The sequence below is a fragment of the Perognathus longimembris genome, chromosome 16, assembly GCF_023159225.1.
Source record: "Perognathus longimembris pacificus isolate PPM17 chromosome 16, ASM2315922v1, whole genome shotgun sequence".
Classification (NCBI taxonomy): domain Eukaryota; kingdom Metazoa; phylum Chordata; class Mammalia; order Rodentia; family Heteromyidae; genus Perognathus; species Perognathus longimembris.
Window position 1 is genome coordinate 16,143,553 of NC_063176.1, and position 60,948 is coordinate 16,204,500.

The 60,948-nt window shown below is 38.9% G+C and overlaps 1 protein-coding gene across 1 annotated transcript; it reads left to right on the forward strand.

The window, feature by feature from the left end:
- Positions 1-46,791: 46,791 nt before the first annotated feature.
- LOC125364844 (integrin binding sialoprotein) lies at positions 46,792-55,496 on the forward strand. The gene is made up of 6 exons (XM_048364571.1): positions 46,792-46,845; positions 46,940-46,990; positions 47,082-47,159; positions 51,850-51,915; positions 54,041-54,205; positions 54,963-55,496. The coding sequence occupies exons 1-6, from the start codon at positions 46,792-46,794 to the stop codon at positions 55,494-55,496; spliced, it is 948 nt and encodes a 315-aa protein (XP_048220528.1).
- The last annotated feature ends 5,452 nt before the right edge of the window (positions 55,497-60,948 follow it).

The following is a 60,948-nucleotide window of genomic DNA, read 5'->3' on the forward strand; positions in this document are numbered from 1 at the left end:
CCTTAAAACAAAATCCCTTTTAAGAATCAGAGATTGAAGGAGGGCCAGCTGTTTGCTCTTGGAAAGAACAACATTTGTATTTTTCACAAACAGAACAGGTTGGGAAGTTATAGACATAGGGAAATATAATAAAAATGTCTAGATTCATTTTTGTTTGGTTTTAGTATCATCATTTTCTTTTTATACTTTAATATGACTAAAAGATTTTATTGGAGTAATGCCACAGGAATGTGGTTTTAAAGAGGAAAAATGTTCAAATATCTGCCTCCCTGTTCCTCTCTTTAAAAAAGAATAATTTACTATTGTATATATATATTGACACACAGATGTCCTAGAGATTCCTTCTTTTTTCCTGCAATTTGTGTCCTTTATTATAAAAGTGAATAAATATAAAACATACTACAATTTGAATATAGTTCTCAAAACAGAACTGTAAGTAAAATATAAGTATTCTTTTGATATATTTCAGAGCACTAGTACCACTTACATTTGTTTTAAAAAGTAATACATTTAGCATGTATATATTTGGGGGCCAGATCCAATGTTTAATTTTCAATATAATTTCTCCGGAGATGGTTCTTGACTTTTTCTGAGAAACCCATGGGTCTTTATAAATAGAAAATTGGAAACAGGAGAATTTAACTTCAAGCCTTTAGTTTGGGAAGATGCAAGCCACCGGGGCATGCAGACATTTCAGTAAGACTTTTCCCTGGCCACAGGCTGGAGGAAGAAGAAATGCAGAATGTACCACACATGAGTCATCGATTCAACTCTCAGCAGATTGACAGGCTCCAAATTATGTCCTCCTCTTTCCTGTCTTACCTAAACATGTATGCATTAACTTTTTATAATCATGCTCTTTTCTTTTTGCTCCTTCCCTCCTTTCTTCCTTCCTGCCTGACTTCAGAGTCTTGACTTTAGGGCCTTGAGTAGATTTTTCACTCATAGATGACACTCTACCATTTGAATCATGCTTCCAATTCCAGCTTTTTGCTTATCGACTGCAGATAAGAGATTTGCCGGGGGCTGGGGATATGGCCTAGTGGCAAGAGTGCCTGCCTCGTATACATGAGGCCCTGGGTTCGATTCCCCAGCACCACATATACAGAAAACGGCCAGAAGTGGCGCTGTGGCTCAAGTGGCAGAGTGCTAGCCTTGAGCAAAAAGGAAGCCAGGGACAGTGCTCAGGCCCTGAGTCCAAGGCCCAGGACTGGCCAAAAAAAAAAAAAAAAAAAAGAAAGAGATTTGTCTGCCTGGGCTGGCTTTAAACGTGGTCCTGAGCAGCTAGGATTATAGGTGAGTCACAAGAAGGAACTGTTTCCCTCTTTCTCTGTCTCTCTCTCTGTCTCTCTCTCTGTCTCTCTCTCTCTCTTGCTTTCATCCAGCCTGTTTGGTTCTCCTAATAAATCTAAGATTCAGGAGCATTATTCTTCCAATGCTTCTGGCAGATAGCACTAGTTAATTAATAACAATATTATTTCTTGGATTTGGTCTTAAACACAATTCTTCAGGTGCCTATCTGCTTGCTTAAAAGTTACACAAGATGATTTTCTAATTTCTTTTTGCCCTCATTCATGAGATGGGGTCCATATTACCTGTGCAGCTATTGATGAACTCTGACTCTTGCTTACTCTGTTTTATCTACTACTTTGCTACTCACAGGCGTCCTGCTCAGAATCACAGTACCTCTCTGCTGCCTGCTCCCCGATCTCCTGTTCCGCCGCTGGTGCAGAGGGATGCCTTAATTAGAACTGAGATCTCCACACCTCCATTACCGTGTGTTGCATTCACTGGGAGGAGCCTCTGCATTTGGGGCCTGCCACTCCTGGAATTCAGTTTATACTGAATTTCCACTGAGCTTGATTCTTGACATCCAGTCATATTTTGTTCCAAGAAGATCGCTGCTACACACATTCGACCCCCTTGTTTCCTTTATGATATGCCATTTTGTCAAAATTAAATGCAGTAGCACTTTTTAAAGTGGAAAGGATTTTATTTGGCAAAGAAAATAGAGAAGGGCTGGGGATATAGCCTAGTGGCAAGAGTGCCTGCCTCGGATACACGAGGCCCTAGGTTCAATTCCCCAGCACCACATATACAGAAAATGGCCAGAAGCGGCGCTGTGGCTCAAGTGGCAGAGTGCTAGCCTTGAGCGGGAAGAAGCCAGGGACAGTGCTCAGGCCCTGAGTCCAAGGCCCACGACTGGCCAAAAAAAAAAAAAAAAAAAAGAAAATAGGGAAATGAAAACAGGAAAAGAAAAATGCTTCATGTATAAATTAAGTATCTCACATTCGCTCCTTTAAAATAATTATATAAGGCAGGTGCTAGTGGTTCATGCCTGTAATCCTAGCTACTTGGGAGGCTGAGATGTGAGGACTATGGTTTGAAGTCGGCAATCAAGGAAAAATCTGTGAGGCTTTTATCTCCTATTAACCAGCAGAAAGTGGATATATGGCTTAAGTGGTAGAGTGCCATCCTTGAGGGGAAAAGCTAAGGAAGAGCAGCAGGCCCTTAATTCAAGCCTCAGTACTAGCACACACGCACACACACGCACACACACAATTGTTTAAAAAATGAGACTCATTTACACATGTGTCTAATGGACGTTGATGCTATTTATCTCTTGTCCCCTTCACCTACCTGCCTTTGGCTGCCTTGCCCCTTCCCTCTGTTCCTCCCTCCAACTCGTTCTCCATTTAAGCTCATGTGTTTTGATTTATGTTTACAGCTCTAGGTTATAAGCGTGCCACATGGTTTCTAGCACATAAGAAGTACTTGATAATATATGCTATATAAATTCTGGTATCACAATCATCACCACCACCGCCATCATCACATCTACAAGGACCTCAATCCTAATTCAAGGCTTCTGCAATCATCATTTTTTTTTTTGTTATGTATCTGAAAAAAAAATCACATTTGTAGGAAAGTGTTCTTCAAAGCACTTTCTTCTCTTTTACGAGTGTGATTCTGGCCTAGGTGTGGTGGTTCTCACCTAGCTACTGAGGGGGCTGAGATCTGGAAGATTGAAGTTTGATCCCAGTCTGGAGCAGACAAGTTTGAATTCTATCTCCAAAATAACCTGCAAAATGTCAGGCTAGAGACATGGTTCGAGTGGTAGTGGTAGAGTACCAGCTGAGCAAGCAAGCAGAATTAGTACAAGGACCTGAGTTCAAAACCCAGTACTGTCAAAACAAAATGTGCGATTCAGAGAAGCCAAGGGAGAACTTGGCTCGAGTGAGAGTACCTGCCGCTCAAGCATGAGGGCCTGAGTTTAAATCTTCTTATCTCTACAAGTGTGATTCAATCGCTTTACATACTTACTTTCAGTATATAAAAAAGAATTGTTGGTTGGAGAGGAAAAGCCAAGTCAACAGAGCTGGTGGTTTGGTCAGAGCCAGCCAGACCAGGCAAACCTAAAAGGCACACTCTGACCTCTTGGCATGAATGGCTCAACAGGCTGCCAGGCTATTCAAAGGCCATGAAAATAAACAGATGAGAAGGCTACTTCTGGGTCCTCTGAGGATTCCCTCATTCGAGCTTCATACATCTTCCCAAGGCCAAGAGTGAGGCGCTGAAAGACAGAAAGAACTTGGTGATTCCTTCCCACAAGCGAGTTTCTTTGTAGGACACACTATTGGTCGAGAGAAAGCATGCATTCGTTGCACATTCTGTTGGGAAGTGGGTAGCACTGAAGACATTCGTTTGGTCTGTGGTCCTGGCTATAACTTGCTGCAGGGCTACCGTCAGCAAAGAGGATTCACCCATTGGTTGCTGATTGAGAGGTTGAATTTTGGAGAAATTCTCACCACACTATAACTGGGGTTGGTGGTTTATAATGGGTCCTGCCTAAAGTAAGAATATCCCTATTAGACTAAGTTCCTTATTATTATTCAGTTGTAAAATGTGCTTTGGGTAAAAGAAATTTCTGCCCCATGAATACCATAAGAGTAACAAATAATTATAGAGATCTTTGGAACATTTGCTCCTGAACTTTCTATTACAAAAACTCCAAGTCTTTGCAGGAGGCTGAGGGAATTTTAGGTTCTGTGTAATTTGCAAGCAAGATTTAGCAGGTAGTGAGTGCTATTTGCAAATACATTCTTTTTTAAGGTGGAACCATATGTTTATTTTTTAGGGCATCATCGATATTTATTTTCATTACTCAATCTGCAGTTTTCTGTAATTGAGCAATGACTCGGTGTGCTCTTTTGGAAAAATAATCACATAGTGTCCAATACAGATATTAACCGTCAACATCTAGTCTTACAGGGTCATGAGGGATTTGAGCTGTACTTATTTCACGAAAAGCTACTTAGTGTTGTTTTTCCGAAGCTCAGGAAGGACTAGAGTTGCAAGGTGAGTCAACATCCTGTAGCATCCCACAGCACATCAGTTCCAGAGGCTCTATTTTCTCTCGTATGTGGTACTGTCTATACTGTCTCCCTTCTTTCTAAATCTGCCTTTCCCAGACAGAGTTGGTCTAGAAGTTGTTTGTACTGAGTGGTTTTTTGGGGGGTGGTGGTGGTGGTGGTTAAGAATAGCAAATCCAAGTACATTATTATTATTTTCAGTCTTCAAAAATGCCATGCAGTATGCATTTACTTGTATGAAGGAAAATTGTATTTCCCGGTAGAACTGCGCCATGGAGGATGGGAAACAGATGGTTTGGTCAGACTCATGAGCTGACTATAACACACCAGACATACAGCCGCCCCCTCCCCCCCCCCACACACACATACTCACAAGGAAACAATTGTGTAGTCTCCACACTTTCCTGAGCTCATTGACCTAGATAGCCAGTGTCCACCTTCCTTTAGGGTTTCACTTTCATGAGGTTGGCCCCATTTCTGATTTTCACAAGCAACAGCGGAATATCTGAATCTACTTGGTTTATCCCTTCCACCTGTTTTGATTCCACACTTTGCGGAAAGATGGGTACCTTGGAGACACTCATTTATTTAAGTTAAAAAAAAAGAAAATGCTATAAAAAAGACTAAGAGCCAAATGGTCTGATGACAAATTGTTGCAATCTCTCTTAAAATTTCCATAGTGTGACATGTGTTTTAGGACGAGCTTCTAGAAACACATCTTGAGAAAAGGAGTTGGGTACAAACAGCTTATTAATCAGTGATTGCAGGAAGCAGAGACAGGAGGGGGAACATTTGGAGAGAAAAAGAAACAAAGGTTTTCACATGGGTTCCTCTGAGGAACTCTGGGAAATGAAAGAAAAGGCTCCAGTTGTTCAAGAAGCAAGGATAGTGGGGCACTGATCCATGCTTTCTCATCCTTCACTGGCTGAGACCTATCTCTGGAGACATTCATTCCTCAGGACCCCGAGTGTGGCCCAAGTGAAGGCAGGATACCCTCCTACAGGCATCCTGGGGAAAAAGAGTTATATTGCTTTTGGTGTATGTGCAAGTGATAGCAGTGGTTGGGTAGCAACATAGTGTCTCTACAGAATGGAGATAATATGTTCACCCAAAGTCAGTATTATATACTGGTCTGAGTAAATCAATATTATATACTGTTCTAAGTGAATCAAGGAATCACATAAAACTTAGTTGTCATATCTGCATGGTTTCAGCAGGCAGCTAGAGTAAGTTGACAGTAAAGAACTCTTGCAAACCACCTTAACCAAGTGGTCAAAGCTAACACATTATTGTGAATTAGATATCCAAACTTTAGGTGTCGGAGCTAAAATTTTAGGTGAATGGTATTTTGATTTCTTTTGTCTTTTGCCAGTCCTGGGGCTTGAACTCAGGGTCTGAGCACTGTCCCTGGCTTCTTTCTGATCAAGGCTAGCACTGTACCACTTGAGCAGCAGTGCCACTTCTGGCCTTTTCTATATATGTGGTGCTGAGGAATCAAACCCAGGGCTTCATATATGCGAGGCAAGCACTCTACCACTAGGCTGTATTCCCAGCCCAGGTGAATGGTATTTTGAAAGTAAGACTTTTGTTATATGACTCCTATCAAATCTCATTAGTTTGATTCACCAGAGGAGGGCAGTTTAAATTAGGGAAAGGAATGGATTATTAAATACTCAAAATCACATTTCAGTACCCAACTCATTTAAGAGACTTTTATTATGTTTTTCTCAAGTCTCTGAGTCACTGTTGGAATTCACTTGAGTGGCAAATATGGATTAATTAAAACATAACACAGTGGCATAAAGGACATTAGTAGCTTGTGAAGGAGATCACAGGGAAACCAGGACCTGGGGACAGTTTTGAGAGTTGAGAGATTAGAACATTTCAGGCCAAGATAACAGTTGTAAGCAAAAGTATGGAGACTAGAAATTCCCTTGAGAGATGGTCATGGTAGAGAATGAATCCAAAGAATTAAGTTGGGTAGCATTGACTTTCATGTTATGAAGAATCAAATGTTATAAACATTTTAAGAAATGATCCTGAAACTACTTCAATTTTTAAATTTTAATTAGTCTGGTAAACTTTAAAGAAATTAATATTCCTAAGGTATTTAAATGCAGTAGGCTTTCTTAAATTTCTAAAAATATTTCCCTTGAAATGTCATTTTTATTAATTTTCTTTGACACACTACCTAAAAATGATATATTATCAGAATTCATAATCAAATGTCATTATTCCATTGTCATTCCATGCTCAACAGATAATGATCAATTTACTTTTTTCCTTTATATATTGGAATTTAAGATTTGTCACTACATTCCCTAGGAAGCATTTCTAAGACTATCTTTCATGCAAAATCCAGACATCATCAGAACAAATGTGAGAGAAAATAAAATAAGCAAAATAAATAGGCTCTTAATTGTAGGGTTTTCCAGGGTCTTTAATATGTAAGTATGCATTGTGAAACTCCAAAAGGGGATAAAGTAGCAGCTTAAAAATTACATGACAAATATTTACATAGGGGACTATGTAGTACATGCTGAGGAAAATCAGTGTTCTGTGATCACAGAAGAAGAACACAATTTGAACCCATCCAGGACACACGACATGCTTCAAAATGCAGTTGAAGCGGTTGGCCCACTGGGGGCTGCCTGCATAGCAGAATGGCGACAACGAAGTCTTTCACTGCAAACCCTCCTTTAAGGTGACTTGCAGAACAATGATTAATTTTATTATAGCTTAGATTCTTCCTCTAAGCCATTATTTTTTTTCAGTAAAATAAATACAGTTTACAGGTGCTTATTTTGATAATAACTACTTCTTTTACTTATAGGTGTTGTTTAGCTGGGCAATTATATATACCCCTTATAAAGTCACAAACGTTTGTAATAACTAGGACAAGGCAAGGTACTTTCTGTCTTTAGCTGTACAAACTCAAGTCTAGAAATTACACCAAACCCCATTTTACTTTTAAATTCTGTATGACAAAAAAAGTATGTGTCAGATAAGACTTGCAAGCTTTTAATGAGTATTGAGACCCTCACACAATGCCTAAATCAAGCTGGGGATATTTATTGTTAACACGCTTCCAAGGAGAGTATACTGAAATTTGCTGGCAGATTAGCAGTTGTGGTGCTCTGTAGAGATTTGTAGGCAAATCTTTGCTCATTCAATATTCATTATCTCTTGTCCGCCTGAGAGTGGGGAAGAGAAACAGCAGAGGAAACTTTCTAAGGTGATGGAAAAATGGTGCCTAGATTATGTTAAGGTTCCACAATTGTATGCATTTGTAAACTTGAATTCAACTATACATTCTTGAAAGTAAATTATATATTAATTAACCTGACTTTCTCCAAAGCTTACTGTAATGGTAAATTGGTTTTCATGGGTGGGCCACTTGAGCAACACTTAATGGCAAAGCCCCACATGCAGAAAATTCTGGGTTTGGACACTTTGAATGTAAAACCATAGGTCAACAATGAAAGTAAATGTACTACCAAGCAGGCATCCAAGCTATAAGATTACAGATTGGGACAAATTTTTAAATTGTGTGTGTGTGTGTGTGTGTGTGTGTGTGTGTGAGAGAGAGAGAGAGAGAGAGAGAGAGAGAGAGAGAGAGAGAGAGAGAGAGAGAGAGAGAGAAAGGAGGAGAGAGAGAATGAGTCCTAGGACTTGAACTCAGGGCCTATGCACTGTCCCTGAGCTTTTGTGGTCAAGGCTGCCACTTGAACCACAGCTCTACTTCCAGCTTTTTGGTGACTAACTGGAGATAGGAATCTCATAGACTTTCCTGACCAGAAACTTAGATTCCCTGGTTTCCCTCATTGGTAATAATTAGTATATGGTTAGGATAGTCCTAGCAGTGGATCACAATAGCTCAATAGCCATGTACATATGATCACATAAAATGATGCTAAGTGAAATTAAAAGAAATTCCTGATTTCCTTAGATGAACTGGTGCTGTTGTAGGTGCTCAGAGTACAATGTCAAACACAACACAATTACAATAAGAAATGCAAATTAACAATTTAGTTTGCTGGAGGATGTTTGTGTCCCTTGTAAATTTGTTTGTTAAAAATATGTTATAACCTGAAAGACCTCTGATCCTGACACAAGGAAACATGGTCATTGTAGAGCTATGTAGAAACATGAGGCCCAGTAGGACTGATCCAGTAGGACTGGTATCCATTGGTGTCCACCACACAGAAAATGCAAGCATGGAAGGTGTAGAGCAGGTGGTAAACTTTGAACATGAGAACTTCATTGTTGTTGTTATTTTTAGTATACTATGTGAAATTATTTCCTTTTTCTTGCATTTTTCTTCCCTATGGTTTATCCCCTGTTGTCACTGTATTTGATTTTGGTACCCTGGGTATTTTATATATGTTTATCTGAATCAGGGAAGGGAGGGCAACACCAAAATGGTGAGACAAGGATAAAAGGTGAGCCAATGCAACAGTGATACTTACATGACCATATGTTGGAAATTAACTGTACAATTTGGGGGAGGGTTTGGGGAGGAGGGAAGGGGGGAGAAAAATGAGGAAGGAGGTAACAGGTCTGACAAGAAATGTACTCACTATCTCTGTATGTAACTGCAACTTCTCTGTAAATCACCTTGACAATAAAATTAACTTAAAATGCAAAAAAGAGAAAGAAATAAAAAGAACTGGGGAGATTGCCAGAAGAGAAACATGAAGCAAGTTTTCTCTGTTCTGCTCCTAAGGAACAGCCAACCCTGCTGACATGACGTCAGACTTAAAACCTCTAGAACTGGGAGATAATGAGTTTCTGAGGTTCAAGCTGACCAATTTATCATGGATTGCTTCCCAAACCCTAGGAAACAAATAGGAGGGCAATAAAATAAAAAGGAAGAGAACAAGGCATTCCAGAAGCCCCATTCCTATCAGTCACTTTCATACATTTCTTCCACCTGATAGGAAAGGTGACTTTTGCATCTTCTTCCTTCACCCAAGCATTTTGTAGGCATCTCCCTAACAGTTCCCATCAATTGTACGGAAGGCTTCATTTCTGTAGTCATCTACCCACAAGACTAGGAGTGTTTCAAGTACCAAGATAATCTTAGAAGTGCTCAATATATGCCCACTAAATAAATGAATGGAGACTGCACAAATTCAGCAATAATTTCATGTGTGCACATTTTCCATGTTCCTATTTAATTTATATGATTAAGTCTATAATTCATTATGAAACAAAGTGTCAACAACTGCCTTCTCAGCAGCTCACTGAGAACTAAGATTTCACAAGACCATGAAGGATTATGGGAGAACACTATCTCCAAGTTTCTTGCTTGCTATGTAAGATTTGTGAATCTCTGTCTGACAGTTGAAGAAATATGCATACAACAATTCTTCAGATGACAACTGGTACATAGGAAGCCATTTTGAAGGACCACTCACTATATTATTGTCCACTTGAAGAGAGTAAAAATGGTATTCAATGATTTCTGCAATAGCTTCTATGTGCCTAGGTTACTGTGAATAAAATATTACAGAACTGTTCTTGCTACTCCTGGAGATGACTATCTAATGGGAAAAGGCAGCAATACATGAAATAACCACAAAGTAAAGAAAACAGTGCAGTTGTCATCATTGCTCTAAAGGGGAAATATTTGGTACATTGACACCACAGATGGTTAGTTGAGTTGGCCAACAAAGTCAATTATAAGGAGTTAAGATTTCAGATATGAGAAAAAATGAGGACCATAAAGAACAACATTGCAGGCAGAATGAGAATATCAGAGGCCTGAGGCCATGGGGACTTGTCCTGTTCAAGGAAGGTAAGGAGATCAATGTGTCTGGGGAGCAGCAAGCGACAGGAGTGATGCCGTCTAGAGATATGAGTTCATTTCTCCACAGATTAAAAGAATTAAATGGCGGAAAGGGCCCAGTGTCAGTGGCTTACATTTGTAATCTTAGCTGCTCAGGAGGCTGAGATCTGAGGATTGCAGTTCAAAGCCAGCCCCAGCAGAATTGGCTCCATGAGACTCTTATCTCTAATGAGCCACTCAAAAACTGGAGGTGGCACTTTGGCTCAAGAGGTAGAGCACTGACCTTGAGCACAAACAGGCTCAGCACAAACAGGCTCAGGGACAGCACCCATGCCCTGAGTTCAAGCCCCACAACTGGCAAAAATTAAAGTGTAAAAGTGTTTGTAGCAGACAGAGAACATTTATTTGAAAATGAAAGGTAAGCATCAAAACAGATTCTCTGTGGAGAATAGCTCCAAAGATGAGGGAGTGTGTGAAAGGTGGTCATGCATTATGGGACATCTTGTGATTGGTTCCTCCGCCTCAGAGTATGAGCCTCAAAGGGGTCATCACAAGGAAGGGCCATGCACCTTACCATAGCCACACACGGTGCGGGCTCTTTGCTGTTTGAGGACCTGGAGATGGGAACAAGATGGCTATTCTGTGCTGTGTCACTGCTTCTGCTCTATGAGCGCCAGTCCTAGCCACCGTATTCTACCCCTAACTACCTAGCTTTCCCTCCAGAGCTTGGTTCTAGGTGATGTGAAGCTTTGTCACCTGTTTTTTATTGGCTTAGTGAAACCTGTGTGAAGTGCTGGGGTAATTTCTGAGAACCATCTGCTCAATTTTCATTGTGAAAATTCTTCTCTGCAGTGTACACATTGTTGGAAGGGGCACAGAGGAAATGTGGGGCACTCTCCATGTCTTCTCCTCCACCAGATGGAGGCCTGATGGGAACTTGGGATCTAGTGGTTGTTGTAAAAGTAGAGAGAAGACATGGAGTGAAGATGAATGGAGACACGGGGGCTATGAAGGACAGGACCAGTCTAATAAGGGTCTCGGGCACTGAAGAGAGCTGCTTTGAGATATGCTGAGCCTTTGAGACATCCAAGGGAAAACGTCCACTGGTCATTTGGGCTCATGGCTCCATGGTACAGGAATGAGTCAGATAAACACAAGGTACGCAGGCATTCATTGCCTGAGGGACAGATGGGAGGGAGGGAGTATTCTGTGGCGTGACAGTCTCTCCATCTCTGTCCTGGAATGCAGAGCTGATCTCTGGAAAAGAGATGGCTCAACTAGCCTAATGTGTCATATTTTCTTCCATTCAAGAATTTCTATTTTAGGTCCTCAGTCCACTGTGTGGCCCAAGCTCGGCCACAGTCTGAAATCTATAAATCTGTACAGAGCTCTGTCTGTGAGGGGGGGGAGGGGGGTTGGGATGAGACTGAGTCCTTGTGGGTGAGGACACAGGTTTTCTGTGTCATCTGATTAGCTACCCAATCCTCCACCCTCTATTCACTCAGGCTGTGATGAGTGGTCTCCACCTGTTCACATGTTCTGTTCAGAGACAGCAGCTCCTTCAGTTTCTTGCTCCTCACCTTTGAGAGATGAGAATTATACTGCTGCTCCTGTCAGGAGACTCCTGTGTGGGAAGCCCAGACTCTAAGCCTCTTTTTGGATCAAGAACTGAGGGTGAACTTGCTGCTCCTTCCTATTTCCACCCTAGAGGAACTCTACTATGGGAAATGTAGAGCACTTGCTCCCAAGAACCTCTTCTGGAATCTTCCTGCCTCACCATGGCTGTAAGTCAAGAAGTGGGAAGGAAGGTGTCACCTTCTATGTATCTGAAACTAATTGGTGATCTTGATAGTGCCCAGGACCTCTAACCCAGGAAACGCACAAGAACAGACTCAACTCTTCTTCCCAACCGTGATTTCACACTCCTGAATCCAACACTAGTTCTCTTCCATCCAGGCAGCTTCTGGATGGTTCTAACCCACCTTTATCTCTTCTTCTGGGGATTTGGCTTTTGAAAATGGAAGCAAGGAACACTTGAAAAAAATCTACTTCATATGTTCCTGTCTCCAAGGAAACAATTTCTAAAGATCCTAGCTCCTCAAATAGAAAAAAAAAAAAAAAGAAGAAAGAAAAAGTAAAAGAAAGGTGGTTTTGAAGACAGAGTCAATGTTTTTAAAATTCCTTTATGCCACAGCCAAGAGAAAGTTCTCCTTTACTTCTTTTTTTTTTTAAGTTTTTATTATAAAAGTGATGTACAGAGAGGTTACAGTTTCATACGTTAGGCATTGGATACATTTCTTGTACTGTTTGTTACCTTGTCCCTCATACCCACCTCCCCCCTCCCCCTTTCCCCCCCTGAGGTGTTCAGTTCACTTACACCAAACAGTTTTGCAAGTATTGCTTTTGTTGTTGTTTCTCTTATTTTACCCTTTGTCTCTCAATTTTGGTATTCCCTTTCAATTTCCTAATTCTAATACCAGTATACACGGTTTCCAATATACTCAGATAAGATTACAGAGATAGTGTAGATACAATCACAAGAAGGTGATACAAGAACATCATCAATAGTAGAAACTACAGATACACATGGGATGTTGAAAGTAGTTACAACTGTGATATAACAATCATTTCCATAAAATGGAGTTCATTTCACTTAGCATCATCTTATGTGATCATAATGGTATAGCTATTGGGCTCTTGTGATCCTCTGCTGTGACTTGCCTAAACCTGTGCTAATTATTCCCAATAAGGGAGACCATAGAGTCCATGTTTCTTTGGGTCTGGCTCACTTCACTTAGTATAATTTTTTCCAAGTCCTTCCATTTCCTTACAAATGGGGCAATGTCATTCTTTCTGATAGAGGCATAAAATTCCATTGTGTATATGTACCACATTTTCCTGATCCATTCATCTATGGAGGGGCATCTGGGTTGGTTCCAGAATCTCGCTATGACAAATTGCGCTGCAATGAACATTGTTGTGCTGGTGGCTTTACTGTGATTTTGTTTGTGGTTTTTTGGATAAATACCCAAAAGTGGGGTTGCTGGGTCATAGGGGAGTTCTACATTTAGCCTTCAGAGGAATCTCCATACTGCTTGCCAGAGTGGCTGAACCAGTTTACATTCCCACCAACAATGAAGTAGGGTTCCCTTTTGGCCACATCCCCTCCAACAACTGTTATTGTTAGTTTTCTTGATATATGACATTCTTACTGGGGTGAGATGGAATCTCAGTGTTGTTTTGATTTGCATTTCTTTTATGGCCAGTGATGTAGAGCACTTTTTCATATGTCTCTTGGCCATTCTCATTTCCTCATCGGAGAAGTCTCTTTGTAGGTCTTTAGCCCACTTGATGAGCGGGCTATTAGTTCTTTGCGGTTTTGTTTTGGAGGAAGGTAATTTTTTTAGTTCTGCATATATTTTAGATATGAGGCCTTTGTCCGTTGAATGGCCCGTAAAGATCTTCACCCAGTCTGTGGGCTTTCTGTTTATCTTGCAAGCTATGTCCTTTGCCATGCAGAAGCTCTGCAGTTTGATGCAGTCCCATTTGTCCAACCTTTCTTTGATTTGTAGTTTTTCTGGGTCTTTGTTAAGGAAGTTCCGTCCTGTGCCAAGGAGCCCAAGTGTTTCTCCTACTTCTTCCTTTAGTGTTTTCAGGGTGTCTGTTTTGATTTCGAGGTCTTTAATCCATTTGGAATTGATTTTGATGCAGGGTGATATATAAGGATCTAGTTTTAGTTTGTTGCATGTGTTGAGCCAGTTTTTCCAGCACAATTTGTTAAAGAGGCTATCTTTCTTCCAAACTATTGTTTTAGCCCCTTTATCAAAGATTAAGTAGGCGTAGTTCTCCTTTACTTCTTTTAGGTGATTTTACAACCAGATCACATTGCATAAATTATGTTGGGAAAATATGGTGAATAATTAATGTTGTATCTCAGAAAGAGATTATTTTATGTGTCCTTCTGACTTCCTATTATTTGCAAAAATTTTAGTTGATATGAAGATCCATTGCATATTTTCTTTCTAGATACATCTTAACTGAATTTAAGTTAGAGTTGTCCTATGAGACAAACTTACCACAACTGTAAAATCTCCTGAAATCAGTTACATTAAAAATCATGCTAATCTGGGTACCAGGGACTCATGTCTATAATCCTAGCAATTTAGGATGCTGAAATGTTTGGATTGCAGTTCATAACTAGCCTGGGTAGGAAAGTCAATAAGATTCTTATCTCCTACCACCTCACTCCAGTTAGAATGGCCTATACTCTGAACTTAGGCAACAACAAATGCTGGAGGGGATGCAGAGAAAGAGGAACCCTTCTCCACTGTTGGTGGGAGTGCAAACTAGTACAACCACTCTGGAGAACAGTATGGAGGTTCCTCAAAAAACTCGGCATAGACATACCCTATGACCCAGCCATACCACTCCTAGGCATCTATCCTGAAAAACAAGATCCAAGATACCACAAAGACACCTGCACACCCATGGTTATCGCTACACAATTCACAATAGCCAAAATATGGAAACAAACTAGATGCCCCACTACAGATGAATGAATCCAAAAAATGTGGTACCTATACACAATGGAATTTTACACTGCGATTAGAAATGATAAAATAATGGCATTCACAGGGAAATGGTCAGGTCTTGAACAAATAATGTTGAGGGAGGCAAGCCTATAACACAGAGAACAAAGGTGTGTTGGCTTCCTGACATGCGGATGTTAGTGGGAGGAGAACCGTAGAGATTGTGTCTGTAAAATAACAAACTTCTTTTTCACAGGTATTTCCACATGTTTGGTCAATGACTTTACATCATATCTCTAAAACCAAACAATTACTAAATAGACATAAAATTGTCTAGGATAGACCTATCAGAGGATCACAACAGCTATGTACACATGATTATATAAGATGAGGCTAAGCAAAATGAACTCCCAGAGATGAAAAAAGGAAGATTTTATTATTGTCGTGATGTTTAATATACTGGGTGAATTTCCTTTGGAGTACCCCCTGTGGTCACTGTATATGATTTTGGTACACTGGATATTGTATATATGTTTATCTGAGCTAGGAAAGAGAAAGAAAAATAAGGGAGGGTGTAATGAATATGACAAGAAATGTACTCACTACCTTATGTATGTAACTATAACCCCTCTGTATATCACCTTGACAATAAAAATTTAAACAGAAGAATCTTAAATTTACATATTGATATAAAATCAGTATTTTCTCCTTCTCTGCTAACAAATTATCCCAAAGCAACAAGGTAAATGCAAAATATCACAAAGAGGAATAGCATGGAAAGAAAACCAATTGGTGAAAGGATCACATTACTACATATATTAGAATAAAACTAGAAAAATGTATACATTACAAGGTTGATATAAACATCATTAACTACTATTAGCATTACAGTAAGTTCTTCAGGAAAAGAAAAATGGTAATGGAGAGATTTTTTTTTTTTGCATTTGCTGGCCCTGGTGCTTGGAGTTAGAGCCTAGGCACTGTTCCTGACCATTTTTGCTCAAAACTGGCATTGTACTATTTGAGACACACCTCCATTTTGTGGCTAATTGAAGAAAAGAGTCGTACAGACTTTCCTGCTTAGGCTAGCTTCAAATTGTGATCCTCATATCTCAGCCTCCTGAGCAGCTAGGATTACAAGTGTGAGCTACCGGCACCTGACTCCAGAAAGAATTTTGAGAATATATGAAGTAATGAGGAATACTGGAAATGGCATGAAGAGAAGGTAAGTATATGTATAGTATTCCTATTTAAAGTATTCTAAACATAGAAAATTGTGAGTAACAATATATCATGCTCATAGCATTTACAAAAGTAAAACATATGGTTAAAGAAGCACAAAGAATTGGAGGGAAGAATTGTGAGCATTGTAAAGTCTTTATGCTGTATACTATATAAATGCATTGATATATAATGTAATGAGTTATTATATATAATTGTTTGCAACTAAGCAAAGGTATAGACTGAGAGTTTTAGAACAAATGTTAAGTTTTGAATAAACAAGATATAGTAAATTATATAGTAATGATTAATAACAGTAATTTGATAAAATGGAATAATAAAAATACTCAAAAAATAATAAAGCAGAAAAAGAGGGGGAAATATTCAGCATCTACATCAAATAGAAAACTTCTAGCAAGCGGGTACTGATAGCTCACACCTGTAATTCTAGCTGCTCAGAGTCTGAGCTCTAAGGATAATGATTTGAAGACAGTAGTCCAGGCAGAAAAGTCCATAAAATTATCTCCAGTTAACCACCAAAAAGACAGAAGTAGAGGTGTTGCTCCAGTGGTAGAGTCCCAGCCTTGAACAAAAATCTCAAGAGAGTATGATGACCTAAATTCAAGCTCACCTCCCCCCGCCACAATAATGTTAGCAAGATGATAGATTTTATTTCAACAATATAAGTTACCGTATTAAATGTAAATTATATGAATACATCAATTCGTGTGTCTATGCAAGACCATCTGCTGTATAACTTCTTACTGAAAAAATCTATTTTACATGTGTATTGTATATATGTCTATATTTATCTTTACAGACTTATAGATGACTATATCTTTTATCAGTGGTGAGGCATCTGAAAAACTTCATGTCGTCAGCATGTAGAGAGTTAGAAACAAATAGATTGCATCTTAAGGAATGCATGCATAGAACTTAACAAGTATTCTGTCAAGAGTCCTTGAAAATGCTACTGTAATGATTACCTTTGTATGGATATCACTATTTCAATATGTGCAAATATATCTGTAAGATAAATTCACAAAGTTAAATTACTTGGTCAAAGATCATGTTCATTTATGATTTTGCTAGGTTCTGCCCGGTTGCTCTTCATAGAATTTGCGGTAATTTTGATTTGTGCCATTAATGGATAGTGATAAGTATTTTTTCAAAGCCTCCTCTATATGAAAATACTGTTTAGGGTATAGTAGAATTTATCAATGTTCATGTTTTACATCTTTAATATAACTTCAATATAAATGGCTTGTAATTATAATCACCCTTTTACTATGAAGAGCATTAGGTACACAGAAGTCAAGACATAAACTTAAGAATGTTAGCATACAACAAATTTAAGAATTTTAGTGTGCAATAAATTTACAAATTTTGAATACCAAATATACTTTTTCAAAAAATGAAGCAAATTTTTGGTATTAAGATTTCCTTGGCTGGGATATACCTAACAGATGATCATAATAACTCAATGGCTATGTACATATGAACACAGAAAATGGTGCTAAGTGAAATGAACTCCAAGTTTTGGAAATAAGTAGTTTATATTTGTTGTTGCTACTTTCAACATGCCATGTGAAATTACACCTTTTTCTTTTGACTTTCTTCCCCATGGTTTTACCCCTGATGTCACTGTAACCATTTTTGGTACCTTGGGTATTGTATATACGTTTATCGGAATTAGGGAAGGGAACACTAAAATGGAGAGACAACGAGTAAAAGGCAAACCAATACAACAACAATACTTACAAAACCATATGCTGTAAACCAACTGTCCAACTTGTGGAGACAGGGGATTGGGGATTTTTCTCCTACTTAGGAGAAAAAATGAGGAAGGGAGGAGGTAACAAGTTTGATAAGAAGTGTTCTCATTGCCTTATGCATGAAATTGTAACCCTTCTGTACATTACCTTGTCAATAAAATTAATTAATTAAAAAAGATTTCCAAAGTTTGCAATGCATGTATTTACTAAGAAAACAAACTACTCAATTCTGAGTGTTTCTTTTCTATGAAAACTTTCTTAGGCTATTTCCTCAGTGTACTGCTATTTTGTTGAAGCACAATACTAGCCAGGTTAGCACTAGGTCGTATTTCAGTCTGATAGGACCAGGTGAACTGTTTTTACAGTTGCATGATCAGTGACTCCAAACACAAAGGAAAAGTTTATTGCATTTCCTATTTCCTCAAGTCATTTTATTTTAAGCTAAGTGTGGTTATTCATCCCTATTATTCTAATTAGGAAGAGATCAAGGTTTAGGCCAGCCCAGGTAAAACATTAGTGAGGCCACATTTCAACAAACAAGCTGCATGCAGTGGTGTGCATCTATGACCCAAGTGAAGTGGGACAAATAGTTGGTGTGTAAGTGTCCACCAGGGCCAGGGCCAGCCTGGGCAAAACAGCAAGACTCTATCTGATAAATAAGTAGCTAAATCAGAAAAGGCCTGGGATGTGATTAAAGTTGGTAGAGTACCTGTTTATCAAGGGTGAGGATATGAGTCCAAACTCCTGTGTGCCCCCCCCCCAAAGAGAGGGGGGAGAAAGAGAAAAGATCATTTTATTTCGTTTTATTCCCAATTCTCAAATAAAAGTGTAGTGTATAACCCTCATATAATGACTACACATGTCATTAAAGTTTAAGTGAAATGCCTTTGGCTCTTAAGATACATAATTATTTTCCCATCTGTTAGCTAGTCTTTTAACAGAACTCTACTTTTTCCTCCCCGTTTATTGAAGCATGCGATTTGTAATAATATTAGAATTGCAGATTGCATTCTGAAAATGTCAAGGCTGTATCTGAATCTATTCAGGGTATATTGCTTCCAGTAATCCATTCCAAATATCAGCATGCAGCGCGCATAGTGTCACGTGGTCACACCCTCCAGCAACGCGCTCTACATCCGTCACGCCATGACCTTGGCATTTTTAGTTCTTGCTTCTTTTTTAAAAATGCAGCCACGGGGTGGCCTCCTGGATACTGACCTCAGAGCTGGCCCCAGACGTTGGGTGTCCACACCATGAGAAAACAAACACATCCCATCATCGCTGGCACTAATTATGTACTTCACTTCTTTCTTGTTAGAAGAAAAGCCAAGAATGAAATTGCTATGAAGAACAAGCTCCTTCTCATCACCAGGGTGGCCTGTGCAGCGCAGGGTTGAAGTCTAGTTCCAGTGTGGTTGGGATCGCTCACAGGGCCAATGCCATGCTATTCACAGTGTAAGGACAAGGAAGGCAGCAAGTGCTCTTATTTCTGGGTACATAAATGCACAGGTGTCATTTGACTCATGTCTTAGGTGCATTTCCAATGGTGTAAATGAGGGTAGGATTTTGGCCAAAAAAAAAAAAGGAAAAAGGTCCATCCAAGCTGAGATAAAGAAAAGGAACAAAGACCTTTGTGGAGGAAGTAATTTGAAGAGACTAAAACAGGAAGGAAAGGGGAACATCAAAATGGTGAGACAAAGGATAAAGGGGGGACTAATGCAACAGCGATACTCCCAAGATAACATGTTGGAAATTAACTGTACAACGTGGGGAGGATTAGGGGAGAGGGAAGGTCAGAAAAAATGAGGGAGGGGTAACAAGTATGGCAAGAAATGTACTCACTACATTTCTTATATAACTGTAACACTCTGTATATCACCTTGACAATAAAATTGATTTTTTTTAAAAGGGAGGACCAGATTCACTGAGGAGAGAGAGAAAGTAGCTACCTCTGATCCTCCCCTGCATTCGCATCTCTACTTGAGTTTCCTTTTCTTAAAAAAAAAAAATAGCTTAATTTGTTCCTTAAACCTGGGAAAATTTGCTCAAAGTACACTGTGTGACTATTGGCATTATCGCAAGGGAACCCACTCATGACAAATTTACACTAACTCAAAAATAAAAAAGAAGACCAGGGTTTCCTCTTTAAATGTGGTCTACTCAATAATTTAGTTTGCACATTGGCCAGTCTGATCACACCCAAGGTCACCTTGATGAAGAATATGGTTTCTATTGGCCACCATGTTCTCCATTAACTTTGATTTGCGCCATATAACTTTTTAATGTATGAATATTTAGACAAGGGAGTATTCAAATGCGCATTTCATCACTATATTCCAAGATTCGGGTTAGTCCTTTCTTTCTTCCAACATCTTTGTAGTCCAGAGCTCTGTGACCATTTTCATAGATGACCTCCGCATACTATTGCTTGAATGAACAAATACATTAACTAACTCATTCTTTCTTAGTGTGTAGAGAGATGATACTTTGCTAAAGTCCAAACTCCAGCCAGCCACAGTGGTCATCCAGCACTTTTAGAATCCTCCCATGATCCTACTCTCTGACCTCTCACTGACATTCAGAATGTACCAAAATAAAATCAACCCAAAATATCTAATTATATTTGCATTTTAAAGATGGGGGAAATATATCTGTAGAGTCAATGATTGTTTTACCAGTAACTTTACTACCTACAATCTAAAAGACATTACATTAGGTTATTATTTTGTTTGCCTTGCTTATTTCTGGAATTGTGGCTGCTCTTTAGAATAGTTCCCAGGTGGAAACCTGCACAAATTCTGCATTATCAAAACAACTACCACAGTCTTCCCATTCAAAGATGGAAAATATAAAAGGTAACATCTGTTTCATTAAGCTAAGAAAAATAATATTTGGGGCAGAAAATAAGAGGAATGGAGCCTCAGTACTCTTGCAAGGAATGCCCAAAAGTGGTCCAACCCTTTGCTCCTGAAAGTTCTGGCATCTAAAGGAAAATATGGTGCCACACCTTCATTTGACTAAATATAAGCTACCCATTTACAGATCCTGCTTACATTTTCAACCACATTTTAAGCACAAAACTTTGTGGTTCATGAGTTAACAAGATGTCACCAAAGAAAATATAGGTGTTCCTCTTGAAATGTTTGGGAATGCCTGATTTTAGGAATCCCCACATCCCCACCCCCCCCACAAAGTGATCCTTTGGGTTTGAAAGGCATTGGTTTGGTGGTTGGGCGGTCGCAGGCTGCCGTGCTCCGCAAGCCAGTTGTCCTTTCTCTATGGTCTGTGAATGATACTCCTTAAGGCCTAGTGGCTGATATTTTGTTCATCATCCCCCTCATTTTCTCACCAAAATGCTTAATTAGTGAAAAGACAGCATGTGTTTATAGCTAGAATAAAGCAGTAAAGGCGAAAATGTTCTAAATATATGCATGACATGTCACATTTATACACACTCATGTACACATACCTTAAGTTCACACCCTTGTGATTTGGAAAGCTGTATAGTTGTATAGTTTAGGATGCAAGAAAACTGACACATGAACAACAGATTTTGGAAATGTTCCAAGGCAAAGAGAATACGTGTGCAAAATTTATGTAGTAACATCTAATATTACATTTAGGTAATTTAAGATCTAAGAAGATATATTTATTGAAAGACTATAACAGCTGAAATGGTACATATGCATACACTTTGTACACACTACTTTATTTCTCATTAGGATCATAAAATGTGTGTGAACATCCCCATCTTAGAAGTATAGAAACTGAATGTTTGGGATATTAGACTGAGTTTTTACTTCTCAAAAAAATGTTTGAACAGAACTTCCATTATTTTCTAAATTAGTGTTTTGGTCTTTTCAGATAATTAAAAGGTGATGACATGGGATGGGGGGAATGAGGGAGGAGGTAACAAACAGTACAAGAAATGTATCCAATGCCTAACGTATGAAACTGTAACTGCTCTGTATATCAGTTTGACAATAAAAATTAAAAGAAAAAAGGGTGATGACACGAAGAAAGTGAGAGAATATTGTGATGACAAAACTAACGCTCTCTAGTCAGTTTTGGCTGCCAAAATCTTTACTAAACTTCCCCACACAGCTGGAGCCAGTGGCTCATGCTTCTAACCCTCGCTACTCGGGAGGCTGAGATCTGAATATCACAGTTTGAAGCTAGCCCAGGCAAGAAGGTCTGTGAGTATCTTACCTCTAACTACCTACCAAAAGACCAAAAGCTGTGGCTCAAGTGGTAGAGTTCTATCCATCAGAAAGCTCAGGGACAGTGCCCAGATCCTCCTGAGTTCAAGCCGAGTATGTGTGCATGCGCAAATGCACACGCACACGCGCGCACACACACACACACACACACACACACAATTTCACCAACCAGAAGTCAGTGGAGGATAAAAGGAAAGGAGCTAGAATTAAGAGAACAAAAACAAAGGCAATGGATCTATAGAATTCTAGAGCATCTAGAAGCTTGTCAGTTTTACATATTTAATTTTTAATTTTGGGTGCATGGTCCTGGGGATGAGACTAATACTTTATTCATGTCAGAGAAGCCCTCTACCACCAACCTACATTCAAAGACTTATTAAATTATTAAAATGTATGCCCTTGACTTATTAACATCTGATACTTTTGCCCCTTCCCAGGTAGTTTAACTCTCTTAGAACACAATGTATTTATTTTTCTTTCATATTTCATATTCTCACATACATTTTGTTATTGTTACTATTTTATGTCAATACTAATTTTTAATAATACTGGGTATCGGGCTGGGAATATGGCCTAGTGGCAAGAGTGCTAGCCTCCTACACATGAAGCTCTTGGTTCGATTTCCCAGCACCACATATATGAAAAACGGCCAGAAGGGGCGCTGTGGCTCAAGTGGCAGAGTGCTAGCCTTGAGCAGGAAGAAGCCAAGGATGGTGCTCAGGCCCTGAGTCCAAGGCCCAGGACTGGCCAAAAAAAAAAAAAAATAATAATAATAATAATACTGGGTGTCAAAATAACTGCGTAGGCACTTTACTACTTGATCCATGCATCAGCCCCTACTTGTGTTGGTTATGTTCAGGTAGTGTCTTGCTTTATGCCTGGGCCACCATGGAATATGATCCTCTTACTTAGGTTTCCCAGTGTCAGAGAACGATAAGCCTACTCTGCTTGTGCATCCCCTGTAGCTGGGAGAATGAGTGTTCTCCACCTCACAAAGCTACTTGTCCAGATGGAACCTTGTAAACTTCTATGTCCAGGCTCGCTGACCCTTGAATGCAGGGATTTTCCCTGCAGGCTTGAGCCATCTCACCAGACTTACTTTTTCCTTATTGTGCGTGTTTTTGTTTTCATTACTTCCTGAATTTACACATTTCTGCCTGGCCTAATGCCTTTCCGAAGAGTTTCTTTTTTAAAAGATGGAGGCTCTGTCTACTAGTGTCAAATTATCTTCCTTGGGCTGAGGATATGGCCTAGCGGCAAGAGCACTTGCCTCGTATACATGAAGCCCGGGGTTCAATTCCCCAGCACCACATATATAGAAAATGGCCAGAAGTGATGCAAGTGGCAGAGTGCTAGCCTTGAGCAAAAAAGAAGCCAGGGACAGTGCTCAGGCCCTGAATCCAAGCCCCAGGACTGGCCAAAAAAAAAATTTTTTTTCTTCCTTTTTGTGAGTCAAAAATGTCTTCATTTAATCTTCATTTAAGAAGTATATTTTTACTCAAAACGGAATTGGAAGTTCACTGGTACTGTCATTCAGTGTCTTAAAGATGCATTCATTGGTCCTAAACTTCATCATTTCTCATGGAAAATCACATAATGGCATGGTGTCTTGCTGTTTTTTTCTTTGAGAATAATGAAGCTTTCATCCACCTAATGATTAGATTATATCTTCATCATTGGCTTTTGTGATTTTTACTGTGATGTGTTTTGGTGTAATTTTCTTTTTAATCACTCTGGCTTGAAATTTCTAGATGTTCTTCTCTTTCTTCAATTGGCATATAAAATCATATACAGATGGGGAAAGTTTTACGTGTTTTTGATCAGTAAACCAGCCATTTACGTTATCTTTAGTTGTACAGAAGGGTTTCAATTCCACATGTCAATTTATGAATACAGTACATCTTGATCAAAGTCAGAGGATAATGTTCTGAAGCATGTGTGTATTGTATATCTGTGTTCAGGCCAAGGCAAGTACATCTCTCTCCCCAATCATTTATAATTTCTTTGTGATGAAATTTTTTCAGGTTTTAAAATTGTATAGCACACAATTGTTATCTGGACCCTTCCTGCTGTGCAGTAGACATTAGAATTTCTTTGTTCTAATTTTCATTTTGTACCCATTGACCAACCTCTCAGCATCTTTCTCTGTCCCTCACTCTCCTCAGCCTCTGCTAACCACCATTCTACTAAATCATGTGGTACTTCATATTCTATGCTTGCTTTATTTCACATAACATAATGTACTTCACTTCCTACTACGATGTCACAAATGACAGGATGTCTATCTTTTATAGCTAGATAGTATCCTATTGTATACAAGAATAACTCTTTTTTTTTCTGCCAGTCTTGGGGCTTAAACTCTGGGCCTGGGCACTGTCCCTCAGCTCTTCAGCTCAAGGCTAGTGCTCTGCCTTTTGAGCCAAGCACCACTTCTGGTCTTGTGGTGATTAATTAGAGATAAGAGTCTCACAGACTTTCCTGCCCAGGCTAGATTTGAACCACAATCCTCAGATCTCAGCCTCCTGACTAGCTAGGATTACAGGCATGAGCCACTAGTGCCTGGCTAAGCATAAGTTTTCAGTTATAGACATGTAGGTTGATTCCATTTCTTAGCTATTATGAGTAGAACTGATTAAATATATAAACACAGGTGTGTACATACCTGCTATTCTGATTTTACTTCCTGTGATTTCTTCAATCTGTGGCTTTATGTTTTTTATTAGTTTTGGAAATTTGTCAGTCATTTTATTTCCACATATTGTTTCTATACCATCTTCTTTCCTGTAATATTTCAATTACACATCATATGACATATTTATCAATCTCACATATCCCTTTTACCCTTTTCTGTGTGATCGATTCATTTTTTTCACTGTGTTTCAGATCTGATGGTTACTAATCTCTTCCTTCCTTCCCTCCCTCCTTACTCCCTCTCTTTCTTTCTTTTTCTTTCTTCTTTCCTTTTTTTGTGTGTTGGTACTGGGCCAAACTTAGAGCCTTCTGCTCTTCTTCTGCTTTGCTCATAGCTGGATCTACCACATGATATATAACTACAGTCTGGCTTTTTTGTTGGCTTATTTGAGACAGAATATCTAGGACTTTTCTGCTCTGGTTGGCTTCATACTTCAATCTTCCAGATCTCAGCTTCCACCAGCACTTCCTAGCATAGATTCATTTTCACTAATATTCTTTTGGGTTGTGTTAAATTAATCTACTGAGATTTTACTTTCTATTGTGCTTTTATTTCTTGAGTTTGTAGTTACTTCTTTTGAATGCATGTATCCTCTTACAAAATCCTTTGTACGTCCTTGAGTATATTAGTTAAAGTTCATATCTAGTATCTACAGTATCTGAGTCACTTATGAATCTGCTTCCATTCTATATATTTTTTTCTTGGTCCTGTTTCTTTAGATGACTGGTAAATGTGTTTAGCAATTTGACACAGGTTAGAAAGCCCATAGAAGCTCTAGATGCCATTATGTTACCTCCAGAGAGAAAGCAAATGGACAGTCAGACTGTTAAAGGGAAGAGACTTTCAGCTGGAGATAGATGTTATATGTGTTTATTTCCTAGACGCTCTGAAGTCTTTCGAGAAGACCTTTCATGTGTGACTTCAAGATCTAAAGCAATCTAAATTACATTCTGCTTCTCTCTTCTTTCAGTACAGAGGTGGACACCCTGCTCCAGACAGCTCCACAGTTTGCAGTGGGACTGTGCAATGGACACCCACCCAGTCCTTCCTTCAAGACTTGGGCTCATCCACTCGGCTGTCAGCGTTGCTGCTGATGGCTCCTAGCTGAGTCCGCTGTAGGCATTCCTGAAGGCAGTCACCCACTCCCAGGGGCAGTCGCAGGCACAAGCTGTCATCAAAGAACAAAGAAGTGGCTGAGGCCTCTGCTGCAAACCACATGAAGCAAGGCTCAACTTCTCTGTCACCCTCGCCACCAGTTGTCTTATCCTAAAAGTCGTTCCCTTTGGTACCACCACATACCAATTATCTTCCGGAGGGGAGAGGCAGGATAGATCTGAAAACACTAATTTATTGCCATTGATCCCCCAATTAAGTCATGATTTTTTGAATTCAGAGCTTCTTTTATGTTTGTTATTTGTTTTGCTGTCAATGCAAATCAATTCCATCTGATTTCAGTGCTCTGGGGCTTCCTTGGAATTTCTGATCATTGATGACATTTTTTTCATGAACTATTTTCACTCATTCTTGTTTTGCTTAAATTCCAGGGAAACTTTGTGGAGATGTAAGGAAGATAATCATGTTCAGTCTATTATCACAAATAAGTCACCAGGGGCTGGGGATATGGCCTAGTGGCAAGAGAGCTTGCCTCGTATACATGAGGCCCTGGGTTCGATTCCCCAGCACCACATATACAGAAAACCACCAGAAGGGGCGCTGTGGCTCAAGTGGCAGAGTGCTAGCCTTGAGCAAAAGGAAGCCAGGGACAGTGCTCAGGCCCTGAGTACAAGCCACAGGACTGGAAAACAAAACAAAACAAACAAACAAAACAAATAAGTCACCAGGTCCCTCGTTGTCCTAGCACCTCGGTTTTGTGGGTGTTTTTTCCCTCCCAACTTACAGGTCTCATAGCAGAATTCACAGACCCTATGGAGTTTCAGACAGAGGTCTCATTATAAGTTTGAAGGTATTGATTTTTAATTCACTTGACTAATATTTTGAACTGTTATTTGAAAAATTAAAAATGATACAGCCATCCTGGTCATATATTTTTCTGTGTTGTTTTACCTTTTTACAATGTCAAAATAAATATAATACTGTGATTTCCACTGAAAACGCCATTAACAAGTTTTAGGAGAAACTCTCCTCCATATATTTATATATTAATTTGACGTAGTATTTAGGGGCCTATCTAGGCAGTGATATTTATTATAGAATTATTCAAAAGAAGTAGAAGACCTGAAAATGAGAACCTTTTGATCAGACAACAAAATCTGCATTCTATTGAATACTAACAAGAAGCTCTATGGCAGGCATGGCCATATGCTATTTTGAAATTACACTAATTTCAAGTTTTTTGGAGAGTGAGGTGATAGTATTGAGAACTTAAAAAGGTTATAATTCCTGATGTAGTAATTTCATTTCTAGAAATATTTACTGAGGAAAGAAATTTTGTCACAGATGTAGATGTGACTAGCATTTTTATCATTATATATAACAATATTAAAAAAAACTTTAAGATCAACAATAATAAGAATAAAGGAATTAGGATATATGACTATGGTAGAATATTATAGAGCAATGGAGGTTGAAGTTTCTAAATAGTTTTAATAAAGAAGCACTGGAGATATTACCATATGCTATATGGTTTATAGAAAACAGGACTCAAAGGTACAGAGCTATTTCAACTACATCTGAAAGTAAAATAGTAGAATGATGTGGACATAAATCTTAGCATTGACTTACTAGTTGCTGAATTAGGATGATGTTAGGTTAGAAACCAAGATAAGATGTCAGGCTGCTCACGGACATTTTCCTTGCGTGCCAGCAACAACTATGTGGGTTTGTGTTTTTTTTAAGTATAGCTTAAATGAGGGAGGGGGTAACACTGTTCGAAAAGAAATGTACTCATTACCTGACTTATGTAACTGTAGCCCCTCTGTACATCACCTATACAATAAAATTTAAATTTAAAAATAAAAAAGATCTCCACCCTTGAAAAAAAGTGCATTAAAAAGTGAATAAATGGGGCTGGGAATATGGCCTAGTGGCAGGAGTGCTTGCCTCGTATACATGAAGCCCTGGGTTCAATTCCCCAACACCACATACATAGAAAACGGCCAGAAGTGGTGCTGTGGCTCAAGTGGCAAAGTGCTAACCTTGAGCAAAAAGAAGCCAGGGACAGTGCTCAGGCCCTGAGTCCAAAGCCCAGGACTGGCCAAAAAAAAAAAAGAAAAACCTGAATAAATGAAAGCTTTCCAGGTGCTGGTGGCTCATGACTGTAATTCTAGCTACTCAGGAAGCTGATCTGAGGTTAGCAGTTCAAAGCCAGCACAAGCAGAAAAGTCCATGAGACCCTTATCTCCAATTCACCACCCCAAAACTAGAAGTAGAGCTGTGGCTTAAAGTGGTAGAGCACTAGCCTTGAAAAAAGAGCTCAGGGACAGCATCCAAGCCCTGAGTTCAAGCCCCAGTACACACACCCACATACCCCTCACCCCAGGAATATGAACAATAACAAATTCTGCCAAGGATGTGGGGGGAGGAAACAATCTTAATTCACTGTTGGTGGGAATGTAAATTAGTGCAAAACTAGGCAACACAGAGATTTTTAAAAAGCAAAAAATAGTACGGCCCTATAATCCAGTATACTACCCTTGGGCATTTATCTGAAAGACTGTAAGACAGAATACAATAAAGGCACGTGTATGCTCATGTTCATTGTAGCATTATTCATAATAGCCAAGTTATGGAAATTGATCACATGTCTTACCATGTCTTGACTGGATCAAGAAAATGTAATATGTATATACAAAGGAACTTTACTCATTCATCAGGAAGAATATTATCCCATTTGCAGGGAAATGGATGAGAAAAAATTATATTGAATGACATAGCAGGCTCAGAGAGACAAAGGGCATATGCTTTTTCTCAAGTGTGGAAGCCACCTAAAATATAAAAATATTTGAAAACACTTGCAGGAATATGCATAAATGTTCATAATCAAACAGACTAACATGGGATGGGATATGCAGGGGTGGTTTCCAGGGAGTAACCCCTTGAACAGCTGACAGGCAGCTCAACGAAATGAATACCAGGAAGCTGAAATATCTCTTGACTGAGGCTGTGGGACTAGCAGAAATGGGGAGCGGAGGAGTGGGCAATGAAGCCCTGATGTTCGATATACATACATGAAAACTGAAGTAGGAAATTTGAGGAGATGAGTGGAGACAGGATAGATGGGATAGGGGAGAATGAGAGGAGGGGTATTTCTGATGTAAATGTATTTTACACATAAATGAAAATAGTAAATCAAAATCCTATGCACAGCTATTTGAAGAAAACATTTTAAAAGTAGAATATTAACTTTCTTCCTTGTACTTCATTACATTTACATTTTCCCTCTAAAATTCATATGAATTAATTGCATAGTCAGACCCAAATCAAGAGTTTAAATATGTATAGTACATAACAAGTTCCAATTGTATAAAAAGTATGGAAGCAATGGACTTCTGGCAAGAAGACTTGAAGTACAGATAAACTTGGACCAGACTAAAAAATGAGTAAGTATCCTATCTTTCATATATTTCAAATATTAGTGGGCTCAGCTCTGCATCTACATAGAGCTATCCGTGCTAAGTCATGCTCAGGAGTATGGAGTTATCTAAACATAGCTAATGTGTGTGTTTGTTTTTACTGAACACCAGGCTGAAAGATAGCAGAGATGATGGAGTTCTCTAAAAGAAAATCTGACATCTCTGGCTAGAAGATTGCATGTTATAAGAGTGGGGGCTCCTCAGTTTAGATCAAGGTTTTCCTGAAGAGAAACAGATTTGTTTGAATAAAAGAAATGTGTAAAATTTACAAAATGTGCTGTGTGCTGGTGACACACATCTGTAATCCTAGCTACTGAGGAGGCTGAAACCTGAGGATCACGGTCCAAGGCCACATGAGACTACCCACAAAAAAGAAGAAAAAAAGAAAAACTAAAAAGCCAGAGTAGGGCCATGTCTCCAGGGCTACAGCACTGGCCTCAAGCCAAAATCTAAGGGGCAGAGTCAGGCCTGATTTCAAGTCAGAGGAACAGCAGCACACAAGTGTCCTCGTGCACACACACACACACACACACACACACACACACACCCCGTTTTAAAGTGTGAAAGACATGATTGTGGTCTTAAAGATGTTTGGTCTAGGAATTAACCATATGGTGACCTTTTTCACAAAACAAAGACTCTTGAGAAAGCCTAATTTCCAGGAACTTAAACAGGAATTTTAAGATACACCTAGATAGCAAAGACTCTCCAATGATCATTCAAACTTAATCCTTGAGAGAAATAGCAAAATTCAAATATAATGATTTAGATTTTGGCATCAGGATATGTAGAAACGTTTCCTGACAATCAGTACCTCAGCACTCCTTTGGGCGATATCTTCTTGGGATAGTTAGGACATGAATCCTGCAAAAGAGAATTTTCACAGATATATTTCATCTGATATCCAAATACCCACATTAGGATGTTGTCAATCTCTCCTCTTTACGAGGTTCAATAACAATAAGCATGTGGACTTTTAATACTTTACATCTACATTATATCAATCTACAAGGTACATTACTCGACTTAAGACTGAAATTGGTCTATCTTTACAAAGTACTGGGCTCCGTCACTGTTGACATTACTGCTGTTGCTTCTCTAAGAATTGTAATCAATGCTGAATTTGTCCAACAGCTACATTAAGCATAGGTACTTGCAACACAAGAGGCATGACGATACCAGAATCAGTTCTCTGATTTTCAATTTTGTTTAAAGTATATTGCTATGAGTGTCTTTGACAAAGTCATGTGTCAAATGTCGTAATTATTTTATAGTTTGAAGAGGGGGAGAATGCAGACAAAAATCCACTGTATATCACAAACTATTAGGAAGAGTGAAGGAAGGGGTAGAGGAGGGATAAGTGAGAATGTTGAAAGGGGTAACATTGATCCAGATATGTTGTATTCATAAGCTTCTTTGTTAAATGGCAATTATTTGTACAACTACTTAAAGATCATGAAATACAAAGATAACAAAATCTTCCTTGTGTTGCCTTTTACTGCCTTCTTTGTTTAGTGATGTGCTCAGTTTCTTTATTCATCTTGTTCTGCCTCCATCTTTCTTCTTACCCCACCCTTGTTGTTGCTGACATTGAACTTGTAATTACTTTCCCACAGGCCAATGTACTGCCCAGTGGCCCGCAAGATCTAATGCCTCCCGTGACTCCCTCTGCGAGCCTTCTCTGCAGTCCCTTAGGTTTGACTTTTCTCAAATAGCCTATTATTTTGTGAGGCTCCCCTCGAGCTTTCAACAGTCTCTACTTCCAATTTTAAAACATCTCTTGGAAACTTCTCTCTCATGGTGGTCAACACGGCTTCTACCACAGAGAGCAATTCTGGCCTCTTAAGTCTTGCGGCTTCTCACTGTTTGATACAGTAATACCAACAGAAGCAAAAGGCTGCCGTTTACCTTTATAAAGTATGCACTTGAACGTGGAGCAGAGCTTCTGAGCTATTACAGGAAAACGTAATTACAAGGAGGACTTGGCTCTGGTTTTGAATCAGCCTGAAATTGTAGGCAGATCCTTTGACCCCCACCCTAGATGAAAAGCCACAAGACCCGGGGAGGGCTTCACCTCCCCATGCCAGCTCAGCAGGTTCAAGGCAAAATAAGGAATCTCACACGTTTTCAGTGTGAGCTAGCTTTAAAGAATCCGATCAAATGTTTTGACATTTTAATGGGGTCTCTAATCAGCCATTCTATAATGGTGATCTGCTGTTTTTTCTGTATGAAATGATAATAAACATGGCCTTTTTTACCTTTGTAAATTAAATAGTTTATGCCTATCCCTTGAAAGACATTGAATTACTTGATTGAATTACTTACTTACTTGAATTACTTACTTGAATTACTATTCCTGGAGTTGCATATATTTCATTCTAAAATTAAGATATATATATTTTGCAAACATGGAAGTCTTCTTCTAAAAAGAGACTTTGCCAGGCATCAGGGGAAAGGAAGAATTTCAATGTGATACTGTCAACAGGGACAGAAGCTGGTGTTTTCTACTCTGTAAAATTTCTTTCTTTTTCTAACATAAAAAAACCACATTTTATTGCACTTAAGTTATAAGAAAATAAAATTTCCAAGTGAGTCAAACCATAGACACAATCCCTTTAAAGGTTGTTTTCCTCCATCATAAAATTTCTTTCTTAACCTGATCTATTTTATTTCTTATATAGTCCTATCATGTAACTCTACATCTTTTTATTTCACTTAATTTTATTATAGAGTTTAAACATCAAGAGAAAACATATCTCGTCCTTTGCCTCCAAATGTGGCTATCTGCATATCCGGAGTATATAAACATGTAAGTAACTATTTTGACTTTGAAAATGTCTCTAAGAAATGCTGTTTTTCATAATTTAAAACCTGTAATCTAAATTACTGATACTTTACCCTTTAGGGCTAAAAAGACGACTGGATTTGTGCCCCTAGCTCACATTCTGGTATGGGAAAAAGACTATATCCTTAGCAACAAGCTCAGATACTACTGAGGAATGATTCAATCATCACCAGCTACTTAATAAGTTCTTTTTAAATACATAGTACCACAATAGCAATGCAGAGAGTTATTTGGGAGTAGAGAAAAGCAATGAAACAAAATAGAAAATTTCAGAAGAAGTGATGTTAAAACTAGAAATATTTGACAGCAATGTCTATATAAAGCCAGGGTGGGGAAAAAAAGACATATATATGTGCATGAGAGAGAGAGAGAGAGAGAGAGAGAGAGAGAGAGAGAGAGAGAGAGAGATCTCCAAAGAAAATGCCGTAGGTCCCACAAGCCCCACAATGGGTACATTTAGCTAAAAAATAACAATGTGATTCCCAATAAATGTCCCCTAAGTGGCCAGATGGCTTCAAACACCCAATGAATGTTGAAACCTTCATGGTGGATGCAATAGGATGAGCCATAGCATATAAAATTACAACACAAACCTAAGTAAAGACTGGCAGTGATTTGTTTGCTAAGGAGACACAAACTATGATTACTGTAGACCACTGCAGAAGGTCTCAAGCAATGGGAAACCTAAATCACACCAAAAATATAACCAGCTAGTAACTAAAAGACTATATTTTTTCAATTGTGGAATCCCTGAGATAATTTCTGAGAATAGATTTCTCAGCTGTTCACCAAAGATATTTTATACAAGAAAAGTATTACACCTTTTAACAAAACCAGAGGAACACTCATGAAACATTTAGACCAATAATAAAGTAACTGGAAAAAAAAAGTAATACCATGAACCCTTCTATGTATTAAAAAAAAAAGTGTTTCTGACTGAAAATATAGACAAAGAAAATTGCTACAGCCTAACCTATTCTATTAGAAGACAATTATTCCCTATTATGAGAAATCACATAGGGGTTTCACAAATTTTAGGTTCATTCAAAGTCTTCTTCTGCTTATATCATTTACATTCCTTTCCTTAATTCAGTTGACTCAAAAACACTACTTTTTTAGCTTAATAGTCAGCAAAAGAGTTTGAGGAAAATATTTAAAACTTGGAGGAGCACACCTTCTATTGTCAAAAAGCGGGTTTTTTTATTATCTTTAGGTAGTTGTACAAATAATTTCAAATGATACACTTTTTCGCAACAAAATTACAGACGTATTGCAGTAGGTTTTGGTCATGGGACTTTGTGACATATGAACTAGTGAACAGTCAAGCCATTTACTTGGCATCAAAAACCAATTGATCTACCTCTTGGGATTCTGCTGTGGTTATAAAAGATAAAATAATGGATAAGATTGGGAGGTTTGGTTTATGCTATTAAATTCCATGTAAAGAAAGCTAATAAGTGATATGGGAGAAGCCAGGCATTGGTGGCTCATGCCTGGAATCCTACCTACTCAGGAGGTGGAGATCTGAGGATCGTGGTTTGAAGCCAACCCAGACAGAATAGCCCCTGGAACTCTTAGCTCCAATAAACTACCCACAAAGATACAAAGTGGATGTCTGGATCAAGTGTTGTAGTGCTATCCTTGAGCAGGCCCCAAATTCAAACTCCAAGGATGAACATGTGCACACGTGCGCACACACGCACACACGTACACACGCACGCATTCCCATACCACACATGAGGTAATACAAGAGATAGTTTGTAAGGCAACTCCTGTTCTAAGATAATATGAGGGCTGGGAATATGGCCTAGTGGCAAGAGTGCTTGCCTCCTACACATGAAGCCCGGGGTTCAATTTCCCAGCACCACATATACAGAAAACAGCCAGAAGTGGAGCCGTGGCTCAAGTGGTAGAGTGCTAGCCTTGAGCAAAAAGAAGCCAGGGACAGTGCTCAGGCCCTGAGTCCAAGGCCCAGGACTGGCCAATTAATTAATTATTATCATCTTATCATTCTTTCAAAACATCTGAATACTGTCAGGTTTCCCCCCATATTCTGGTATGGGGAAAAAGACTATATATCCTTGGCAACAAGCTCAGATACTACTGAGGAATGATTCAATCAGGGGGAAACCTGACAGTATTCAGATGTTTTGAAAGAATGATAAAATGATAATAATGCACTTCCCTCTGCAATAAGTCATTCATACTAATATTTTACAGAAACCTTAATTTGTCATAGACCAAATGTTTGTGTCCCTTCAAATAAGTATATAGAAACTCTAATCCCAATATAAAAACATTTGGAAGTGAAGTCTTTGGAAGATAATTAGGCTAGATTAGGTCATGAGGGTAAGGGACTTGGTGGAATTGATGCTTTCATATAAAAGAAAAAACTCAGGATCTCTCTCTATCATGTGAGGATACAGCAATTTAGGAAGAAGAAGACCAACAAAAGGGAAAGATAGGATAAGAGACAGTAATGAAATATGAATATCATCAAAGTAAATTATAATGATGTAGGAAGATGCCATAATGAAGGTAGGTTTTTTTTAAACGTTTTACCAGAATATTTTAAGCTGTATATAATACAGGATGAAATACATGCTAATTTCTGTATCAGAACAAACTAAGACATGAATAAAAATAAGTGTTCCATGGAGGGATAAATTTTTTTTAATTTGTTCTGAAAAATCTTTAATTTCTTTGGCAATGGTCTTTGAAGAAAATACATTCTATAATGGCTGTCCATATTATCCCAATCCAGAAGAAATTATAAGAAGATTAAAACATCAGAATCATATATAATATATATAATAAACATATGTTGTAAGATATATAACAATAAATATTATATTTGCCTATACACACATCTGATAATGTTTAATTTATAAATTATGCACTCTAGGAGGTTAACCACAGAACAAAATTTTCTAAAATATACTATAATAAAATTTATATGAATCCTCTCTTTCTCTCTCATCTTCAAAACAGGTTGTCTTTATCCTGCATTGCTTATTCTTCTTGTGGTGATATGAAATGACATAATGCCAATCTGATGAGATGAGGGGAAGTGAATGCCTTAGGTATTTTGATGTAGCTTTGGCTATTGTTGGTCACTTGACACAAGCAGTGTGGCAGTGACGCAATCTCATAGTCCACCTAGAGGTGGAGATGCTACTACAGGCCTAACAAGCAGGTAACATCTACAGTGTGGATACTCTAAATGAAAGATTAAGCCATGTGTTGGGCATGAAGCAATGAGACAGTATAAGATTTCATCATGCTACTCAGAATGGTGGGCAATTTAAACTAATGAGTTGTTTGTTTCTGGAAATTTCCATTATATATTTTTCAGGCCCGGCTGACTGTGAATAACTGAAATCATGGAAAGCAGCACTACAGGTGGGACTGAAACTACTTATAACAAAATGAGCTAGTCACGATTCTAACAGACCATCCACTCTCAAAGAGAACAAAAGTCTCTCCAAAGTTGAACCCTATCCATTCATTTATACTCAATTAGCTATTATTTTAAGACGACTGAATGCTTCCTCTGTGTTGAGTGGCTGGGATAAGGTGAAAACTAGTCCCTCTATTCATTAACTCATAATCTGTCTAGAGTGCATAAGATGTTCAGCCAGTTATGTTAGAAGAATTGTCACAGGCATGCCATGGAAACACACAAAGAGGTACCCAACCCACCCACGTTGAGATGGGAAGGAGGGAAAGCTTGCAGCATAGGAGTTCAGTGCAGAGTCCTCAACGACTGGTCAGAGTTACATAAAGCCCCTAAGAAAAACTCATGGGGTACAGGGAAAGGCATAGACATTTTGGTATAGTGGAGTTTAGTTTGAAGAGGAAAGTGTAAGGGATGGGACTATAGTCATACAATGGAAGAGTCAAATAAGAAAGGAATTTCTATACAAGTCTGGAAAGCTTAAATTTCATGTTGACGCATCAGGATCATGAGACATTTTAAGTAAAGATTTAAAACTTATCACTGATGCTTTAGAAAGTTTACTTTGGCCGACATGATAGAAGAGAACAGTGAAAATGGTTTTATATTAGCTTGCATTCGGCAATATTACTTTACAGGTAGTGGGGGTAGAAGCAAGACCGGGGGGGGGGGGTGCAGAACTGACATCACCACATAGAGGGAAGGTGTGTAAAGTCCAGCACTCTGATTTTAACTTGAGTAACAAAGTGAAGAACACAGGGGAAAAGGAGCCAGGAATCAGAAGCAGTTTTATAACTTCCAAGTGGATATTTCCATTGTAAACTTGATATATGATCCTGAAGGGGATGAGGAACCGCAGCATTATAATTATAATAATGTGTGTGATTAAATCCATGGGAGTGAAAGGGACTGCCCAGAGACAGTGCAAGACACTGCAAGACAAAAGGAGGTGGTCAGGTACCGGACTCTGAAAACCCAAACATGCTAAAGACAGGAAGAGACAGAAGAATGCAGAAAAGGCGAGCAACAGAGGCAGGAGGGGAGAGGAAATGCTGAACACCATGTGTGGGAGAAAGGTGGGTCTTTGAAAGAGGAAGAAATAATAGTATGAACTGCCATGGAAACTATAAGAAACTAATAGAAAAGTGTCTGCTCCAGTTTACAAGCAAGAACTCCTTAGTTAACAAGAAAAAAAGTGATAGCTGGTAATTTTTATGAGACCAGTTCCACAAAGGGCAAAAGCCAAAATGAGTAGATCATGAAGAGAATGTCATGAAATGTTAGCAACTTTCAAGACACTTGGCTGTGAGAAGGAAAATATACACGAATAGCTAGATAGATATGTATATGGGTAAAAGTCTTTTCTTTCTTTTGTGGAAGAGACTTCAAAATTTAATCCCAATGAAATAAAACCAGTAGAGAGAAATTGATTGTACAGTCGGGAGAGAAAGGCATTTGGAAAAGCTATAAATAGATTCAAGAAGAGTTGATCTTCATTAACTAATCTTGATTCCTGACAGTTTCAGAAGAGACACAAATTCAGACAATTCTCCCTTGGAGATGCAAACCTCTTCAGGAGAAACATTTATGAGGTCTCTCAGAATACCATTATTTGTTAACATAACTTCTTTTTAAAGAAAGGAAAGAATCAGTTGGTGCATTTCCCTAGTGCTCACCTGATGTCCAATTGTATAAGAATTCCCAGGCTCATGTATATAGCTATAGATGTGGTTTCTCTGTCTCCACACAAACCCATTTAAATAGAAGCAGCCCTTGCTCTCTAGAACATTACAATAAAAACCAGATGACATCGATGCACATGTCCACCACCACTACCGCACAAGGACATAGCATTCTAGTAAGAGTACACCATGGTCTTAAATAAGAATTTATATGAGGTACAAGCTCGGTCTTGGTTATATCTGGCTTATGCAATATGTGAGGGTTAGCCAGGATACTGGATGGCATTAGCAAGAGCATTACTTCCCCTTAGCATAAACATAGGAGGCCTGGGATGAAAAAAGGGGCATAGCTTTGACTGTACTGTAAATTCTGAAGATGAATATTGTCTCTTACCCAGGAGCTGGTGGCTCATGCCTGTAATCCTAAAGCTGAGATCTGAATGTTGTGGTTTAAAGCCAGCCTGAGAAGGAACATCCGTATGACTTTTATCTCCAATTAGTTACCCCCCCCCAAATTGGAAGTAGAGCACCTAGGCTTTGAGTTCAAAACCCAGGACACATGCACACACACAAGCACACACACACACACACACACACACACACACACACACACACACACAGTCTTGTCTCTTGTAGCTCCCAGAACCCAGGCTTCCAAAAAGAGTTCAGAGAGTAACAACTATTGACCAAATACATAAAGTCCTGGATTTTGAGACTTATAAATGGAAAAACATGTTAGTCTAGAGGGAAGGCAGAATTCGTGCAGGACATTGGGCAGTTAAAGGGGTACAAACCTTTTTAGACTGGCTAAGAAGAGATCTAGTGGTGGCTGGCCAAAAAGCAAGTAGGACAATGGCTAGGCAGCTGGAAGAGCAGTGTACAATTGAGGGCTGGTGTTCACAGTAGAAGTGGCCTGTGGATTTCAGAGAGAATGAGCTAGATTTGGAGGCTATTAGAAAAAGTCTACAGGATTTAGAAACAAATATAACATTGACACAGACAAGAGCTTAGCATTTTTTGAAGGACATTCATGCTTACTAAACTTTTTTTTTTTTTTGGCCAGTCCTGGGGCTTGGACTCAGGGCCTGAGCACTGTCCCTGGCTTCTTTTTGCTCAAGGCTAGCACTCTGCCACTTGAGCCACAGCACCACTTCTGGCCATTTTCTGTATATGTGGTGCTGGGGAATCGAACCCAGGACCTCATGTATATGAGGCAGGCACTCTTGCCACTAGGCCATATCCCCAGCCCCTTACTAAACTTTTAAATAAAAGCTGCAGAAAGATTTTGCAGGCAAAATGTTTAAAAGTGTTTATTTTTTTAGCACCTTAAAGCATATTTTAGCAGGTGATAAAGAATAAGCCATATTAGAATATAAGATAATGAGAGTTTTACCTAAAGTCAAAAGCTAGCAGGAAGGCAACTTAGGGGATGTGAGAAAAATATTCAACATCTATGTATCTCATAAGGGTTCAATTTCCAAAATATTTAGGGAACTCCTAAAAGTAAAGGCAAAACCCAACAGACCAAAAATATCTGAAGACTCAATTTAAAAATAGACTAGACTTGAGTTAACCTTTGTCTAACATATGCAAATAGCCACAAACTACCTGAAAAGATGTTCATGAAATTCAAACCAAAATAACAATGATATAGCACCTCATCTCCATTAGGATAAAAAATATATATAAAAATGTTAGGAGAATGTATAGATACTAGACTCCTTGTATGTTGTTGTGGGACTATGAATATTGCAGTTTCTATGGAAAATAGCATGGAAATTCATCACAAAATTTCAAAATACACCAATATGGCCCAGAAATCCTACTTTGCTTTATTTGTGGAAAGAACTCACACGAGGAGCCTGAGAAAATATGAACCTTCCTGTGTGCTGTTCAGCAGTCACAAGGGGAAACAACCTAAATACCCACTAACAAATGCATAAAGAAAAAATAATAAATGAAATATTATTCAGCCTTTAAAAGGAGGAAATTTTTACTTATGAGACAGTGTGCTAAATGAAACAAATCAATTACAGAACAAATACTATATGAGATTTCAAAATAGTCAAGCATAGGGTAAAATAATCAATGGTGAGGGTCGAGGAGGAAGAGATATGGTGAATCACTCATCAATAGTTATGAAGTTTCATGGGCTGGGGTTATAGCCTAGTGGCAAGAGTGCCTGCCTCGGATACACGAGGCCCTAGGTTCGATTCCCCAGCACCACATATACAGAAAAAAAACGGCCAGAAGCGGCGCTGTGGCTCAAGTGGCAGAGTGCTAGCCTTGAGCGGGAAGAAGCCAGGGACAGTGCTCAGGCCCTGAGTCCAAGGCCCAGGACTGGCAAAAAAAAAAAAAAAAAAATAGTTATGAAGTTTCAGTCATACAAAATGAATAAGTTCTAGAGATCTCCTGGTTAGCAGTGTACCTGCAGTCAACAGTGCTGTGTGAGACAGGAAGGAGGATCTAGCTGGACATGGTGGCTCAAGCCTGTAATCCTAACTACTGTGGGAGAGGATCATGGATCAAGGTCAGGCCAAACGAAGGATCACAATACTCCCTTCTTTCAAGCAAGGGCTTGGTGCAGTGGTACATGCCTATCATTCCAAGCTATGAGGGAAGCCCTAGGGCAGGGAAGAGTAGTGCACATCTGACACCCCAACAATAAAGAGAAGCACAGGCTGGGAATATGGCCTAGTGGCAAGAGTGCTTGCCTCATATACATGAAGCCTCTGGGTTCGATTCCCCAGCACCACATATACAGAAAATGGCCAGAAGTGGCGCTGTGGCTCAAGTGGTAGAGTGCTAGCCTTGAGCAAAAAGAAGCCAGGGACAGTGCTCAGGCCCTGAGTTCAAGGCCCAGGAATGGCCAAAAAAAAAAAAAAGCGTGAGAAGCACAAATAGGAAGAATACAGTTCAAGCTGGCCAAAGAATAAAAGGAGACCTTATTTTAAAGATAACCAATGCAAGAAAGAGACTGATGGAGTGTCTCAAGTGGTCAAGTGACTGCTTAGCAAGCATAAAGTCCTCAGTTCAGTCCTCAAAAATAAATGAATAATGTTAAGTGTTCTTACCATAATAAAACAATGTTAAAAAATTAGTAATCGACCAAATAAAACTATCTAGGACAACATAAAGACTTCACCCTAGTGGGCTGGGAATATGGCCTAGTGGCAAGAGAGCTCGCCTTGTATACATGAAGCCCTGGGTTCAATTCCCCAGCACCACATATCTAGAAAACGGCCAGAAGAGGCGCTGTGGCTCAAGTGGCAGAGTGCTAGCCTTGAGCAAAAAGAAGCCAGGGACAGTGCTCAGGCCCTGAGTCCAATGCCCAGGACTTCAACCTAAATATGTGATTCCAAACTCTGTGGCCATAGAATTGGTTGGAAGGGTAAATAAGCTGCATTCTCAGAATCAGAATATTACTACTATAGCTGGTAAAATGATAATAAAGACTAGAAGAAAGAGAATTTAGTCGAAGCAGCAGACAAGAAAGAGTGCTCACAAGAGTGTGGATCTTTCCAGAAAAGATCTATCTCATAGTGCAGGTGGTCATGTCAGAAATATAAATGGATGTATATTCATTTTCTACCTGAGAGAATCAATCTATAACAAGGAAGAAGAGTGTCATGACAATGCAGCCCGATTATACATAAATGGAAGTTAGCAAGGATCTGTGACTTTTTACTCTAGCACTGTCCTTTCGAAAGAATGTTGCAATGCGCCATCTAATTTTTAAACTATTAATATTATTGTCATATCTACAAAATGAACAGAAATTACTTAATTCCATACAGTGCATGATGGATATTCTAACATTTATCCCATTATTTCATGCTTTTCTCATATGTTGTTACAGTCTTTAAAAAATCTATAGTTCTCCCTTTCTTTTATTTTTCCTGCTACTTTACTCAAGAAATTAGATAAGGTGTCTAATAAAGTTTCCCATATTCTAGATTTTCCTAAATGCACCTCCATGGTCTTTTTATATGTTCTTCTATTCCAGTATTTCATTTGTTATATAGAGAGGCTTGACAAGATTCAAATTCAATTATTTGCATGGAATATATGGATGATGGAGACACAGAGGCTAATCTTTTAATTTTTGAACTTTGATGAAAACATCCTTATTTTCAAGTTTATTTATCTTGAAACTCCAACTCTTTAAGTGGGACACTCAAGAATAAGATCCCTGGGCTGGGAATATGGCCTAGTGGCAAGAGTGCTTGCCTCCTACACATGAAGCTCTCGGTTCGATTCCCCTGCATCATATATATGGAAAACGGCCAGAAGGGGCGCTGTCGCTCAGGTGGCAGAGTGCTAGCCTTGAGCTGGAAGAAGCCAGGGATGGTGCTCAGGCTCTGAGTCCAAGGCCCAGGACTGGCCAAAAAAAAAAAAGAATAAGATCCCTGTCTTGCTCAGAACTAGTGGCTCATGCCTATCATCCTAAATATTTGGGAGGCTGAGATTGGGAGGTGCTGAGATTGGGAGGTTCAGGGTTCCAAGCCAGCCTAGGAAGAAAAAAAAATTAAGACTCCATCTCAATGGAAGAAGCTATGTATGGCAGTGTGTCTCTCATCCCAGCTATTGCGAGAATCTGAAAATAGGAAAATCACAGTCCAGTGTGTGCCCTGCATTCAAATCCTAGTACTACTTTTTAAAAAAAAAATCCCAAACTGAAAACCTGGTTATATTATTTTTCTGCTTCAGCTCTTTGATATTCTCAATTTCCATGATAGTTCTACAGAATAATTTACAATTCTCTCTATTATCTGCTTTTGGCTATCTGATTAATCTTACCTTCACTACTTCCACTGACTGTGTTTCAGTCAATGTAAGTATTGCAGCTGTCTGAGTTTATCAGCAAATATATATGAGAGAGAGAGAGAGATTAAAAGTATAATCCAGGGGCTGGGAATATGGCCTAGTGGCAAGAGTGCTTGCCTCCTACACATGAAGCTCTCGGTTCAATTCCCCAGTACCACATATATGGAAAACGGCCAGAAGGGGCGCTGTGGCTCAGGTGGCAGAGTGCTAGCCCTGAGCGGGAAGAAGCCAGGGACTGAGTCCAAGGCCCAGGACTGGCCAAAAAAAAAAAAAAAAGTATAATCCAAACACACAAAAGGATTAACAACGTGAGCTCAAGAGGTCTGGCATGGCGGTGTGAAGGAGTATGGAGGTAGGAGAATCTGAGTCAGAAGCCCAACCAATCTTAGCAAATTAGCACGAGACCTTCTCTAACAACAAACTAAAAGCAAAAGGGCTGCAGTCATGGCTAAAGTGATAGAGTGCATGAGGCCCTGAGTTCCATCTCCAGTACAAAAAAGGAAAGAGGAGAAGAAAAAGTGAAAGGGGTAGGGGAGGAAGGGAGAGAGAGAGGACCGGAGGGGGGAAAGGGGGTAGGGAGAAAGGAAGGAAGAGAGGGAAGGAGGGAGGGAGGAAGGGAGGGAGGGAGGGAGGGAGGAAGGGAGGGAGGGAGGGAGGGAGGGAGGGAGGGAGGGAGGGAGGGAGGGAGGGAGGGAGGGAGGGAGGGAAGGAAGCAGGCAGGCACAGTTCAACAAAAGGACAGAAAACTGGTATTGAAAATGGAGCGGGGGTTCCTGAGAGGGGTGTAAATAAATGAAGAGGGGAAGCAGTGGAGAATGAAGTCATAATATTCAATGCATATCCTATGAAATTAGGAAAATTAAATGGAGGGGTTGGGCTGGGAGAGATGGGGATAATGATGAAAGGGAGAACATTGATCAAAATGCATTGTAGTTATAAAATGATTTTTTGAATGTTAACTCCCTTGTTCAACTACTTAAAGATAATAAAAATATAATTCTAAAAGGAATTTTCTGCTACATGAAAAAAGGAAGGGAGGGAGGAAGGAAGGAAGGAAGGAAGGAAGGAAGGAAGGAAGGAAGGAAGGAAGGAAGGAAGGAAGTCACAAAAATAGGTGACCTGGGGCTGGGGATATGGCCTAGTGGCAAGAGTGCCTGTCTCATATACATGAGGCCCTGGGTTCGATTCCCCAGCACCACATATACAGAAAATGGCCAGAAGTGGCGCTGTGGCTCAAGTGGCAGAGTGCTAGCCTTGAGCAAAAAAAGAAGCCAGGGACAGTGCTCAGACCCTGAGTCCAAGCCCCAGGACTGGCAAAAAAAGTGACCTGAAGAAGTTTATTTTATAAAACCAGAGATAAAATCTGCCTCGGTGGGCTCAGCTTTCTTGTTCATAGCTGGTGCTCTACAGCTTGAGCCATGCCTTTATCTGGCATTTTTCTGGTTAATTTGAGATAGTGTCTCATGCACATTTTTGCCCTGAACTACTGGTACCAGATAAAACCTAACTTTTAGACTCTTTATTGTGATTTCATAAACATATCCTATAAGTCTGACTGAGTTAATCACACTGGTTTTGTGAATCACCTAAGTAATTTCAAGAAAAAATATAAAATAGTTTTTTAAATGTTAGTGTACACAAAGATTTTCCCCTTAGTATTTTATTTCTTTTTTAACTAATGTAGAATTGTATTTAATGACAGTAAATTTTCTTTCCTTTCAACACTGTGAAATCTCATCTCATTGTGAAATTTCTAAATAGTTAAATCTTTTTCTATTTATTTTAATTCAGATCCAGCATATTATTATATATATTTGGAACTAAAACTATTCATCTTCATCTAAACCTTCAATTAAATTCCACAATGCAAACTTCTTGGCACTAAGACCACGTTTCATGTTTGTTCAACCGATCCTGTGTCTTGAAAAAGTGTTGAAGTTTGGGGGTTTTCTGATGAGAATCCACATTCTGACATCACCTTTCCTGGGACAGTGATTGGCTGCCGGAAGGCAAAGAAGGGTTTATAGCCAGCAGGAGTAAGTGAATGAGTGAGGGACACAGAGAGAAACAATCTGTGCTAGTCACTCTGCTAAGCCAGCCTCCTCGTTCACGAACTGCCAAAAGGTAAGATTTACTAAGTCTTCATCACCTCACCATCTCTGGACCTGGCTTTGAATTTTTCATTAAACATAATCTTACTGCATTGTGTAGCGTGGTAATGTGGTTTAATATTTGCTTATTATTAAGCTAGTGCCTTTGATAGTAGCTTCTTTGCAAAAAGCAAGGCTTGCTACCCTATGGATGTAAAAAGCTCAATATTAAAGATATGGAATCAAAAATTCTGCTTCATTTTTATTTGTATACCACAGGCAACTGTTTTCTCATTCAAGGGGATCTGACTGAAATACTTTTGCATTTGCAAATATGCCTAGCTAAATGCAACTTCTCCATAAAATATATGTAGTCTGCACTTCAGTTATTATGCTTCCCAACATATTATATATTAGAGCTCAATCCTGAACCTAGCCTATCCTATAATCCTAAAATCAATGCGAAAAATTGATAGCACTAGACAAAGAAATTTGGGGGAAACTTATTATAGTCCCCTAAAAACAAGCTTGTGATTAGATTCTCAAATTTATCCTTTCAGGAACTGTTTAGTAGTCACTACAGGTATTTGCTTTTTGATGATTCACAAAGCAAATAAGATTAATAGGCTGCCAGGTGCCATCTCCATGAATCATTTTGGTTTTCTAAAAGTATGCCTGTCATATTTTCTTCTGGTTTTATGATGATTTATTAAAACAAGGAGTTTGTGTTGTCACACCTCTTTCTGTGTATTTATGTTTTTAAGCTCTTCAAATATCCAAAGTATCCCCATCAAATAGAGATGAAAAACAAAAGACTTCCTGTTTGCTGATGGGGTCTAGAACAAAAGAGAGCATTATTCAAAGCACTCCATATTTAAGATGCAATGCATTTTGTGTGAGGAGGACAAAATATAAAATCTACCTTCAGAGTACAACACTTGAAATAAGTTTTGTGCATTTGAATATTACTTTCTGAAGGGCTTTTTAAGGAGGAAATGGCTTCTGACATATTGCCAAGTTGTCTCTGTATGAGACTGCTCTGTCAGTTAAATGAAAGTGTGTTTCAACTCAAGATGATAGATTTTTTTAGATAGAAGTTTATTAATAGAATAAAGTTTCAAATGTGATTCAATTTTGCGATTTTTCTCTTACCGATGAGGAGTTTGGGTAGAATTGAGGATGCCTGAATGGCTGCTACCCCAGGACTGTTCAGGACTTGGCCCCCTCTGAGAGCTGAATGTTCAGTGATTCCACAGGACTAATATCTCCATCGATGCCGACCAGCCCTACCCTGTTACAGCCCTGTTACAAAAGCTTGATGCAAAGCTTAGGTAGAGGCAGAGAACATCTAATCAGAGGATCCTGCCCTGATATCACATAGGGAGACTCTGGAGGGCTCTTCTTATAGCATGGTCCTTGGCTATGACAGTTGCCTGCCAGATGTTCTAAGAAAAGTATTTCTTATACTATGGTTCAGTTCTCTCCCCTTTCTGCCTCTGCCCCCCCCCTCTCTCACACACACACACACACACACACACACACACATATACTTTCACACATTTACAGAAAAAAATGTTGGTGTTTTTATTCCTGGCTCCCACTTTTTATTTTAAAAATTAGTGGTTAGTTTAAAACCTATGCTTAGGGCTGGGAATATGGCCTAGTGGCAAGAGTGCTTGCCTCCTACACATGAAACTCTGGGTTCGATTCCCCAGCATCACATATATGGAAAACGGACAGAAGGGGCGCTGTGGCTCAGGTGGCAGAGTGCTAGCCTTGAGCGGGAAGAAGCCTGTGCTCAGGCCCTGAGTCCAAGGCCCAGGACTGGCCAAAAAACAAACAAACAACAACAACAACAACAAAAACAAACAACAAAAAACCTATGCTTAGAAGTTAGAAACTTCTCGTCTGTTCAACAGAAATAAATGTGTAAATGTACTGATGTTTGCTTGGTTTTGAATTATAAACCAACAGCTCATAGCTATAGAAACAATTCAGTAATCCACTTTGCACTGCTGACATTCCCTAATCAGTGCTACTGAGTGGCTTCCTCGCCATAATATGAAGAACTTTTTGTTTGTTGGGTTTTGCCAAAACTTGGGCTTGAACTCAGGTTCTGAACATTGTCCTTTAGCTTTTTTGCTCAAGGCTAACAGTCTACCCATGTAAGCCACAGCTCCACTTCCAGCTTTTTGCTGGTTATTTGGAGATAAGAGTCTCACGGACTTTCTGCTCAAACTATCTTCCAGCTGTGATCCTTGAATCTCAGCCTCTTGAGTAACTGGGATTATAGGTATGAGCACCGGTTCCAAGTGTGTGGCACATTTTTGAATGTTCAAAGCCCCTTACAATAATAGTGGCCTTCCAATGATCAATCACTGCAAAACAGGCGGAAATCAACTCAAGATTATTCAAACAAATGCTTAAAGCTAGTTTTAACAATTATATATGAAAGGTAGTGTTTTTCCTTTTTGCAGTGCTAGGAATTGAACCTACGGTCTTGCATATGATATGTAAGTGCTCTACTACTGAGCTACAACTACAGTCCAGAAATTTAGTTTCAATGAGTATAAAGAAGAGCTAAAATTGAAACCAAATTAAAGACTTTATCTTTGGATATGAGCAAATAAGTTATACACTTAGTTTTTATTATTAATCAATCCTATCATGCTATTAATTGCAGAAGTGACCACCAAAATGAAGACTGCTTTAATACTGCTCAGCATCTTGGGAATGGCTTGCGCATTCTCGGTAAGTTCATTATTAAAAATCCCAGACTATTTTTCCATTTTGTCTTTTTATGGAAAGGAAAACACATGCCATAATTAAATTTTCTTTTAAACAGATGAAAAACTTGCATCGAAGAATTAAATTAGAAGATTCTGAAGAAAATGGGGTAATAACCTTTAGCATACTTCTCTGACCTATACTTATTCTAGAGTTATTGAACATTAAACATGAATATAATGCTAATTTTGTCTACACAGGTCTTTAAGTACAGGCCACGATATTATCTTTACAAACATGCCTTCTTTTATCCTCCACTGAAACGATTTCCAATTCAGGTAAGCGGAAAACTTTTCACACACTACAGTTGAACATGGATATAATTTAATATGAAGACACCTATATTCAACTTTTCTGTTTCAGACAGAACAATTACTTAATTACAGAAAAATGTGCATACAGTAAAGAAAGGTTTTGAGTACAATAAAATAAAGCTTATGTTTATTTTTTTCTTTTAAAATAGAAAAACAAACAGTAAAATTACCAGGGGTCAATCAAGAGTAACAAAGTAAATATAATGACACATTGAATTTAGGTGTTTAAGTTTATTGATTTTTTTTAAGTGCAACATTTGGGCTGGATGCCAGTAGCTCACACCTATAATCTTAAACTACTCAGGAGGCTGAGCTCTGAGGATGGCAATTTGAAGTCAGCCTGGGCAGAAAATTCCATGAGACTCTTATCTCCAGCTAACTACCCAAAAGAAGTAAAGCTGAAGCTCAAGTGGTAGAGCACTAACTTTGAGAGGAAAGGCTTAAGAGTAGTATATAGGCTGAGTTCAATCCCCAAAACTGGCACAAATTTTTTTTTAAGTGGACCCATTTTATCAAATGCTTACAATTAAACCAGTGATAGTTCACTGATTTTCACATTATACTTGATTTCAATACTGTGATAGACTTAGTATTGCATCCTAATTCAGAGCCTTATTGATAGGGGAAACTGACCTCATAAACACCAGAGACTTAAAACAACTAAAACCTTGCTGCAGAGTAACCAAACTCAGTGAGTTAAGCCACAGGTCACACAGTGGAGCGTAATTATAATGCAAGTGTGGCCTAAAAACTGCAAGGAGAAAGAAATTCAGGACATGCCCAAAAAGCTTGTGAGAAAAAGGAAACATCGTTAAATTTGTAAACCAAAGGAAAGTAACTAGAACTAAAAATAAAGAGTTGCCATTTTTGCTAAGCTACCTGAGAAGAAGGCCTTTGAAAACTAGCTGGTATAGTGTTCCCTTTAAATATACAGCAAACCACAAGTGCACTATTTTTTGTCAGAATTGCACTATTTTTGTGACTATATAGTTTGAATTCAAATTACCAGTTATGCACAATAACCCAGGACTCCTGAGATACTAAAAGCCATCGGGACCTTGAAAACGCTAGTCAGCAGAGTGGCTTGACAATGCATTTTGCCCTATGTCTAACTCACACAATAGCGGGAAACGATCATCTTCAAGTATTCCTAGCACCATCATAATTATGGGGAATTGGTGTGGTACGAGGGTTGTGGGTTTGGGGAATTGTCTTTCATTCCTTGGTTCCCTTCAGGCCCAGAAATAAACAGTGGTCATTTGAAAGTTATTTTCTTTCTTAAACAGAAATGATAATAAAGTGGTCCACTGAAAATTCTACAGTGGCCAAGTGTCCGTGGCTCAGGCCTGTAATCCTAGCTGCTCAGGGCGCTGAGATCTGAGGAGTGCAATTTGAAACCAGCCCAGGCAGGACAGTTCATGAGACTCTTATTTCCAATAAACTACTCAAAAAGCCAGAAGTGAAGTTGTGGCTCAAGTGATTGAGTGCTTTCCTTGAGTAAAAGAGCTCAGGGACAATGAGCAGGCCCTGATTTCAAGCCCCAAAACAGGCACAAAAAGTTAAAAAAAAAAAAATCCAGTGAAATAATATTGGGAGAAGTTACAGTTTTCAGATCCAAATTCATATAAAAACTTTTCACAAATTATGTGCAGAGAGGTCTGTCTCAACAAATATAGAACTTTTCAGGTCATTATTTTAAGCTGAACAACAAATATATTCACAATCCAACCATCTAAAATAGTTTGATTTCTCCGAAGCATATTAACTTAGGTATTTAGTATTCATCCCCAAATATAATAAGCTATATTGGCTTTAAAATTCATAGTTTAGTCAAATGAATCTGTTTACAGACCACCATATCTAAAATACCAATTTATATGAACTATGTCATATAAATTACAAAGCCATTAGTTGTCTGCAATTGTTTAGCTATCTACTAGGATATACAAAATTATAAATAAGTCTAGTACCCTAAGTTGTTTAAAATTTAAAAATATGTTTCAGATGAGTTTAATTAGAGTGTGAACTTTCAAAGGAAAGGAATTTCATCTTATATTTCATTTATCTGACTAAGCCAGATTACAAACATACTGGCTTTTCAGAATTTTCTTTTATTAAAGAAGTCATCCATCTATTTATGTATTATCCATCTATCTAATCTACATATGCATAGATATATTCTATGTTCTATATGTTCTTCTATGTGTATATAGACACTGTATATTTTTCTTCTATACTACTTATATATTGTTCACCTATCTATGTAAAAACAAGAAAGGTTTCTGGAAAAACCAGTAGGACCTAGTGGAAAATATACATAAATAAAAGAACATATGATAAAACATAAATGAAAGATAGGAATGAATGATACTGACCTCGTATATTGACTAAAGAAGGATATGGTTGAATTGGGGAGAAAACTAGAATTGAAGCAGAAAGTAAAACAGCTAAAACTCTCCCATTGAAAAAAAACAGTTCTGGTTGTGTAAATATACTCTTCTCTATATTTAATTTAACTCACAAATAGAAATAGTGTAAATAATCTGCCTTAGTCACCCTCTGGACAAGAGAAGCACAACCATTAAAGCCATGGTGGTGAAGGGGGGTCTGATTATTCTCTTTTCCATTGGAGGTTATTCTTGGCTCAAGGTGACTAGCTTTTCCTTTCCATGGGTGGAAGATGTGACCATTGGGAGAAATGGGCCAAAAGAGACAGCCCCAAGTGAGACTAGGACTTGAGTGTTTTCTCCAACCTGATTTCTCACCAAGGGACTGGAGTTCTAGCGGTAGCCATGCTCTCTAAACACAGAATCAAAGCTAAAAATTCCAGGGTAGGAAATGGCAAAATCTGGTTGATCCATTTGACACCTGATCTATCAGAGGGGGATGCAAAAAGGCTGGGTTTGGTAGAAAAATGAAGAATTTCCTCTGCTGTTTGGAAGAGTCTCATAACAGAAGTTGGGATTTACATTTTGTTTCAAACACTAGCAATGTTTAGGCCTGGGATGTGGCTCGATGGTGGAGAGCCTGCCAAACATCCACAAGGCGCTAAATCCAATGCACAGAATCCCCTCCCCCAAAAGAACAGTGACACTCGTTCACATATAACTATATTTTGACATACAGAATTCTTGATTTAATTTTATTCAATGCTAAGCTCTTTAGAAAGGTAGTCCACTGTAAAGGTCCTAAACGTGAATACATTTTTCTCTTAAGGAATTTTATCATATATATGTATAAACCCAATTTTAAAAATTAGCTTTAAAAGTGCTAAGTATGGGGCTGGGAATATGGCCTAGTGGCAAGAGCGCTTGCCTCCTACACATGAAGCTCTCGGTTCGATTCCCCAGCACCACATATATGGGAAACGGCCAGAAGGGGTGCTGTGGCTCAGGTGGCAGAGTGCTAGCCTTGAGCGGGAAGAAGCCAGGGACAGTGCTCAGGCCCTGAGTCCAAGGCCCCAGACTGGCAAAAAAAAAAAGTGCTAAGTATGAAATTTTAATTTCTTTAAATCAAATTATAATTTAGAATAATTGAAAGCCTCATTACTTAAAATGATCTTCTCATAACAACTTACATCATCATTGAATTTATATTTCATAAAGAAAATAAAACAATTATTGGGTCCAAGATCTGCTGTGATCTAACTAGGAAAAACCACAATTCATTTGACTTTTCTTCTTTTCTTAGTGCTAGTACTGAGGCTTCAACTCAGAGCCTGGGGGTTAGTTAGCCTTTAGCTTTTTTACTCAAACCAACACTCCACTTCCTGGTTTCTGCTGGTTAACTGGAGCTAGGGCAGACTTTCTTGCCCAGGCTGGCTTTGAAATACAATCCACAGATCTCAGTCTTCTGAATAGTTAGGATCACAGGTGTGGGTCAGGCACCCAGCTTCATTTTGGAATTTCCGATTCTTTCTAAAAATTAAAGTATTAGACCCAATAATCCCTTCATTCTTTTGGAATTAAACAATTCTGCAATTCAAGTTTTTAATATCCAAAATGACATTTTTGTTGTTTTGGGTTTTGCTGGTAGTGGGGTTTGAATTTAGGGTCTCAAGTTGTCTCTTAACTTTTCTACTCAAGGCTGGTGCTTTTCCACTTAAGCCACACTTCCAGTTCTAGCTTTTTGCTAATTGGAAGTAAGAATTTCTCAGATTTGTCTGGATTGGCTTCAAACCATGATCCTCCAATCTCAGGCCCCTGTGTAGCTAGGATTACAGGTGTGAGCCATCGGTGCCCAGTTTACACACAAAATATTTCAACCTATTGTTAAGGCTTTGGGGATTGAAAATGGAATGTTGGGATTCATATTCTTTTCTGTAGTCTTTGGCTTTGAACTCAGGGCCTTGTTCTTCCTAGGCATATGTTTTACTACTTGAGTCATACCTTCGGACAATTCACATAGTGGTTATAAAACTCCTCTTTGTCTCTTACCTCATCTCAAATTCATTCAGTGTCCTCATATCTTTCTCACATAATCATAAGGCCTGGTATAAGTATAGAAATCAATCAAGTTCATACTACTAAGTAGTTTAATCAGATGTCTGTGGGTACTTTATTTTAACCAGCAGAAGATTTTAATTGTTGTTGAGAATATATACATATTTACACTGGTGTGTATGTATGCCCATCTATGTGTATATCTTTTGTAGGGAAGTAGTGACTCTTCTGAAGAAAATGGAGATGGTGATAGTTCCGATGAGGAGGAAGAAGGAGAGGTAAGGAATTCTGCAGACATTTCCTAACAAGTTTGGCAACACAAAAAGACCAAATGGAATCTTGTCAATTGTAATCTAGATTCAGCAAGTGGCTATTGCTGCCTTACCAGAGAACCACAGCCTTCTATTTTGGACAAAGTGGCATGTTATTTAAATTGGAGCCAACTAAATAACCTGTTGAAAACACTGTTGAAGTTTGGGATTATGGTTACCTCTAAGCAGTGCATTAAAAAAAGGTGGGGGTCTCTATTTTAAGTGGGAGAGGTATGATGTCTGTTCAAACACAGGAGAAAGTACTACTTACACATAGGTGGCTAGAATATGATGGCCAAAGACAAGTAAATAATAACCCTAAACTAAGTGCATTATTTAAGCACTGAAACTTTCAAAATTCACCTTTCTCAGTAAGCCAATTTCTATCCTCTTCACTTACCTTCCATAAACTACAAAATAGGAAACGCATGTTTTGTTTTCGTCTAAAAACAAAATTCATATTCTTTCAGAAATAAAAATACTCTAGGTGTATAAATATCTTCCTGTGTAGCTCTACAAATTAAATATAGTCATTGGCTAAAATTCATCTCCATATCTTGGAAATTGTGCTATTATGCTTATAACTGACACTCTTGTCTAAGGGAACATACCAATTAGGATGCATTTTCCTGGAGAGTCAATTATACTTGGCTAGTTTAAGAACTGTCTAAATTTACATGTCCTTAGGTGGTTATTTATGAATACAAAATGACAGTCAAAAATGGATCATGTATAAGTGTTAGCAATTTTGCCAACAAAATGATGTGGGAACTTGAAGACAACTTTTTGCTTTTTTTTTTTAAATTAACATTCCCCATTGCATAACTGCACTAATAACTTGAAGTATGCTAAGCCAATACCAGGAAAAGTGTCACCTATCATAGAAATTTTGCCCGGAGTACTATGTAACAGTTGTACATAAGAAGCTGTGATTGTCCATGTACCTATAGCTATTGGCTCTGGAGCTCTGGAGTGATTGTAAAATTGCTTTTACACCTCAACTTCCCAGTGATAGTACACACTTTTTGGCAATGATTCTTCACTGGTGGTTGGGAGCTGGAAGAAAATCATAAGCTTCCTTAGAAGCACTCCTGAAATCACATGCACTCAAAATTGTGTCAATCCTCTCTGAACATTTATGATCTTTTCAGATCCTTTTGCCTCTTGACCCAGGTGTCCATGGGTTAGAATTTGTGCTCGGTCCTCTTCTGAATCGCCTCACACTTATATAATTCCTTCTATACTTATGGTGCCAAGTAGAATTTGTGGTTTAACTTGAAGCTTCCTTCAAAGATCATTCATTAAGAATATACTAGAAATCTTCTGTTGTCAAAAGATTCTGGAAATACTTTATTTATTCTTTAAAATGTAATTGATAATTTAAGTTAAATATTGAGTTCCATAAAAGGGGGCTTGGACATGTTTTCTGTTTGGCAATTGTACATTTTCTCTACCACTATACTATTCTGCATCATTTAAAACACATGTGATAAAATTGCCATTAGTAGATAACAGAGATGTATCCACAGTGTTTTGTAGTTGGAGACTGTTCAGTCTTACTGGTGGTATTTTATGATGTGAATGTCACATCATACAGATGAACGTTTGAGTAGTTTCCAAGTTAGGGCTGTTTTGAAGAGTACTAAGAACATTGTAGAACTTTTTCTTGTAAACACATCCATTGATTTCCCTAAGTCATTCAACTTGAAAGTTAAATTTCTAAGATGATAAAATATTGACAATTATAGTAAGTGTTGATTTGAGGAGGGTTGATTTTTTAAATATCATCATGCAATAACATAACTACTAGGAATACTTTGGAGTATTTAATATATTTCTTTGCCCAGGAAAAATTGATCATATGCCAAAGACTAAAAACACATTTTTGAATAGATGAAGTAGAAAACAGAAATAGCTAAGATAGAAAGTAGTGTCATATAGAGAATCAAATAACTTTGACTCTTAGAAATATAAACTATGGATGTTTTAGAGAAGGCAGCATGCCCAGCATGCTATACCATAGAGTCATCCAAATTCCAACAGATCTTAACGTATATGCTGGCTCACACAAACTTCTTGCTATGGTCACCAGGAGACTTCAAATGAGGAAGAAAACAATGAAGATTCTAATGGAAATGAAGATGAGGAATCTGAGGCAGAGAATAGCACCCTCTCTACTGGGACACCTGGCTACGGGCAAGAGACCACACCTGGAACAGACAGTGTGGGGTTAGCTGCAATCCAGCTTCCCAAGAAGGTACTAATTTCTCCACAATGTTAATTCTGTTTCCATTTCTCTACTGAAGTCTGAAGTTAAGCTAACTCCATGCACTTAGAATTTTATAGTGTCTTCATTCAATCACTGATGAAGCAAGAAAAAAAATGCAAAACGGAGAGAGGAAGGGTGGTGAATAGTCATAATATTCAGCTATATAGATATAGATATATATATGCAAATGAAACTAGGACATCTGAAGGGATGGGGCTGGGGCTAATAGAGATGGGGCAGAGTGATAAAAAGAGATGACATAGATCAAGAGGCATTAGACTCATAAACTGACATGTTGCAATTAAACCCTTCTGTACAACTACTTAAAGATATTTTAATTAAGGCAAATAAACAGAATTTAAGGAAAAAAAGATTTCTCTATTTAAAAATAAAGAATGATCTTTTTCCAGGTAAATTCCCTTGCCATATCTATTCCATTGGCTTGTATACCTTTCTACCCAATGTAGAAATTTTCTACCCATTGGATAGAATGATTGAATTTCAGAGGACAGAGTTCCAAAACAGAAAAATAGCAAAACTTTAGGAACACAACCCTCCTCTCCCCACCATGAAGGATTATCGGGCATACCCATCCCCATCCAAACCCATTGCAAGCCAGGCATCAGTGACTCTAGTCTCTAGCCCTAGCTAACTTAGGAGGCTGAGATCTGAGGATTAGAATCCGTATTTCTGGGAAAACGTGATGGTCTGAAAATGTGACCCCTTTTCAACCCTTTCCTTTCAGGCTGGAGACACAGGGAGCAAGGCGACCAAAGTGAAGGAAAGTGAGGAAGAAGAGGAGGAGGAAGAGGAAGAAAATGAAGAAAATGAGGCAGAAGTAGATGAAAATGAACAAGGCATAAATGGCACCAGCACCAACAGCACAGAGGTGGACAACGGCCATGGTAGCAGTGGTGGGGACAATGGAGAAGAAGGTGAAGAGAGGAGTGTCACTGCAGTCACTGCCCAAGGAACCACAGCCACTGGTGCTGCCTTTCAGAGAACAACGAGTGGAAACGATGGGTTAGTGCCCACAACTCCCCCACAGGAGGCCTATGCGGCCACCTCCCCACCCCTCGGGAAAAGCACCACGGCTGAGTATGAGGGCGAGTATGAACAAATAGGTAACACTGAGTATGACAACGGGTATGAAGTCTATGATGGTGAGCATGGGGAGGCTCGTGGGGACAATTACCGACCCTACGAGGATGAGTACAGCTACTACAAAGGGCATAGCTACGGGGGCTATGAAGGTCAAGATTACTACTACCATCAGTGAAAGCCTAGCCGGGGAGGAAGTCTCCAGTCTTGCCTGGCTTCTAGCTACCATTTTTCAAAGTTCAACTCAGGAAGGTGCAATATAACAAATGTGCATATTATAATGTGGGATGGTGCTATGGTTCCAAAGAGCTTTTCTCTAATTGTTTCTGTAGGTAGTATCAATTTTTGTTGCTTCTCTTTGGTACATTCCTGCAAGGTCATTGGAAATTGGGGCCATTTATCAAGCTGTGGATCAATCCATGGGATAGAATTAAATTCTTGAAGTTGCAGCTCTATAAATGGCAATTTAACACGTGTGCACTATTGCTAACTGCCTAACTATATCCTTGTATGCCAAATGTTTCTAAAAAGAAATTCAATGAGATAAATGACACTGCATACAGCAAATCTGTCATTCATTAATCACACTACCTAGCTGACACTGTATAATAGGTGTAATTCCAATCCTCTTGTATTTGTTTGTCATCTGTATATTCTATCTATGGGTTTTATCACAAATAAAAATGCAATTCTTCAACTGTGTTCTAATTTAAGAAGTGAAAGATTCACCATGAGTACAGGTGAACCAAAGGGGTTCACAACTGAACTACAGGAGAAAAGCTCTGGGTACTATGGTTTTAGAATTCTATCTGGACACTGATGGCTCATATCTTAATCCTAGCTACCCAGGAGGCTGAGATCTGAGGATTGTGGTTAGAAGCTGGCCCAGGCAGAAAAGTAAGAGAACTGTAACTATTTTCTCCCCAGTGCGTGCATAACTAAGCTTTTTGTCCTACTTATGGGCAGTGAGCCACATACATAGAGAGAACAAGGGACTTTTTGCAGAATTGCCAGATTTAATAAAGAGAAAAACAAGGTAGTTAAATTTGAATGTCAGGTGAACAATGAATAATTTTTAACACCCCCAGGCCCCATGAAGAATCAGCTCTTTCATACTAAGTGACTATTAATCTAATATACAACTTTAATTGGGTGTCCTGAACTTTTCCTGGCAAATTTACCCCTACACAATTTGATATTAAATAGGGCATAATGTGGATGGGGAAGGTAAAACTCTTAACACTCCTCACATCAGCAAGGAAGGCTAATACACAGCCTTAACAATTTACACCTTTAACCGAAACCCAAAAGCCACTTTAAATGGGAGCAGTGAAGGAAATGTAGGCAGGGAGGAAAAGAAAGAAGTGATGAAGTGAACATATGCAGACCCAATGTGCAGACATCGAGCAAGAGAAAATGAAGATCCTTGTCCTTGGAGAGATTTTAGTTTGACAACTGTTGTTACGCTGCGTTGCAGGCTTCATCTACTCACTATTCCTTTTTATTCTGAAAATCACCAAGTCTTCAGAAAATGTGAAGACGAGAACACAAGCACCCTATTGTACATTTTACCTAGATGAACAGTATTTAAAATTTTAACACACTTACTGCTCTCCTTCTGGTCCATGTACCTGTGTGTATATGTGTGTGTGTATGTGTGTGTGTGTGTGTGTGTGTGTGTGTGTGCAACCTTTGGGACTATGTAGACCTCTGTGTATATGACTGCCTGTGTATGACTGTGTGTGCATACATGTGTGTATGCCTGTGTGTGTGCCTAGGTGGCTGGGCCTATGTGACTGTGACTATACATATGTACCAGTGTATGTACCTGTGCATCTGCGTGTGAGCTTGTATGTGTATGTACATATGTTTACCTGTCTGTGTATGTGCATACTTCTTCATTAAACTACTAAAGAGGAGGCTGCAGACATCCTGAGGCTCTACTCCTAAATATTTCAGCATTCACCAAAAGAATAAATAATTAGCTAAATATTGTGGCACAGAACTGTAAGCTCAGCACTTGAGAAGTTGGGGCAGAAAGATTGTGAGACTGAGGCCAGCTTGGATTACATGCTGAGACCCTGATTGGGAAGGGAAAAGGCAAATGGGAATGGGAAAGGAAAGGATGCTCTTACACAGCCATTTCTCAGGAAATTTAACATAGATAGAATGATTCTCTCTAACATTAGGTGTATGATCAAATTTTTCCAATGGTCACACTCAATATTTTTTATGCTGGTCCTAATGCTTTTTTTTAATGTTTTTTTTTATTGTCAAACTGATGTACAGAGAGGTTACAGTTTCATGCGTTAGGCAGTCATACATTTCTTGTACTGTTTGTTACCTTCCTCATCCCCCCTCCCCCCTCCCCCTTCCCCCATCCCATGAGTTGTTCAGTTCATTTACACCAAACAGTTTTGCAAGTATTGCTTTTGTAGTTGTTTGTCTTTTTACCCTGTGTCTCTCAATTTTGGTATTCCCTTCCAGTTTCCTAGTTCCAATACCAGAACACACGGTTTCCAATATACTCAGATAAGATACAGAGATAATTCTTGTTGTTCTTGTTCTTCTGCTTTTTGTTGTTCTTGTTCTTCTGCTTCTTGCTGTTCTTGTTGTTCTTCTTCTTTTTCTTCATGTTCTTCTTGTTCTTGTTTCTCCTCCTCCTTCTTTTCCTTCTCCTCCTCTTCCGTCTAGTACAGTTTATTTTATTTTTTATCACTTGAGCCACAGTGCCACTTCTGGCCATTTTCTATATATGTGGTGCTGGGGAATCGAATCCAGGGCTTCATGTTTATAAGGCAAGCACTCTTGCCACTAGGCCATATCCCTAGCCCCTGGTCCTAATGCTTGAACTCAGGTCCTGGGGATACTGAGCTTTTTTTGCTCAAGGCTACCACTCTACCACTTGAGCTACAGTTCTACTTCCAGGATTTTTGGTGGTTCATTGGAAATAAGAGTCTCATGGACTTTCCTGAGTGGACTGGCTTTGAACTGCAATCCTCAGATCTCATCCTACTGAGTGGCTAGGATAATAATCATGACCCACTTGACCATGGCTTGCCACACATAATTTTACAGGTGAAGGGATCAGAGATCACAAGCTAGGACTAAACAAAGACAGACAGTCCCAAGCTCTGGGCTCTTTCCCATCATGCATTTCTCAAACATATGCAATACAGGGGAAGACTTCAATGAGACCATTGGCCAAAGTGAGCCTAACCCAGCATTAAAATTTGCTTAGAGCCAAACGTATTTTATGACTTCAATCCTATTTTCAAGTATTTGCAAGTCCAGGATCCTCTCTAATTTTGTTGTATCTTTCTATACAGGAAGTATGAGGTGGCACAGTGAACCTAAGTCCTGTGGTAAGACAGGCAGCATGACAGAGCATAAGTTAATTTACTTCCCTTGTCTTTCTTCCCTTCTCTCACAAAAAGATTCAGGGCAGGGGACTGTTTAATTGGACACACATCCTCACATCTCTGCTCTTCTCCTCTCCCTCTTGCTCTGCCTTAATACTGCGTGTACTATAATGGAATTACCAGCATTAGAACAGCCTTTATGACCACTTATAGCATACTTTTTTCCTTGCCAAAACTTATCTCTATAGAGGAAAAATTCTTGAAAAGAATGAGGTTTTGTGATCAATGCTTTTTATTAGACAGCACATGGAATATTTGCTATTTATTTCATTGTCTAAAACTATTTCAATGCATCATATAGACTCAAGTCTTAGATTTGAAAAGGCCTTTAAAGTCTGTGACGTATAATGTTCAGAAGTGACCGCTCTTTTTGTTTGTGGTACTGGCACTTGAACTCAAGACTTTGCACTTGCTAGGCAGGCACCTGAGCCATGAACCCAACCTCTTTTGCTATAGTTATGTTTTCAGTAAGTTCTTCCATCTGGGCAGCAATTTTCCTGGTAGACGCAATGACAGACATGTACCACTGTGCCCAACTTTTATTGGTTGAGATGAGTCTGAAAACATTTTTGCAGGAGCTTGCTTCAAACTCTGGTCTTCCTGATCTTACTGAGTAGCTTAGTTTACAGAAGTGAGCCACCACAGCTGGAAGAAGCTACTCTACTGTATAATAAAAGCCCTCAGTCACTTCTCTTACAGTTTCTTTTAGCTTTTGGCCTAAATGGTGTGGGTTTCCATGGCTCACTATCCTAAGTGATTTTGAGCAAGCTGCTTTCTTTCTTTTCCCAGCAGAAAATGCTTCCCTATTGCTACTCCAAGCACCTAGAGCTTCCTGTAACCTGATAGGTCACTGTGGGTTTGATTTGCATTTCCCAAATGGACAATGATACTTATCATCTTCCGTATATTATGGACCATTTGTGTTACTTCTTTGGAGAAGTATCCATCCAGAAGGTTTCCACATTTTTAAACTGAATTCATTTTTTATTGTTTGCTTTCTGGTTTGTTTGTTTCTTGTGTATTCTGAATGTTAACACTTTGCTAGATAGTTCCTGAAACATTTCTTTCATTCCCTTCACTCTGATGACTGTTTCTTCTGCTGTGCAGAAACTTCTTAGTTTGATATTGTCCCATTTATATTTTTGGTTTTGTTGCCTGGGAGTTCTTCGGCACTTCCTTTCTTTTATTGAGGGGTGCTTCTGTGAATACACATATCACTTTTTATCCACCCACAACTGGACACACATCTGAGCATGACACATTCTTTGCTATTTTAGTGTTTTGTTTTGTTTTGTGGTAGGGAGGCTTGAACCCACAGCCTGGGCATGGTCCCTGAGCTTTTGTGCTCCAGGCTAGTGCTTTCCCATTTTGAGCCACAGGTCCCCTTCTACCCGCTGTGTTTTTTTTTATTGTTGCTTGAGAGGTGATATAGAGCAGGGTTAATTTTATATATATTGGGTGACATGTACATTTCAGTTTTTTTTGCTTCGTATCAGCGGTTCCCTCCTTCTCTCTCATTCCCTCCCTCCCATCACTGCCCTGAGATGCTCAGTTCACGTCCATCAATGGCCAGTGCAGCTGAGGGGCCCCTCTGCAGCACTTTTTCACCCGTTCTCCACTGATTTGTGTCCTCCTCCCACCTTCCCTCAGATGTGTGTGTGTATACACCATTTAGGAGATTCAAAGTACAGAGTCATCTAAAAGCGGTAAGACCAAGTTTCCTCTGAGGTTCTTTTCAGTTTGTACATTCTTTTATACACATATGAAGAGGTATTTGGGTATTGCATTTCTCCTAAGACTATCTTCTATTGGTCTCACTGTGTATGGGTTGTATCCTTATCTTGGCTATTGTGAACACTGTAGCAATGAACATGGAGGTGCAGGTGTCCTTGTATTATCCTGGTTCTTGATGCTCAGGGTAGATGCCTAGGCACTATATGGCTGGATCATACGGTATGTCTATGTTCAGTTTGTTTTTTTTGTTTTTTTGTTTTTTTTTTTGGCCAGTCCTGGGCCTTGGACTCAGGGCCTGAGCACTGTCCCTGGCTTCTTCCCGCTCAAGGCTAGCACTCTGCCACTTGAGCCACAGCGCCGCTTCTGGCCGTTTTCTGTATATGTGGTGCTGGGGAATCGAACCTAGGGCCTCGTGTATCCGAGGCAGGCACTCTTGCCACTAGGCCATATCCCAGCCCCTATGTTCAGTTTTTT

Coding starts and splice junctions, on each gene's coding strand:
- LOC125364844 (XM_048364571.1), top strand. CDS start 46,792: ATGAAGACTGCTTTAATACTGCTCAGCATCTTGGGAATGGCTTGCGCA. Junction 46,846..46,939: donor GAATGGCTTGCGCATTCTCG/GTAAGTTCATTA, acceptor TCTTTTAAACAG/ATGAAAAACTTGCATCGAAG. Junction 51,916..54,040: donor ATGAGGAGGAAGAAGGAGAG/GTAAGGAATTCT, acceptor TATGGTCACCAG/GAGACTTCAAATGAGGAAGA.